Here is a 69,713-nt window from a genome sequence, read left to right on the forward strand (position 1 = left end):
TTGTAAAAAGAAGCAATTTTTTCCATAGGAATCATGTAAAAGCAAAAGCATGCAAACCCATTAAGAAAGAATTAAAAGCTCAGAATTTGGGTGGGAGGAGGAGGAGGAGGAGGAAGAAGAGGAGGAGGACAGTAGCTGCCGAAGGAAGAACGTGAGCTGAGGGGAATCAAAATAATCCAAAACTTTAAGGCTTAAAAATATAGAGGGATTCTGAGGCAGCGAGGAGGAGCATGCACCTCCCATACACCCGACCCGAGGCTGCCTCCCATACACTGCACCAGATAGAGAAACCCAGGGGGAATGGCAGGAAACTGGCCAGGCCTTCGTTCTGCTCTCAAATTTCCTGGGAATTTTTTCCGGGCTCGGCTTCATAAGTAGAAAATGGTTCTTAAGAAGAGGCAACAAAAAAAATGTTGAACACCTGGTTCTTATCTAGAAAAGTTTTTGAATAGAGGCATTCTTAGGTAGAGGTATGTTGATTTTTTTCTGGATCAGCAGAAACAATGGAGAGAGAAGATAACAAGAATGCATGCCATGAAGAAATTTATAGGTGACAACCAGTATCTTGAGTTACACATGAAGGTTTGTTGATAACCAGCAGAACTCTGTAATATGGGCATGCCATAAACTTCACTTAATAGCTTCAGCCCAATTATTTTCTCTACAACAGTTCTACAAAAGGGAAGCTTGGAGATTGGATGAAAATTACCCAGAACTGTTTGGCTCAGTGATGGCATCCACCATTTTTTCCAAGCAGATGGGATCACTCAAAGATGCATATACTACTCCCTCTAGACTAAATCTTGTGTCACCTGTTGGGAACACTTTAGTCAGGAAGGGCATGAATCTAATGGAAAAACAGTCAATTTAACAGTCTCAACGAACCTGTCTGTTTTCTCAACAGTTTCAGAATGGTACATTAGCCAATAGGGTAACAATTGACTCATTCAGATTTGTCCAGTAAATTTCATTTTCAAGATAAGCAACATTATTCTCCAGTACCTAGAATTTTCCTGATAATTTTATGAAGATTCCCTGCATTACTTATAGTCATATACTTGCCATTGCTTTATGCAATTTACTATCAACTTCTTTATTTCAACACATAATGGCCAAGAATTCTGGATGTTGCAGTCCTAACAGATTAGAGTTGACTGCTGCAGGCTAGTTGTTTTTGGTCACTTTTACAAGGAGTCTTCCAAAGAGAGCTTCTTTTTGTGATCAAAGGAACTTCCTCTGTCCATTCTGAGTTTAAAATTGCCCTGTAAAGCTGTTTTCAACTTTATTATGATAGGTAGTGAGGCTGCCGCTAAAATGCGTTCATTGAAATCATTCATCCCCAAATGAATGATTTGTTATGTTACAAATTACTTGCATTTGTGTGACCAATCAGTTCCATTGTATGACTGTAGAGTTCTCATATTTTGTCAGAAAAAAAGAGAAAATAATTCTGGTCTCTTTCTTTTCCCCCTTCAAAGCCCTGCACCATGCTGAGTTCTGCATAACGTTAAGAGGTGGCAGCAGTATTTAAATAAAGTTTACTTTCATCCCAATATTTCTTCAAGGAACCAATTGCCTTGTTTGAGATAATATTATACTGAACTTTTTCTTGGATTAATTACCTATATCCAACTACTTTATTGCTATTTCCCCCTCAGCCTTATTTAAATGCTGATTTTTTGAAAGTGGACTCCTAGTCTTTAAAGAGCAAACCCAAATGCACTTAATTATAAGACTGTGGTAGGAGAGAAAAGACACATATATAAAATTAACCTTTGAGTTGCTTGAAGCTTTTCGTTCTCTTTGATAGATACAGTATGAAGACTTCAAGGAACATAGATGTATTGACATTCATTTTTAGTTGCTAAGGGAAGATAGAAGTGAATTTTTGAAATCGCAACAAATGAAATTGATAAGGTAGGATTTAAAAAAAAGAAAAGAAAGGGGAACATTGTGGAAACTATATTGCTCAAAAAATTAAAGGGAACACTCAAATAACACATCCTAGATCTGAATGAATGAAATATTCTCATTGAATACTTTTTTCTGTACAAAATTGAATGTGCACAACGGCATGTGAAATTGATTGTCAATCAGTGTTGCTTCCTAAGTGGACAGTTTGATTTCACAGAAGTTTGATTTACTTGGAGTTATATTGTGTTGTTTAAGTGTTCCCTTTATTTTTTTGAGCAGTACATATATAATTGTATAACTAAAACCACCAGCAAGAATTATTTGAATGACTTGTTTATTTTTCCCTGTATTTCATTTCTCTGATGGTTATCCTGAGGCTCTGAAGATCATCTTATTGACCATTCTTAAATCAGTAGCAAAAACCAAAGATATCAAAGTGCTTGATCCATTCATTTCTAAGGGTTTTGTTTATTTTTACATGAAAGGACCGCCCTTTGCTTGCAGGGCAGCTGCGGTGTCCTTTTTCGTAAAAATAACAATGTTTATTTTTATGTGAAGACCTCCCTTTGAAGGATCTGGGGAATCCCTCCTACGAAGAGGTTCCGGGGGTGGAGCTTTGACGTCACCGGCAGGTTGCTAAGGACGCCAAGGTGATCACTTCCTGGATTCCATGGAATCCAGGAAGTGATCACCTTGGCATCCTTAGCAACCTGCCGGTGACATCAAAGCTCTGAACGCCAAACACGACTCCGAACTTTGCCCGAAGTTTGAAAAAACTTCGGGTTCATGTTCGGCATACCGAACACTGCAAAATTCGGTACGGACCCGAATTGTGCGGGTTTGGTTCGCCCATCACTATTTATTTTAGAAAATAACATTTCTAGATTGACATTCTAGACCAAGGGATACATGTGCACTGGAAGCATTGCGATTGTGCAAATCTTTCCAAAAGTCCTTAAGACTATTATTTTCCATTCTTCATTCCATCTATTATTAAAATATTTGCAAAGCTCATGGAGTTGCTTCAGAAACTGTTTCTATTTTTCATCCATATGTGTGTGCACGCACACAGTCAATGGTAGGAAAGTAAAGCAAAGGAGCTGTGTATAAACATGCATTGGGAGACAGCTCACATGAGCTTCCCAAGCAGGCTTGTGAAGCTTGCAAAAAGTGATTGCTTTAATGAATCAGAAACAGGTATTTTGTATGCACTACCACACATTGCAAATCACCTCTTTTGAAGGCTTTGTACAGCCCAATTAATTATTACTTAGCCTGATAAAAATGGAGACACACACAGAGAGACCAGAATGTATCAGCTTCTATGGGAGCTGCTTTGGTTGCGTTCTGCAGTGCCTTTCCTATGATCACCCTGCGTAGTTGCAAATAAAAACAAATACAGCTTAATATTAGGGTTGTTGAAATGGGTGATTCACTCAAGGGTTGAATATTAGGATTGTTGAAATGGGTGATTCACTCAAATGCTTTAAAATTGATTTAGAGAGATTCCAAGGAGATCTGAAGGGCCAATGGATTGTCTGTCTTTAACTTTCATTCTATAAACGGACAAAGATATGTAGGGGGGTCTTGGCTGATCTAATGGGCTCTTTGATATTGCTATAAATATCTTCTACAGTAATTTATCACCATTCAAACCCTGCCTATCAAAAGTTTTGTTGGAGGATTGTTCCATCACACTCACTTTTTTTGTTGTTAAGATTTGTTTAAACAGCTTTGTTTAGAGAGAGGAAGGGAAACAATTGAGAATGGACCTCAGATATATTCTGAAATGCTTTTTTAAAAAATAAAAATAAAAATCTGGACTTGTTTTCTTCTTAAACAAGCTACCTTTTCCCGACACCACTTCTTTTATCTTTTATTTTTCCTTACCTCTCTACTTAATTGCCTGACTTGTGGTATAGACTCTGTTAGTTTTTGTGGATATTCTACTTGCAGTTCTTCTGATTTTTAAGTCGCCTTTTCAGTTTCCATGTTCACCTTCCACATTTAAAAACAAAACTTCTATTCTTGCCTTCCACACACTGTATCTTTTTTACTGAATGTGCCAGTTTCAGCTTGTGTTTTGCTGTTGACAATATGCACAATGCAAGTTGTACGTGTGGCAGGACTGACTGCAGCAGGGATTTATTTATTTATTTTATTTATTTATTTTGTCCAATACACAATGAGGGTTTTAGTGGGTATATATCTATATACACATAGTAAAATACATGATGAAGGTTATAGAGGAGATACTTATAGTAAAATATATCTAAGAAAGAATAGAAAAGAAGATATAGGAATAGAATATATAGGAATAGAATATATAGAATATATAGAATATAGTAACAGAATATATATACACACACACACACACACACACACACATATATATATATATACACATACACACACACACACACACACACACACATATATATATATATATACACACATACACATACACACACACACACACACACACACACACACACACACATATATATACATACATACATATATATATATAGGAATAGAGTATATCATGAAAGAATAGAAGAAGAGATATAGGATATATAGGAGAGTAATAGGACAGGGGACGGAAGGCACTCTAGTGCACTTGTACTCGCCCCTTACTGACCTCTTAGGAATCTGGATAGGTCAACCGTAGATAATCTAAGGGTAAAGTGTTGGGGGTTTGGGGATTCTTTTCATTTGTATTTCTGCATCACAATTATTCTCTCCTTACAACTAGGAGCAAGGCCAAAGGAAGCAAAATTCTGAACCCTGAGATTTAATTTGCAACTGGCATACTACCTGTTTCGAACTCCCCAAGACACAGCGAGACCATAAATTCCTGTATAAAAATAGCATTTATTTCATTTGAAGATGCTTGGCAGCAAAGGTGCCAAGGTGTTGATCTTAGAAAATAAGTGTTGGTCTTAGAACAAGCACTGGGTTCAAAGAGTAAATGTAAATGAATCAAAGGACAAGTGTCCTAAAAGCAACAACATTTAAACTCATTCAAGAAGTATGTATGTGTGTGAAGTGTGTGTATTCTCAATCAATGAGTGAATATGTGTAAATTTATAGAGAGACAGAGTAAATTGGCAAATGAATCTATAGAGACAGAGAACTGGATATGATTTTTAATATACTCCTAATAACACAGTCTGACTAACACAGTCTGACTAATTATTAATCTTATATATCTGCATATGATCAATTCTTTTTTTGGTCCAGTGCTTCTCAATTATTTTCTGTTAAATATTTTACTTCTAGGAAGAAATAAACATTTTGTGCCCCCCCCCTCCAACTCTCTGACCTGGGCCCCAATGGAATTTTAGTGTTAATATTTATTATTTTACTTATTATAAGCTGCAAGCAAGCTATTGGCTGGGGAAGGTTGCTCTACCCACTTACCTGGGACTAAGTCACACTGAATTCAATGGAGCCTGTTTTTGGTTAGACAGGCATAGGCTACCATGGTTAAGGCACTTTCTGACATGGGGCCAGGCCAGGTTAATCAAGCCGATGTTTTGGGGTCACTGGCCTGGCCTATAAGCACTGCCTCTGCTGGCACTCACAGCGAATGGTGTGGAAGGAGACTATAGGGTGTTGTTCGAAGCTTTCGCCCAGCTGCAGAGGGTGGTCCTCCTCAGTAATGGGTAGCCAAAAATTTTATTGCCACACTGTGGGGCGTGGCTTATTTTGTGGGTGTGGCTTGATGGCCATGTAACTAGATAGGAGTGGCTTGTCAGCCATGTGACCAGGTGGGAGTGGCTTGAACGATCATCATCGTTCAAGTGAACTGTTAAGTCTTTGACTTACAATCTCACCAGTGTTGCTCTCTGGGTTGACAATTTGCTTCGTGTTTCCCGCACTCTCCTTCCTGGGTTGCCCCCTGCCTCAGGCTGGGTAGCTAGGCGAACGGGTGCCAATCAGCTGTTGAGAAAAGAGGGGGGAGGAAATGGTCTCCTTGCAACACCTGTTGGTGCTGGTCTCCCTGCCGCTTTCTGAGGAGGAGGAGAAGGATGGGGGGAGGGGATGGTCAGTTAAAGCTGGACACACAGCTTCATTTCCACCGGTGGAACTGTGTTCCACCCCGTCCTGCCTGCTGCCCACCCCTGGTCCTTCTTGTCCAGCAGCAGGTTCACCACACTGTTCATGGCTACCACAGTGCCCGCCGAGAATAAGAAGAACCTACACAGCCACCCTGCCCCACCTGGTCGCCTTCTCTTCTAGGCTCAGAGCAGTGTGCAAACACTCCCCATCTGGGGAAATCAATCAAGAAGGACCACACATGTCCCTCAGGGTTATATACACCCCAGTGGCATCACTCTGTTCCTCCCCAGGGGCCCCCACCCCACTATTTGAGAAGCTCTGCCTTAGTCCTAGAAATTTCTCACACCATATACAGTGGTACCTCTACCTAAGAACACATCTACTTATGAACTTTTTTAAGAACCAGGGTTCAAGATTTTTTTGCCTCTTCTCAAGAACCATTTTCCTCTTACAAACCCGAGCCTCCGAAACTGTAACAGGAAAAGGCAGGGAGAAGCCTTGTGGAGCCTCTCTAGGAATCTCCTGGGAGGTAACAGGGCTGGAAAAGGCAGAGAGAAGCCTCTGTGGGGCCTCTCTAGGAATTTCCTGGGAGGAAACAGGGCCTCCACCCTATTTGCTTTTACATTGATTCCTATGGGAAAAATGCTTCTTCTTACAAACTTTTCTACTTAAGAACCTGGTCATGGAACGAATTAAGTTCGTAAGTAGAGATGCCACTGTAACTGTTTTTCTCTTTCCCCAGATCCTTCAGCTTGAGAAGACTCCATAACACAATTCTTAATCACATTCCTCTTTGGCTATTTTAACATCGAAAGGGGAGAAGAGTTGCATTTACAGAGGAAATGTAGCCCATTGTCCCTCCATAATTTTCTTACTAGAAGAAAAGCAACAACAATGCAGTCGCTTGTGTGATTTATAATTTAATAAGAGTATTCTATGGCTTATGAAGCTAGAAGCGACCATTACAACAGAATACAGATTTTGAAATATTACACCGTTTTAGGAGTGTTATTATCATATATAATAATGGTCACATTTTGCAAAAAAAGAAAAGAAAAAAAGTTGCATTAGCTAATAGCATATGATTCTGAGGAAATGCTAATCTAATGCTAAAGTGCTATGGAAACAAAATAGCCAGCCAGGAAAGGAAAAAAAGAGGCCAGAGAATGATAATGTTGTTTATTGTTAAAATGGAGTAGGGCATTTTTTGCTTTGATTCGTCACAACATCTCTGTTGGAATTTTGCTAAAAAAAACTTGGAAGCTACCGTACTGACTGTCTCTAATATCTGCTTTATTTTTATTTATTTATTTATTTATTTATTTATTGGATTTGTATGCCGCCCCTCTCTGTAGACTCAGGGCGGCTAACAACAGTAATAAAAAACAGCATGTAAATCAAATACTAAAACAACTAAAAAACCCTTGTTGTAAAACCAAATGTACATAAAAACAAACATACCATGCATAAATGGTAAAGGCCTAGGGGGAAAGAATATCTTAGTTCCCCCATGCCTGACGGCAGAGGTGGGTTTTAAGGAGCTTACGAAAGGCGAGGAGGGTGCGGGCAATTCTAATCTCCAGGGGCAGTTGGTTCCAGAGGGCTGGGGCCACCACAGAGAAGGCTCTTCCCCTTGTTTTGTTGACGGGACCTGGAGAAGGCCCACTCTGTGGGACCTAAGCGGTCGCTGGGAATTGTGCGGTAGAAGGCGGTCTCATAGATACCCTGGTCCGGTGCCATGAAGGGCTTTATAGGTGATGACCAACACTTTGAATTGTGACCTGAAACTAATTAGCAACCAATGCAGACTGCGGAGTGTTGGTATTACATGGGCATTTTTGGGAAAGCCCATGATTGCTCTCGCAGCTGCATTCTGCACAATCTGAAGTTTCTGAACACTTTTCAAAGGTAGCCCCATATAGAGAGCATTACAGTAGTCGAGCCTCGAGGTGATGAGGGCATGAGTGACTGTGAGCAGTGACTCCCAGTCCAAATAGGGTTGCAACAGGTGCACCAGGCGAACCTGGGCAAACGCCCCCCTCGCCACATCTGAAAGATGTTTCTCTAATATTTAAAAGAGATGCAGGTGGAATATTTCAAAAAAATATAGTGCATTGAAAATGTGAAGATATCCAACTTTGCAGGATTAATATTTTCTAATGGGTTGTTTTCATTTTGGTCTGACAAAAAAACTGAAGCAGCTGCTGACATGTTTATGCTTCCCATTTATCGCTTGTGGTTGAATAATTTATCGAATTGCATGTTGACTCTTAAATCTGTTCAAATTGAAAATGTTTTTCTTTCAATCCTGGACCAGATTCAAACGGAATCTTGCTGTTTTCAGATCTGAAATCTGAGTAGATCACTTCATTCATTCTTTTGATTATGTCCTGTTGTTTTTATTCAGGAGATCAAGACAGTGTATGGTATTTCTTCCTATTCCCTCCCCCCCAAAGTAATAAACCTGTGAGGTAGATTGGGGTAAGAGTTTGTAGCTGGTGCAAGTCACCCCATGAGACGGACCAGAATACCTCCGGGGCCATCTTCTGCCGCACGAATTCCAGTGGCTTATAAGGTCCCACAGAGTTGGCCTTCTCCGGGTCCCATCGACTAAATAATATCATCTGGCGGGACCCAGGGGAAGAACCTTCTCTGTGGTGGCCCTGGCCCTCTGGAATCAACTCCCCTCAGAGATCAGAACTGCCCCACCCTCCTTGTCTTTCGTAAATTGCTTAAGACCCACCTATATCGCCAGGCATGGGGGAAATGAGACATCTCCCCCAGGCTTATATAGTTTTATGTATGGTATGCTTGAGTTGTATGGTTTTTTAAATGATGGGGTTTTAGATGCTTTCTTTTAAATATTAGATTTGTTGCATTATCACATTGTTATTATTGTTGTGAGCCACCCCAAGTCTGCAGAGAGGGGCGGCATACAAATCTAATAAATTATTATTATTATTATTATTATTATTATTATTATTATTAAATATTTATTTATTTATTTATTTATTTGTTTGTTTGTTTATTTATTCAATTTTTATGCCACCCTTCTCCTTAGATTCAGGGCAGCTTACAACATGTTAGCAATAGCACTTTTTAACAGAGCCAGCCTATTGCCCCCACAATCCGGGTCCTCATTTTACCCACCTTGGAAGGATGGAAGGCTGAGTCAACCTTGAGCCGGTGATAAGATTTGAACCACTGACTTACAGATCTACAGTCAGCTTCAGTGGTCTGCAGTACAGCACTCTACCTGCTGCGCCACCCTGGCCCTCATTTATTTTATAAACAACAAGAACAATTGTCATTGTCATTGTCATTGTCATTATTATTTCTCCCAGTAGTACAACATGCAATGGCCATGGAAGGAATTATGGGAATTCAATCCTTTTCATCTGGAGAAACCCAGATTAGGAAATATGAATTAAACCATTAGTTTAAATATGGCTATGGTCAAACCCAGGTAGGTGGAATGTAGAATGTGCTTACTTCATGCACAGCCACATGGACAGCATGTATATAGGGTCTTAGTAGTAATTGTTGTGGGTGTTTGTATTTCTATTTCAAACCTTTCCTTCCCAACTCAGGTTCCACTGTTAAATCAGTATTTTTGTTGGCCATAACAGGGAATCAGAGGTTTCATAAGTGGTTTTGTGGGGGTAATGAGGGACTAGCAACCAGTGTTCCCTCTAATTTTGGGGTGGGGGGCCGGAAAAGTATAGTGTCTGAGCGGCAGTCCCTTCGGGACTGGGCGGCAGAGAAATAATAAATAAATAAATAAATAAATAAATAAACAAACAACAAACAAACAAACAAACAAACAAATAAAAAAACCACCCTGTTTTGCCTCAGAGAATTTCAAAATAAAATACTGTACTGTGTGTCTATAACAGTGAGCTCATAATAGGGCAACTCTATCAATATCAAAATGCCACTTAAATAGTTGAGCTAGTTTCAAACTAGATTTTGATTTTCTTTCTCTCTTCCTTACTCCCATTCTTTTTCTTTCTCTTTTCCTTCCTCTCTTTTTTCTATCTGTTTCTCTCTCTTCCTCTCTTCCTCTCTCTCTCCTTCCCTCTCACTCTTTCCCTCTCGGCTTCTGGGCAGGTTTGGAAAACTCTGAGTTGATGATGATTTTTAAGTGAGCGATTGCTCACTGCTCAGCTTAGAGGGAACTATGCTAGCAACTAAGACAGCTCAAACTGAGAAGGATCATTTAACATTTTTTTTAAATCAAGCCATGCCTATTACAGAGCATCAGAGATGCTCATTTTTTAAAATACTAGAAATGAGGGAACTTCATGCAAGCCTCTCACCTCAGCCCTCTCTTGTCCTCTTTTTAATCTGCTTAGGGCTAATACACTGCTTTATTAAAGGGTAAATGGAGTTATGTAGTAATTGCTACCACAAAACATCAGCAGAAATCTTTCCCTTAATCTCTGCCCCTGCTGAGGTTTTCCATTTCTTGATTCGTGCCCGGAATGTAAAGTGAGCTTTGAAAGAAGTGAAAGTTGAACACAAGGTTCAGGAAATTAGTGTTCATTTTGCATCAGCAGAATGTCACCCTTGGGATTTGGGGGTTCTTGTGTATCCTATAGCTGAAGTTCTGACTATTTTTGCTCTATCTAGTTACCTAAAATTAATAGACTTCAATTTACATTCCCCACTCCATCCATATCAGATCTTTCTATAAAGAATGAATGAGAAAGTAATTTTGCTTTCTTATGTTGTCCTTTCTCTGACAACTAAAGGAATTGGGGTAGAGTTTCTTCCCTTATATTTATTTTATTTATTTATTATTTAGATTTGTATGACGCCCCTCTCCGCAGACTCGGGGCGGCTGACAGCCAAGTGAAAAACAATTTACGACAAATCTATATTATCTCCACAATGAGATTTTGACTTCCCTAGTCAAATCGAGATTCAAACCTGGCTCTCAGAGAAGGAGTTGGTGATGGGGAGAGTGATCAGAAAGTTGGGTGGGCAATTGGGAGACAAATCTGGAAAATGGTACGACAGGTAGACAGAGACAAGAGGTAAAGACAAAAATGTCAACGTGTATAAAGATATGGGATACGGAAGAAAGGAAAGCTGGAAGATTGAGAAAACAGATTCCCAGTTAGATAAAACATTTTGATAACCTACTGTAAGGTTATATTAACAACATCTTTCATGTGTGACAATACCCCTCCTGTCCCATATGTCTATTGTCCTGAAAACTGTTCTGATCTCTAGCTAAGGCCACTGTTAATTGGAATAAAGGATTGCTAAATGCATAGATTTGTAAAACAACAAATCATCTTTATTTTTCTTTCCTCTGTTCCACACTGAATCATCTCGGCATGCAGCGCTCTCTTATCCTAAACTTCAGTAGGCAAGGCAACATCAAAATCATTAAAGCATTCCACAAGTCATTCTAAGATTTATGGCTAGTCAGAATTAGCCCAGAGTAATAAAAACTGCAAGCGCACAAGGCAAAGCTTACTTTCGGAGCCGCTTGAAGAAACCTCCATATTTCTTAATAGCAGATTGACAAATCAACTCTTCTGCTGACACTCGGATGTGACAAATTAATTAATTAATTAGCCCGTTCCTCTCCTTAATATTTCTTCCCTGACACTTGCTCTCTTTGCCTCTGCAAACGTCTGAAATAAGGATTTACCCATCTAGTATCTGTTTCTTCTTCACTTGAATCTGAACTCATAGAAATGTCCTGTGGTTGGTCTCCTACTTCTTCTGCCTGTAAATCAGGCCCCACCACTAATTCATAAACACTTTCCAAATCAGAATCTGAAAAATACCCAAACTGAACAAAAACTAGGAAGGGTTTCTTCTGAAGTAGCTCTCTCCATCCTCCTTTTTGAATCTCGAATTTTGTTTATCAGACGTATCCAACCTGTGGCTCGATAAGCGTGCCTGCACACGCGCACACGCGCGCGCGCGTGCGCACACACACACACACACACACACACACACACTATTCTGCATATGCCAATTACATGTTTGAATTTTCTGGCAGCTCTCATGGCAAAAAAATAAGAAAGTCACCCTGCATTGTTTCTTGGAAGACCAAACGATAAAACCTCAGTAGTTCCCTCCCTCCAGGTATTTCTTCTGGCCCTTATTAAGAGTACACCCTGAGTGGCTTTAAAAAGGTCAGTTAATCAGGAAAGTGTTTTTTCAGTTTTTGGCATTTCTTAACAGTAAGCATTCTTAGTTGGGGGAAAAACGGGAATAGAATGAAATGCATCTGCGAAGAATAACACTCTGATTCATTCTAGTACTGTGCATTGAAAATAATATATGAAAGAGAAGCATCTCCCCCCACCCTTTGCTTTGCCTGTGGGCTTCTCTTCTATGTACAGCTTCAGGGACAATGTTAAGCACAGCAGGACCTTAAATGCAATGGAAACACCCAGCAGAGTTTCCAATCGCAGGAGGTCCTTCACAGTCTCTGTAGGAACTCCATTTGCCCGTGCTTCTCCTCCTCCTCCTTTTCCCGGAAACAAGGTAACAAACAAGCAAAATGCAGATCCTGCAATTTTAATTATGTGAATTAAGCATAGTTACTTATTTTGATGAGTTGATTCAGTTTCTGCTAACAAGGTGGAAGAGAAAAGAAAGCACATGAAGAGGGCTTTCAAGCTTGTAACTGCAGTACTATGGTCTACCAGCTTGCTTCTTGGAATAAATAGCTGAAATTTTCAGAACGCTGAATTTTGCACTTGTTGCTCTAGGCATGCTTATTATTGCACTGTATGTTTCAGTTGTTGGGAAAGATTAAAAGTTTGCATATAAACTCAATCAATCAATCAATCAATACTTATTTATTCATTTTTTATTTATTTTATTTATTTATTTTGTCCAATACACAATGAGGGTTTTAGTGGGTATATATCTATACAGTGTTCCCTCGATTTTTGCGGGTTTGAACTTCGCGAAAAGTCTTTACCATGTTTTTTCCTGCCCGATTATTTATTTATTTATTTATTTATTACTTAGATTTGTATGCCGCCCCTCTCCGAAGACTCGGGGCGGCTCACAACATGTAGAAACAAATCATAAGCAATCAGACAAATTTAAAATATTTAAATATTTAAAAACCCCATATGCTAACAGACACACACACAGACATACCATGCATAAATTAAACATGCCCAGGGGGAGATGTGTCATCGCCAAACTTTCGTCTGCCTTTAATAAATATTTTTAATAAACTTTAATAAATAAACATGGTGAATAATAATCCAAATGGTTTCTAAGGGAATGGGAAATTGCAATTTAGGGGTTTAAAGTGTTAAGGGAAGGCTTGTGACACTGTTCATAGCCAAAAATAGTGTATTTACTTCCGCATCTCGACTTCGCGGAAATTCGACTTTCGCGGGCGGTCTTGGAACGCATCCCCTGCGAAAATCGAGGGAACACTGTATACACATAGTAAAATACATGATGAAGGTTATAGAGGAGATACTCACAGTAAAATATATCTAAGAAATAATAGAAAAGAAGATATAGTAATAGAACATATCAATGAAAGAATCGAAGAAGAGATATAGGAATAGAAGAAAGGTATAGGAGATATAGGAGAGCAATATGACAGGGGACGGAAGGCACTCTAGTGCACTTGCACTCGCCCCTTACTGACCTCATACATACATACATACAAGCAAAGGAGAAGGGGGACAATAGAGGATGAGGTGGTTAAATACTGTCATCACCTCAATGAATACAAATTTGGGCAAACTCTGGGAAACACTGGAGGACTAAGGGGGCTAGCATGTTATGATGGAGTCACAAAGAGTTGGATATGACTTAGCAATTAAACAACACCACTTTTCAAATCTGTAGTACTTCCAATATCTGATGATGATACCATGCATACAAATTACTATACTGGAAGTGATATACTGTACCTTTATAACAACATTTGCTTGCAATTAGGTATGCTTAAATTGGTAATCATAAGAAAATCCATGGCAGCTTTTCATCAGATCATTTAAAGATGTCAGCAAAATAGCTACACTATCTGCCAGGTATGTTTTCCATACATACATAGCTATGGAGCTCAGTGGGTTCTTTTAAATGTGTGCTAATAACAGGGGGCACAAGAACATTTCTGCAACAAGTTCCAGTGGAGTGAATATTGTACGAAACTTCCTGCTGGATTTTGCCCAGCATCTAAAAACGTCTCTGTTAATATAAATGTTAAGTCCGCAAGTGGTGAATGGTTTATGGCTGTCATCTCCTTTTTACTGCTCATCTTAATAATTCATCCAAGCACTCCTGCCCCTTCTTCTTGGGAAATTGCTCCACAATTTAATCAATCTCAGACAAAAGCCAGCCAACCCTCTCTCACAGTCAGCCTTTCATCTGCTCAGTTTAAGATCATTGGTCTTCATTTTGAGTGGCTTGAACCAATCCTCAACTTCCACTGCTTCTTTCTTCTCCTCTTCATCCTTCAGATGCTTTCAGGAGGTGATCTGCTAATCATTTTGTCATTGCTCTTCACCTGAGCTAAGCATGCTCTTATTCCCCCCACCCCACTCTTCTCAGTCAGTACTTTCTGTTCCTTTCAACGTTTTTTGAGATCTTCTGTCAACTCTCTTTTTGTTCATCAACCGTGCCTTTCAAGCATCAAAGGCTTGCGGAACACTCCAGCTCTACTCTAACTCACCCTCAATAAACACAAGCCATCATCTTGCTCCTTGTTTAGAGGATGCTTCAGTGGTTAATAGAAAAAAATAAACTGTTTGGAGATGGCTAACCTCAGCTCAGAAAACCCCCCCTCCCCATGATCAATCAATCAAAAATCAATCATAATTGCTTTGAGGGCCAATTCCACTCTGGGTGACCAGCTGATTGGTTCTGCTGCACTTTAGAGCATGTGTAATCGTCTGTAAATATTTCTGTCTCCAACCCATTGCTCCTAAATTCCTACAAAGCTCTGTTACAGATCAGGATATACAGTATATATATGTATGTATGTATGTATGTATGTATGTATGTATGTATGTATGTATGTATGTTTGTTTACTTACTTACTTACTTACTTACTTACTTACTTACTTACTTATTTATTAGATTTTTAATGTCACCCTTCTCCTTAGACTCAGGGTGGCTTACAACACGTTAGCAATAGCACTTTTTAACAGAGCCAGCATATTGCCCCCACAATCCGGGTCCTCATATTTAAGTTCTATCGCTGTTCTGCCATACTAGTTCATATGTTTTTTGTGGGTTTTTTTTCCAGATGGACAGAATGTTGTAAAGAAATTATGTAGAGAGGTTTGGGACAGTCTGTCAGTCAGCAGGATTAAGAATGATCAAAACATAACACAACCTGTTCTGTATGGCAAGAGATGCCAACAAAGAAAGAATTTGAAAACGTGCCAGATCCATTCCAGGAGCTATGATAGAATGAAAGCCAGGAAAAAACAATCCCAATTCATTCGTAGAGTGGCTTCAAATGCTAATAGTTTTATATTATGCACTTTTCTTTCTCCCTTCCTGATCAAGTGGAACTTCTTTCAAACAGGGCAGAAAGAATTCCAAGTAAGTAATTTTAGTGATTTTTCTATTTCAGTGTCTGTAACTTGGTTCCTCACTGCTGGGAAAACTGAACAGCTGGAAAAGGCCAAGGGTAGCTAGTTCCTCTTTAAATTACAATTTGTAAAATATTGTTGGGTTGATTAGACTAAAGAACTTTCAGTATGGTCAGGGCCAAGCTTTTATCTCTATGAAATTATATGTCAGCTTTCACCACTTACTGACATTCTGCCAAAGTAAATGTTTGTGACAACTCTCAGTAATGGTTTGTTGTCTTTGTAAAAATATAACTTGGATGCCACTCCACTGACCCATATTTCTCTTTTTTCATATTACTTTATGTAGTCATATTTAATTTGTTCTTCAGGGCCCCCCTATCAGATTTTGGCAATCATTGCATTTTGAGGTCCTTTTTCACATTGATTAGGTTTCAAACAGCTTCAAAGATGAATCTCATTTCATTTCATTATTTCTCACAGGCACCTTTTGAATGTTACAGCTCTATCTTCACTAGTATTTACAATGCTGATTACTTTCCTGCCATCTGTGAAAGCAATTAATGCAATGTCTGTTGTTTTAAGGGCTTCCCAGGTATAGCTTTGATACGAATCTATTTAGGAGAGTCTGACTTTAGTAAAAAGATATAATGTGCCTTGAGGCACTACAGTCCAGGAAACACATTGGCTTGTGGATGTGATGCTAACTGGACAGTTCTTTCTGTCACGTTGGGGTCACACTACAAGGGAGAGGTTAGGGCTCCATTTTCTAGTAGGTCTCCAAAATTATAGCCCAGAGGTTTTTAAATTTTCTAGTGCAGTGGAAGAGAAAGTTCTTCTGCATTTTGCCTCCTTCCAGATTTTATTCAGTTTGACAAACAAAATTTGAACTTGAAACTTGAAAACCTTTATAAGTAATTTCTACCCCATGATCGTAATTGCAGCATAAGTTATTGCACTTACTTAGCCACAAAGAGAGCAAGAGAAGTGTGTCCTGTCTTTCATCATGCAATATTTCCAGAATTCTGCACTCCCTAGGAAGACCTCACAAGGCAGCTTCAAAATGATAAAAAGACGTACATGGAAATCTGTGGGAGGGAGGGAGGACAAGTGATGAACTGTGTACCACAGTATCATAACACGGAACTCATATTATTTGTGCTTGTGTCAAAGGTTGGAATATAAATAAGTAAGGGTGGGTTTTACATTATGGCATCACCATGCATGTTGATACTTCGACATGTTCTTAACTTACCCCAGACACTTATCAAGATGTATCATAGAAAAGCATCAGAGCATTTCCTCCCCAAAACTTTGATAATAAAGGAAACTCATATTTTTTCCAGGAAATTCTCAGATGCTAAGACAAATGAGCAGAAGACTCTTTAGGGAGAGAAAACTTGAGAAACTGCAAGGCATAGAATTCAGCACAGCATTATTTTGAACTACTTATTCTCTGCTGTGTTTTTTAATCCATATCTTCCTGTGTTTACTTCTCTTTTGAAACTTGTTTAGAAGGGGCCAAATGTCCTGTGGATGAAATGTCAGTTACTTCATTGCTCCAGTGAGCTTCTGATCAGTTCCATGTGAGTCCAAAGGCTCTCTAAGGAATGAATTTATGACATGAAAATCCAGTTAGTTCAACTTTTTCTACAAGTGAAAACAAGAGTGGCTTCTATCTAGTAGTAAACATGGATGTAGATAGCAGAACAAGCAAAGGGAAAGTAAGGAAATGCAGAAAGGATGGGAAAGAAGAAAAAATATATATAGGAGAGTCAAGGAATTGTGGGAGGGAAAGAATTGTGAGTTTCAAAATGTTTTCTATGCTCCTTCAATTCCTGCAGCATTCCCGGATGGTTCTGACAGCCATTTTACAGTACATCCCTATGTTTGTCAGACATAATGATGTGCATAGTGACATATCACTCAAGGTACCCTTTATACTGTGAGACAAAGTAGCTCATAACATCCTGACCCCTATGCTCAGGATTTCTGAACCAGAAAATCAATTTGTTCTAGTCTTTTTAAAAGCCAGACTTTGCTACTGTGGTTAGAGACATCAAATCAGTTTTGTTAAACCTGTTTTCTGACTGCCAGAGATTGTGCAGACATTTTGGCATCATTGGACATGAGGGTTTCTAATCCAAAGAGCTTTGCATATGGATAGATCTCCTGAAATATTCCCTACTGCTCATGCCTGCTAATTATTGGGTTTTAAGAAGCTTGGAGAACAGGTGGGGGGAGTGGGTCACTGGGGTTTCATTCAATTTTTCTTTTCAGACAATTATAAAGCTATTTATTCTTCAGCCCAAAATATGATGTTCTTTCCTCCGAGGCAACCTAAGCTGCAATCTCCTCTGCCAGCTGTAGTTCTAGTAATGAAAATGTAAGCAAACTTTCAGCAACTCGTGATCCCCAAAGTCTTCTGGCAAACTGGATGAATAAAGTTTTGTTTGAATGTATTTGGCTCAAGTCTGCAGAAGATTCAGGGTGGTAGAGAACACATGTTCTTCTGTAGGAAAGAGAAAGGATATAATCTGTTCTGTCGGGCTCTCTGGTAGTCTCCTCCCAAAAATTCACAGGTACAAATTTCAGACACACACACGTTTGGAAATTCAAAACAATGTTCTTTTAAAAAATATTTTTATTGATTTTTAACAATTTTTATATCACACAACATAAAACGGTGCATAGTGAATTGTGCCGACCACCCCGACACACACACATTCCCCACCACCAAATTGGGGGTGTTTCTTGTATAGTCCACTTAACCCAAGAGCAATATATCAATGTTCTTTATAATGAAAAGTCACTTAACCTAAGCCCTCTTTTGGTATAGCAAAGAGCACTTGTCTCCAAACAAACTGGTAATTTGTACAAGTCCCTTGTCAGTTCTGTGATACTTAGCTTGCAGCTGTGAGGCAATTCACAGTCCTTCTTTCACAAAGTGACACACACTTTGCTCTGGTTTAGTTTCAAAGTGGGGAAAAATCAGCACACAAAAAGTCAAAGTAAGTAAAGCAGTCACGAAACACAACGATCGGATAATCCTCCCCAATGGCCAAACCCACAGGCTGCTATTTATAGCAGCCTCACTAATTACCACAGCCCCACCCAACCACAGGTGGCCTCATTTTCTTTGATAATAATCTCTCAGTTGTTGTTGCCTATGCATCGCTCTCCTCATGCATGGCTGTATCATTAACTCTTGTTCTGAATCCAACGAGGAGCTAGATAATTGATCTCCTTCTGAGCTGTCTGCCACATTCTCCTCCTCCCTGTCACTCATGTCTTCTTGGTCAGAGGAACCTTCATCAGCAGATTCCACCGGGGGGGGGGGCAAAACAGGCCTGCAGCATGTGGATGTCTCCCCCACATCCACAGTCCTTGGGGCAGGAGCAGGGCCAGAGCTAAGCACAACATAATCATTTTAGCAAACTTCACCTGCATATTAAGAAAAGGGAGTAAAAAAAATGGTGGAACTGAAAATTAACTCAATCACAGAAGAAAATAAGAAAAGTGATGTTAGATCAATCCATTGGTTTACTGAGGGATAGGCAATCTTTTAGAATTGTGAGGGAATGTGAAAATTCTCTTCACAAAATGGCTGCCAAGGTTGAAATGTTACAAAATGTCAATTTATCAGGTGAACTATTAACCCAGGTTGGTTTCTATCGTCTCAGAAGTAACATGTGTTAGTAAATTATCATATGAAAAACAATTCTTTACATTGCCATATGACATTTAGCTATTTCACTTTTGGTTAAGGAATCTTTTTAAAATGGTGGTGGGGGAATGAATCAAAACTAATGTCCAGATGTTTCAGCATATTGATTCTACAGCAATCGCATGGGGAACAAAGGAAGCAATACAAAGACACATTGAAAGCCTCCTTCAAGTCCCTCAGTGTCGATACCACCTCCTGGGAAACCCTGGCACAAGATTGACCAACATGGCACATGCTGATCCATCAAGGGTGCCAGACATCTAAGGCCAGAAGAACATTCATAGCAAAGAGCACAAAGCCAGAGCTGCAAATGCTGCAACAATGGTGCCCAACATGTGGCAGAACATTTCATGCCCGTATAGGCCTTACCAGCCACCTGCAGACACATCAAGTACAGCCCACAAACCATTAGATGTCAAGGTTCTCCTTGAACACGATGGATGAACATCATCATTATCCCATTAGGCTACATCAATCAATTCTGGAAATTGATGAATAAAAGTTGGCTTGGAAGTATTCAATCATATTCAGTTTATTTCTGAAATAATTTGGTATGAGTCATGCAAAGTTCACATATGTTATTGTAAAAATAAGGCAAATTTAAGATATGTAGTTTTAAGCTACTTCTGAAAGCCAACAAATCCAGCAAAATAAAGTTTTAAAATTGTATTTATGATTGATCTGGTTCAAAATACCATAGGTCCAGCTACAAGACAGAAGCACAACAGTCTCTGTAGACATCTTTTCCAGTTGAAAAGCAAATGTTTCAACAAATCTTACTTGACCCTAAATAGATTATGTGGTAGTAAATTCTTGGGATCAAAGGCACCTATTGCCACGTAATCTCATTTAGTGAGCTAGTGTAAAAAGGAAAGATGGAACAAGCTGTACTTAATGCACAGTTTGGTTGGGGGTAAACATTTCAGAAGCCGAATAGACTCTGACTAACTGTGCCATAGGGGAAGATAATTGCCTACGTTTCATTACTTGTAAGTGCAAAGCTTGCATATTACATTGTGAAGGAAGAGAGATGGATGGTAGTAGCTGGAGCCAGCAATGGCTGGAAGCATTATGCAAGCTCACTCCATCTCATTTCACTCTATTAAATTCAGCTGCACCTCACCTCATCTTCCTCCTCCTTCTTAAGCCTGCTAATGCTCTCCTTGATCTTCACCTGCAACATGCCAGGCTATTAAAATCAAGCAGGACATAAAAATAGAGATCAGGATGAATTATATGATGCTTCTAGAATCTATCCTTCCAAGCAACTGAAAGCTAATTCCATATAATAAATGTAGCCAAGTGACAATATGTTTAAAGGCCTTTTATCATGGAGACTGACTGTTTGCAAAATTACGTTGTGGTGGCAAGTTGCAATATGAGCAGCAGCAGCAGCAACAACAAAAAATGTATTCTGCCTTTCTTCTTTGAGTCCCAGCCATTTCTTTCCCTAATTAACCTTCTGATTCATCCTTACAATTGTCAAGATGTCTACCTACAGTTATATTTGCTTGCCCTTTGAAATAATCATTGGAAGTAGCACTTTTTTTTAGCCCAAATATGCTTAGCTTTTTAATCTTATCATGCAAATCAGTCAAAACGTATCTGTCCAAATACATTTTTAATGTATTTTAATGACTAACACGATCAGAACAAAAAAGTATCCAGGGATGCAAAAGGTATAAAAAGAATGTTAGAAGTTTCCTGTTGCAAACTATGCCAGACTTCTTCCAGCCTTTTGCCTGCTAGAAATTATAATTCTCTGAACATCCATTTATGTGTACTGAAGCCAAAACGTGTTTTTAAAAAATGAAGTTATTGGAGTCCATTCCATTGAACGGGAAATTACCTTCTCCGAGTTCTTTTTTATTATGCCTTTCCCCAAATCTTGTTTTTCATCACTTAGATTGTTATCCATCACTATGAAGGCATGGACACATTTTTATGGACCGTCTTCATTAGGTCATGAAGGTTGTGTCTAATTTCAAGAATTAATATGTCCCTATTATAGGTAGTCCTGTATTAATCACATGATAATGGGGATGCTACAATGGTCATAAGTATGAAAAATGGTCATAAGTTAGATTTTTCCAATGTTATTTAACTTCAACCAGTCAGTAAATGAACTGTTATGAATCAAGGACTACCTGTGTATTATTTCCTACTGTTTAAATTAAATAACTCGTGTTTTGTCTACTGATTCATACCATAGGACTAATCAGAAGAAGAAGAACACTGCCAATACAGTGGTGGGATTCAAATTTTTTAAATACCAGTTCTGTATGCTTGGCTTGGTGGGTGTGGTTTCTCTTGACTTGGTGGGTGTGGTTTGGTGGGCATGGCAGGGGAAGGATACTGTAAAATCTTAATTTCCTCCCAATCAGCTGAGACTCAGGAGGCAGAGAATAGATGGGAACAGCGCCATCCAGAGGTGGTATTTACCAGTTCTCTGAACTATTCAGAAATTCTGTTACGGGTTCTCAAGAACTGGTCAGAGACTGCTGAATCCCACTTCTGTGTCAATACCTTATGTGACAAGCAAGAATCCAGAAAAGTACCCAAGATTGACTTGCTTCAAGACTGTTGGATCCACCCACCCACCCACCCACCCACCCAACCAGATGGTGGTGTTATGTTGTTGCTCTAAATTTCAATTTCTGGAATCTCAAGGCATGTCTGTGGGATAATAAGGTATGAAACTTTGGACAATGTCTGAACTGAGTAACTTGCAATCCCAGTTCCCCTTTTCAGTGGCTCACTAGAATGATGGTTCCAACATTGTATGTATGGCTGCCTTTTGAATTTAAATGGAAAAACAAACTGGGATTAGTACATATCACAATCCTCCAAATCACGAGCATTGTTTAACTCTTCCATTCTTGCAGGATACCCTTAGTCAATCCCAAGCAGCTTCTAATGACTAGGAATATTTAATGAAATGCAATCTCTAGCTGAAACAGTTTGATACAGGTAGTCCTGGGTTAACAGCTGCCTTGTTCAACAATCATTCAAAATGAAGACTATACTGAAAATCTAGATTTGCGATCAGTTCTCAAATTTATGGCCATATAATCATGATTTGGGTGCACCTTTAAAATGGTCGTAGTGTTTTGTTATTTCATGATCACCATTTGCAGGCTTCTGACAAACAATTTATGAGTTGTGATCGTGTGACATCATTCTTAATTACTGGAGGTAATTTGTTTAATGACTGTAGCAGTACTGATATGGTGAGTTGGTTGTGATCATGTGATGTTCCACTTAATAACCACTTTGCTTAATGATGGAATTACCAGTTATAAACTGTGGTTGTGGTGAGGATCAGGGCTGTCAAACCCCCAGTTTGTGGGCCAGATGAGTCACATGCTGGCCACACCCATGTCCAGTTTAGCAAAGGGGGGGAAAGTCTCAATATGTCACATGATGCTGCCTTGATGATGTGAATTTAACAGTCCTGCTGTAGATTATCAGTGAGTAGATGGAGTCCTTATTAGTTTCTGGAATGGAATTTATATGCCTCCCTCCAAACTCATGCTTCACCTTGTCCCAACTGTTAAGAAGTGTGCAAAACCCTTGAGTTATCAAGCACATGTGGGATTCCGCAAATATCCATGAGATAAGAGTAATTATTCAGTCATATATTACAGGCATATTAAAGTGTATAAAACAGTGTTTACTTTAGAAATAGCACAGTCAAGCTAAACATCAATATCTCTCAATACAATAATAATATTACAAGCCTGTATTTGTCTTACATATCAGACATGCTGTACATTGCATCTTACAAATACATTAAGCTACCATTGAACACACAGAGCTTACTACATCAGTCTCAGTGAATCAGCAGAAAGAGCAGAGGGAGCTGAGAGAGAGGATCATGCTTTCTGGCTCCCTCTTATGGCAATTTTGCAACACTACCTCTTAAAGCTACAGTGCTTCAATACACACAAACATTCGTTGTTAGCTTGTTTATATATTGCAAACCCAACTGTTTTGTACATAGAACTAACACCAACCAGTTGAAATTTTGTCACCCACATTTATGTACATATTTGTATATATACATCTTTAAACCACCATTCAGTGTTATCTATGATATCTAGATCTAGATGATTTTCCATTTTTTTGCATTGAATACTAAATTAGATGAGATTTGGTGTAGGAATAATTCCTGTTTTTCTTAAATATTAGCTATGCAGGCATGATCCATTTTGTGAAAAATAACTACATTTTGTAATTTCAAATCAACATTGATCACTGAAAGATTTGCACCTCCAAATCCATATCATAATGATGATCAAATTACATTTTAAGAGTGTTTATCCCAATGTTTTTCCTAAATAGAAAAGACATGCTCAGGAATGTGCTACACATACAGCACATCAAACAGGTGTGCAGACAGGTCTCCAAAGAGCATCCTAAATTGAAATGGTTTCTTATAACCAAATAAAAACACCACCCCAAAAGAGTGGATGCTTCATATTGTGTGGCTCTGAACCACAGACAGACAAGAGGTGGTCTCTTCAGAAAGCCATCTGGGCATCTGTTGTATTTCCATTTCTGTTGTGGAGAATGGGTGAACAGTTGTGGAGAGCACCAACTTGAGGAGGGTTGGTATAATTTGGGGGAATATATTGTAAACACACAATAATAATAATAATAATAATAATAATAATAATAATAATAATAATTTATTGGATTTGTATGCCACCCCTCTCCGTAGACTCGGGGCGGCTAACAACAATGATAAAAACAGCATGTAACAATCCAATAATAAAACAACTAAAAACCCTTATTATAAAACCAAACATACACACAGACATACCATGCATAACTTGTAATGGCCTAGGGGGAAGGAATATCTCAACTCCCCCATGCCTGGTGGTATAAATGAGTCTTGAGTAGTTTACGAAAAACAGGAAGGGTGGGGGCAATTCTAATCTCCGGGGGGAGTTAGTTCCAGAGGGCCGGGGCCGCCACAGAGAAGGCTCTTCCCCTGGGGCCCGCCAAACGACATTGTTTAGTCGACACAAACCGAGTGGTAGACAAAGAAAAGCTTTTGTCCCCCCCTCTCCCAAGGCACAGCAGTCACAGATAATTTTGTCCCCTCACTGTTGATACTCCTCAGAGTTAATGATTCATAGCCTCCGCTTTGTCTTTAAGTAGCTGTTCAAATGGGGTAGGGGGTAGGGAAGCTGAAGGTGGTTTGCTTAGAAAGACAGGTGATTAATGTGTCTTCTGGTGCAAGGAATGTAAATGGAAACTCCCCTTATTTTCTCTTCCTCCATCCCTTTCCTCAGAGTGCAAAGAACTTATAAAACAATTAGAGCTTAAAATTGGACTCCTGGCAGAGAGTGGGAGAAGGAGGTTACGTCATGCTAAGTGCAATCAGCTCGGTGATAAGAGGGGGCAGGGGCTTTTTCCCTTGGGTCTCATATAATTACGTCATAAACTTCACATTATAACCAGGGCTGTAGGGGTGAAAAGGTAAAGAGAGAGTGAGAGTGTAAGTGATGCATTGTCCTTCAAGGGATGTGGCAAAGATAAATTGCTAAGAAAAGTTTCGCTAACCCAAAGGGGAAAATATCCATGCTTCCTTCTTTCAAATGTGATAATAAAAGGAGGAGTATTGAATTTAAATTAGGAGCATGTATAACTACCACCTTGGGTTCAGATAATCATCTAATTAGCCTCAGACTGATTTGGCAACTGCTTTATTTGACTTGGGGGATGAATCCATATCTTGTTGAAGAAATCCACAGTTGGTGCCTTCCGTTGATCTTTCACTGAAAACCAACGTATTTCTAAAATGTTTTTCCCTGCTTGGTAGGTTTATATATATTTGTGTGTTTAGGTTTTTATAAGGGGAAGAGAAATGTGAAAGAGTTTAGCTACATAAATATAATATGGCTACATACGGTAGATCTTCCAAGGTGTTTTGCTTGAAGGCTGTTGCAAACCACTCTAGGATACTATTTTTACTTTCTAACAGGAAACAATATGTCTGCACTGTTTTTGCTTTAAGGCCTCTTCTAGCAGTTCCAATAGCCCAAAGAGGCCTTTGCACTTCAGCAACTATGAGATGAGGCTCCGAGGTGATGAAAAACATCTCGTTGAGGAGAATCACATTGCTACTTTGCTGCAATGGTAAGCATAGCATGAAAAGGCTTTAGCGGCAGTAGAATAACACAGAGTAGCATGAGGATAAATAGAGGGAGGTCTAAATATGCTGGCTTAAGCTTCTGGAGAAAGACAGTTTATAAGTACAACAAATAAAATCAATTCATACTAAAAATTACCTGCAATTTGGAAGGAAAATAATTTGTTCCAGTGCTTATCTTTTAGAAAAGAGTAAGCACAAAGGCTGCTCCAAAATACTTTTTTATCCTTATATACTGTGTTGTGGTTAGCTCTGGCCCAGCTCCTGCCCCAAGGACTGTGGAGGTGGGGGAGACATCCACATGCTGCAGGCCTGTTTTGCCCCCCGGTGGAATCTGCTGATGAAGGCTCCTCTGACCAAGAAGACATGAGTGACAGGGAGGAGGAGAGTGTGGCAGACAGCTCAGAAGGAGATCAATTATCTAGCTCCTCCTTGGATTCAGAACAAGAGTTAATGATACAGCCATGCATGCGGAGAGCGATGCATACAACTGAGAGATTATTATCAAAGAAAATGAGGCCACCTGTGGTTGGGTGGGGCTGTGGTGATTAGTGAGGCTGCTATAAATAGCAGTCTGTGGGTTTGGCCATTGTTTCGTGACTGCTTTACTGACTTTGACCTTTTGTGTGCTGATTTTTCCCCGCTTTGAAACTAAACCAGAGCAAAGTGTGTTTCACTTTGTGAAAGAAGAAGGACTGTGAATTGCCTCACAGCTGCCAGCTAAGTATCACAGAACTGATAAGGGACTTGTACAAATTACCAGTTTGTTTGGAGACGAGTGCTCTTTGCTATACCAAAAGAGGGCTTAGGTTAAGGGAATTTTCCTTATAAAGAACATTGTTTTGAATTTTCAAACGTGTGTGTGTCTGAAATTTGTACCTGTGGATTTTGGGGAGGAGTCTACCAGAGAGCCCGACAGAACATACTCTAAGTGTGTGAGAAGGTAAGTGATGGGGTGGGTGATAAGAAGTAAGCCCTCAGTTTAGCTACCTTATATACACAACAAAGGGCATTGTTATTATTTGTACTTCCAAACCTTAGAAGCACCTTGAAGGTGACCCAGTATCACCTTCACTTCTGCTAGCTTGAAATACTAAGATAAAGGAGTAAAAAATAAAAATCACCATTTCCCCCTCCCACTGTTTTTCAGAGGTCGGAGCTGCTGTGGGTTCTGTGTTATCAAAAACACTCCCTCAAAAGGAAACGAGAGCATAAATCATCAGGCAACTTTTATTCTATTTACAGTGTTTATTAAACTTCCATCTCATTGGAACTGAATGACTCTCAGCAGTTTACAGAGAATACAATAAAGCAACATCCATGGTAGGATTTAAACAAATTGGTAGCATTGTAAGTTCCTCCAAAACATCAAACAAGAGCAAAAAACAAAGAGGTAACACAATGTTTAAATGAAGATAATGACCTTTGGAATAGTTTTATTTTCAGTAGTTTTCTGAAGGGATGTAATATGTTTTTTGTAGAAAAGCTGTTCCAGGCCTTCAGTGCCTCCTAGCACTATATCACACGACTCAGGAACATGTCAACCATCAAAAATATGAATCAGTTGTCAAGTGTGTGAAATTTGATTGTGTGATCATGGGGATGCTGCAATGGTTATAACTATTGTAACTTTGAACTGTCACTCAACAAACTGTTGTAAGACAAGGACTACCCTTACTGCATTTTGACAAATTGCAGTTACAGTGATACCTCGTCTTACAAACGCCTCGTCATACAAACTTTTCAAGATACAAACCTGGGGTTTAAGATTTTTTTGCTTCTTCTTACAAACTATTTTCACCTTACAAACCCAGCGCTGCTGCTGGGATACCCCGCCTCCAGACCTTCCGTTGCCAGCGAAGCACCCATTTTTGTGCTGCTGGGATTCCCCTGAGGCTTCCCTTCATGGGAAACCCCACCTCTGGACTTCTGTGTTTTTGCAATGCTGCAGGGGAATCCCAGTAGGGGAATCCCAGCAGTGCAAAAATGGGTGCTTCACTGGCAACGGAAGTCCGGAGGGGGGGTTTCCCAGCGAGGAGAGCCTCAGTGAAATCGCAGCATCACAAAAACACAGAGGTCTGGAGGTGGGGTTTTGAGGACTTCGGTGTTTTTGTGATGCTGCGATTTCACTGATGCTCCCTTCGCTGGGAAACCCGACCTCTGGACTTCTATTGCCAGCAAAGCACTCATTTTTGCAATACTGAGATTCCCCTACTGGGATTCCCCTGCAGCATTGCAAAAACACAGAAGTCCGAAGGTGGGGTTTCCCATGCATGGGAGCCTCATGGGAATCCCAGAAGCGCAAAAGCGGGTGCTTCGGCTGGCAAAAGGGGTGAATTTTGGGCTTACCCGCATTAATCACTTTTCCATTGATTCCTATGGGAAACATTGTTTCGTCTTACAAACTTTTCATCTTAAGAACCTCGTCCTGGAACCAATTAAGTTTGTAAGACAAGGTATCACTGTACTTTGGAGCTGAAAAAATAGAAATGGGAAACTGGCAAAACTTATGTCAATTTCACTCTTGTTGTTTTTGTCTAATTGAAAAACTCAACTACGTTTCTTCCAAGAAATGAAGGATGAGGCAAGACTTTCTTTCCTGTAATGGGAAAATGGATTCACAACACCAAAACAAACAACTTGAAGCCCAACTTCACAGTGGATCCAAATACATTGGAGCCAGGGGTGGCTCACTGCCTTACCTCACTGCCAGTTCACTTCCTCACGTGCTGTGCGGGGGTGCGCGTTGCATGCTGTGTGGGGGTGCACGCACACATGCGCAGTGCTAAAAGCCCAGCTTCTTTCTTTCTTTCTTTCTTTCTTTCTTTCTTTCTTTCTTTCTTTCTTTCTTTCTTTCTTTGTCTCTTCCTTCCTCTTTTCTCTCTCTCCCCCCCTCCTTTTCTCTTTCTTTCTTTCTTTCTTTCTTTCTTTCTTGTTCCTTCCTTCCTTCCTTCCTTCCTTCCATCCTTCCATCCTTCCTTCCTTCCTTCTTTCTCCCTCCCCCTCTCTCTTTCCCTTCCTTCCTTCCTTTCTCTTTTTCTCTTTCTTTCTCTCCCTCTTTCTTTTTCTGTCTCTCTCCCTCCTTCCCTCCCTCTCTTTCTTTCTCTCCCTTCCTTCCTTTTTCGCACTCTAGATGTTTCAGGGAAGCTTCCTGAAGCCCCGGAGTGTGACTAACAGCCCAATGGGAAAATGGAAGTCCATTTTTCTGAATTTCTGGTTTGCCCGTTGGGCCATTTTTCACCACCTTCAGTAAGTCCCGTGCGCATGTGTGTGGGTGCAGGTGGGTTGTGCGCATGTACAGGAGGCAGTGTTGTGTTGTGTGTGTGTATGTGCGTGCATGTGTGGGGAGAGAAAATGGATGTGGGTACATGCGCACATGCTAGCGTAAACCTGCACACCCTTTTGGCACAGTCTGAAAAAAGATTCCCCATAGCTGTTCTAGACTTTACACAGGACGTAAGACATTTTTAAAAAATTAAAATGGTGTTTCCTACAGCCTAGTGCTTTGCTTGCCTGCCAATCAAAATGCACTTCAATTGGTAGAAAGCCTTCTGAAAGCTTAGAGAAAGGGCAGAGAACAACCTTACCCATCTGTCTTCTGGAAAATTGAGTTTAAGTCCACCCATGTCCATCATGATGGCTACTTTGGGAATAAGCAGATCTCCCTGTAAGTCATAGACTTTGTTATCAGAAATTATCAATATAATATGAAATGTACTGGCACGTGGCAAAGGTATCACTGGAAATGTAATAAAATAAAATTCAGTTTTGTTTTTTTAGAATGCACCCCCGCCCTTCAGTTTCCAGTTTACCATGAAAATTTTCAGGCAATATATGCTTTAGCATCCTGGCCAGCAGTAACAGATTCCAGCTTTTTTCCAAAACAATACATAAAACGACTCGTTGGAGCACACTACCTCAGAGGACCATCTGTGCTTCAATGTGGCCTGAATTGATTTTTGTAATGTCATTACTAGGCAGCTGGAAGATATGCTCTAGTGGATAGCAGGTGAAAGAGCAACCTTTTTAGAAAAGGACAGAGCTGTTTCCTTGTAGATTTATCACTCCTGCATATGAAGGTGGCTTTGTGGTTAGGCAAACCGAACAAGAGAAATCTGACAGTGTGAAAGAAAAAGGAGGCAGGATATTTAAATTCTCCGCTAGTGTGAAAGAAGGAAGGGAACAAAAGAGAAATATCTATCTCAACACACAGTACATTAACTTGATGTTATCTACTTAACATTGAAGCCAGAAGCTGATCCTCTTTTATCTTTTTAGGAGGGTTAATAAAAAATTACTTCTGCTTATTGAAAAAAACTCAAGACTCTCCTGGTTTCTAGCCTGGGGCCTTAACCACTAAACCAAACTGGCTCTATAAAAAGAATATGTGAAACATCTGTGAGGTAATATGAGGTAGGCCTACTCTACCACAGTGGCTTACCACAGAATACTTTGTCATGATATATTCAATAACCTAATTTTCTGCACTGGCAAGGTATTCTATCCCAAACTAACCACACAGCTTGCATTTGTGTTATACAGTAAATTAAATTATAATGGGGTTATTTATGGTTCAAGGTTTCATTGAAACCTGGATCTTCCTTTGGGGATAGTATGTAGTATATTTTCTGCTCCAATGTACAAAGAACACTGTGTATATTGTGGGTGTGAAGAAATATGTCTAGAAGCCAGGTTATTTTAAGTTTATTGTTATAGTTTTGCACTGTTTTATTTATTCTGATTTACAGCTTAGAGGAGTTGCATGATGCTTAGAATCCTGTTTGTTTGCAGAAGCACAGAAGTCTAAGTAAGGAAATAAATGCATGTGCTGACTTGTATCCACAATCACAGGGAGAAATGGAGCTTTATTTACATGTTTTATGATGCCGTCTCTGATAGAGTGAGAAAGAATGATAATCAGTGCCTTCTGCAAGTCTGAATGCATTCTGAATTCTTCATCTCAAGAATTTTGTGCCATTTTGGCGGGGGGCAAGAAGATTGATAACTGACAGGCAACTTCCAAAGGATCTACCCTACACATACCATGTTCCCTGTAACCTGAAAAGAATCAATGTCAGCATGCCACTGATAATGAATTGCCTACAAAAATTTTCCTGTCATTGGAAAACCACTTCTAAATTCTGTGTTCTCTAAACGCTACTAACTTCAGATCATGTAACTATGTAAATAGGTAGTTCAAGCTTTAAGAATATCATTTTTGTTCTTCAAGTGAGGCCAGCCAATGGTTTCTCCTACCCAAGCACTCATTCGCTCCTTGTCTATGTAGATTCTTAATCATCCAGGTCATGTTGCCCCAAAAGTGCTTTTTTCAAACAACAACTGGACTTTCTTGGTTTTTGGTTTGGAAACATTTCGCTTCTTCAGTTCTCAACAGTAGGTTCATGCAGTAGGCTTTAGGTAAGGTTGGAAAGTGACAGAACCAATGTTCTTGGACTTCTGACACCAGATTTTCCCCCTTTTGCTAAACTGTTTGTGGGTGTGGGCCACGAGTTTGACTGGCCTACTTTAGAGCAAGGAGTTTATCTAAGAATCAAAATCTTGAAGATTTACGTTTGAGCACCATAAAACATATTTTATGTTTTATTAGCGTGTTGTGCAATGCCAGCCCATGATAGCTTAATTAATAAGACTTACTTAGGCTTAAAATGATGTTAGATTCCAGCCATTAACCCTAATTGATATTCTTATAATTTCTCTTACATGAAAATAAAATGATCAAAGACCTAGCTGTGTGTGATATATGTTTTTCATTTTCATATCTCGTCATATAGATCAATGTAAATGCACATACACAGAAACACACATGTACAGATGTAGATAGATGTAGGTATAGCTCATGGCTGAAATGCTACTTGTTTGGCCTGGTTCAAGCATACTGGTAGCGATGAAAGCTGGTGGTTTAGAGCAGTGTTTCCCAGCCCTGGCAACTTGAAGGTATTTGGACTTCAACTCCCAGAATTCCCCAGCCAGCATTCACTGGCTGGGGAATTCTGGGAGTTGAAGTCCAAATACCTTCAAGTTGCCAAGGTTGGGAAACACTGGTTTAGAGAACTTGTAGCAGCTGTCATGTGTGGCTCTACCCACCCACCAGGATGTCGCCATTTTCTTTTTTGGACCCTCTGCACATCCATAAAGCCTTCTGCACATGCACAGAGGGTGAAAAAGCATGTATGACAGTGGCGTGCAAGAAGCGTGTGCTTCCGAACCAGTAGGGAAGGTAAGTAGATTTCACCGCTGGTACAGCTATATCTACAAGCACAGAGATAGATGCCCTAGAAAATGATCTATATCTCTTGGTCCAAGAAAACACTGTTTACTGACTTAGATGAACCAAACTTTGTTTCCAGCCTCCAAAGGGCTGAACTGGGTGGGTTTCCTTTCTCTGGCTTCTTCTCTTGGGCCTCCATAGGCCTTTTTAGGATGACCTGCCTTGATAGTACACCTTCATTACTTTCCCTTTCTATTCTGACATGCTGAATGCCAAGGATCAGAAGCTCCCTGTGCTATTCAGATCCATGGATCAATACTTAGTTCTCACAAAGACCCATGAGGGTCTCTGAGTGGTTCTGTATCCTTGAAGAGTCCTAGATAAGACATTTAACTAGGACGTTAAACAGGTTGGGGATGACAGTAGCAACATCCCCCTCCATTGGGTATGTCTTGGCAAAATGTGAAGTACACTCAGTGGCTCTTACATCATTGTTCCATGATCATCACATAACAAAATAATTGCCGCAACAATTTCTCCAATATTCTCTTTTGAAAATTTTTTTAAGCAAATGGAATGAGAACTAATAGGAAAAAAGCAGGATAATTTTTCTACGCTGCACCAAACAACATGTTTGTGATAATATTCTAGGGCTTGTGCTTTCTCAATATTTTTGCATGCTGAGGGTGTGAGTGTAGTGAGTGGTTATTGTTCTCTGCTTCAGAATTTTATCATTGGCACCAAACTGCAGCTTCAGGATTTCTTACAGGAAACCATGACAACTAAAACTGGCTTAAAGCAGTCTATCCGTGTTTTCATACAGGAGCACTTAAGCTGTAATCTAAATCCACCTAGAAATCAATCAGCTTACTAGATGTGGATACAAAAGGGCTTTGTGTTCTTTTCTTGCATCTCTAATGAAATTGTAGTATTACTGTTAGAACTGAGCTGTGGTGCAGAATCTGGAGTAAGAACCAAGCAGCAAGAACTGAAACAACGCTTGTGCTGCTCAAAGGTTCCTTGTCGTGGAAATACTTTAATTTGCCTTCTTGCTTAGGGAGAATCAAAACAAAACTTGGGTAGAATCTATTGAGATGTGGTATCGCTAGTCTTGTTACTGCATTACTGGAATGGGATGGGCTTTAATTTTGCCAAGCCCTTTTTCATTTTTGGGGATTAAGTGAGTGAGTATCATTCCCCCTTGAGTATGAAAAATCATTCAACTTGGGGAAGTTAAGTTTTCCCAGGTACTATAGTTGCGGCGCAGGCGGAGTAATAGTCGGACACAAGGTGTGGGTATAATGGGGTCACTTTTATTCAAACAACTCAACTTAACTTCTTTAACCGATTAACTTATTTAAACTATTAACCCCACATGACCTGCAGGGTGCATAAATCAAATGGGGGCGGAATTAACTTTTAAGCCAATTCAACAGAGCAACACTCGGGCGAAAACTCCTTGAAACTGGGTGCGGGTCATGGTAAACTACACCTGTCCCCTGCACCAATACTACGCCACCCCTGGCGTGTGGGATGGCTCGCTACTGGTCTATGTTAAACTCCAGCAAGCGAGCCACAGGAGCGACCCCCTCCCCGAACCCAAGCCGGTCGAGCCCTGTAATCCGAGAAGGAGCTCGCCCCTCACCTCAGTAGAGGTGCCCCTAAAGGAGATCACCAGTTGCTATTTACTTTATTTTCCGCCCCCTATCGGCCACAGCAGGGGGTGAAATTTTAATTTATTCCCCCTGCTCCCCCCCCTGCACATATATGTGCAGGCACCTCTGCAGGTCTGCTATAAATTTGTCGTTCCCTCTGTCGGTCAAGTGTACCCCGTCCTGTCTATACAAGTCTATTAGGGATGCCCTGATGTCTGGATGGTCTATCACTCCACCCCCGGCCTGAATTACCCACTTCTTAACCGCTCTGTTTACCCTCTTCCTGGCCTTATCCACCGCCATAGGGCTTCTAGCCTGCCGCCAATTCCTCCTAGGCAGGATGTTGGACCACCACACACACGTATCAGGCCACCGCTCCCAGATCACTTGCAAACTCTCCCAAATGTGCCACAGCAGATCGACACCTGTCATCGCTCCCAGATCGTTCCCACCAACGTGCAAAACCAAACAGCCCGGCATCCCTTGCACCTTCCCACTGTTGAATAACAGGGGAAGAACCTCGCGCCACCGTAGGCCACGACGGCCCAGCCACTGAACAACCACTCGATGATCCGTCTCCAACTGCGTGCCGGGTGTCGTCTCACGGGCCCTCTTCTCGGCCCAGTACACCATGCTGTGGCCACATATCAGGATTCTGCGGCGCCTGTCGAGTATTCGTTCTAGAGAAAGGGAGGAAGCAGAGCAGCATCAGACATGGTGGCCGGGCGAAACCCCCCGCCCCGCCCCACTCACCTAGGGGCGGATGTACGTCCGGAAGGCCCCAGATCTCCAGCGGCCCACTGTCTTTATATCCAGCCTGCTGAAACCTTCGACTGCTGCCAACGACGCTGCACCTATCCTGAATGAGTGAGTCCCGTAACGTCTGGGGTCCAAGCCCAGCCTTGCCAGTGCCTTGGACGTGACGGCCCAGAATTGGTACCTGGTAAGGGGTTCGCCGGACACATGACAAAACAAAAAGCCCGGCTCTTCACCCCTATGGGCCCAATACGCCACCAGAGCCGCCACCGGGCACACCCTCCGGTTGTTAGCCCGGGAAAGTCGGACCGTCACACCTCGACCCCTCTGGTCGGTCTTGGACCGTCTAAGCCTCAGGGACACCGAGCTCCTACTTAACTTGATATCCCTTGTGGTAAATGCCTGGCCGGAGCTATCGGCTCGGGAAGCTGCAAGAACCTCACTAACCCGAAAAGCCCCGAAGAACAAGGTCACCGCAACCGCGTGGTACAGTGATGCCTCATACTCAGAGCGGCAGAGCCGGCCCCACAGCTCATAAAGCCCCATCAGGTGGGCGAGCTTTAGGGGACGCCTGCTGTCACCCTGGGCCTGACCTCTCTCCCTAATCCAACCCTCCAATGTCTTCCTGATCCTGAAATCCCCTGTGGTGTCCAAAAAGCCCCGTGACTTGGCTACGAAGGCCAAGCCAGCCAGCTTGCCCCTAATCGTCCGGGCAGACAACCCACGGCGACGGTTAAGCGTGCAGAATTCGAGCAGGTGTTCGACCGGGGCAGGCCAAAGCTGATCGTATCTCCTATCATGACGAAAAGCCCAAAATTCCCTACCTGCCCGCTGGTATGATCTCCTGGTGCTGGGGGCTATGGACAAATCCATGGCCTTGCTTACGTCGGCCCTCCAATCAGCCACAGATGCTGTGGGGCTGCTTCCGGGTATTCCTCGGCCTGTGGGGCAAGCAGCCGGAACCTAGCCAACTGCCCCCTTGACAGTGCATCAGCCACCCCGTTTCTTACCCCTGGAACGTGGTGGGCCCGGAAGAGCATGTTATTGGCTAGGCATCGCGTTACCATATGCTGGACCAAACCCATAACCCGTCCATTCCTAGAGGAGAGTGTATTCACTACGTGTACTACCGCCATATTGTCGCACCAGAAGTGGACTGTCTTTCCGGCAAAACTGGTGGCCCACAGCTCGATGGCCACGACAATTGGGAATAGCTCCAAAAACGTCAAATCCCTGCAGATGGCCTCACCGCGCCACTCCTGCGGCCAGTCAGCTCGAAACCATTTGTCCTGCCACACCACACCAAAACCGGTCGTGCCCGCCGCATCGGACTTCAACTGAAAGTCCGCCTTCAACAGCATATCCTGTCTCCACAATGACACACCGTTGTACCCGTCCAGAAACCCTTGCCACACCACGAGGTCCTCCCTAACGCTTTTCGACAGCCTGATCCTGTGGTGCGGTTTCGTCAAGCCGACCGTCGCCCTATACAGTCTAAACATAAAAGCCCTACCTGGCGCTATCACTCGACAAGCAAAATTTAACAGGCCAGCCAGCTCCTGAACCTGCCTAAGAGTCACCTTCTTAGCGGCTCGGGCAACCCTCACCGCATCCTTGAGTCTCGTCAGTTTATCATCGGGTAGCCTACACGTTTGCGCAACGGAGTCCACCTCGATGCCTAAAAATGTCAGTCTGGTCGAAGGCCCCTCAGTTTTTTCGTGAGCCAAAGGTACGCCCAAATCCAAGCATAAATCCTGGAAACCTGTCATTCCCCGCTGACAGACGTCGGAGCCCGCCGGCCCAGCGAAAAGAAAATCATCCAAATAGTGCACGACGGACGCAATGCCTGTGCTTCTAACATGTGCCCACTCCAAAAATGAACTAAACTTCTCGAATAGCGAGCAGGACACTGAACAACCCATTGGCAGGGCCCTATCAACAAAGAACCCGCCATCAAACTGAAAACCTAACAGGTCGAAATCCCCCGGGTGAATAGGCAAAAGCCGAAAGGCCGATTTGATATCACATTTTCCCATCAGCGCCCCCACTCCGCACGCCCGGACCATCGCGACAGCCATCTCGAATGGTGTGTAGCGCACCGAGCAAAGCTCCTCGGGAATGTGATCGTTCACCGATTCACCAGGGGGGAACGACAGGTGATGTATGAGCCTGAACTCTCCCGCGGCCCTCTTGGGCACCACCCCGAGTGGGGACACCTGCAGGAAGGGCAGGGGGTCTCCAAAAAGGGGCCCAAAACCCGGCCCTCGCGCACCTCCCTCATAATTTTGTCCCGCACTACGTGGCCCATACCTGCCACAGACCTCAAATTATCAGCCAGGCAGGCCCTACGCGGCCCCCCGTATGGGATCCTGAAGCCCGCGGAAAACCCCGCGAGCAGAAAATCGGCACCTTTCTTGGGGCGGTAGCCGGTGAGCCAGTACTTCAACCTGTCCAATCTAACGGGGGTTGGGCCCCTTACCTTGAGCTCCTCCCGGTTGGGGTTTGGCAGGGGTCCCGGCGTCCTTGGAGCCGGCCCCTCCCCTTCCCCTGTAACAAGCGGAGGTCGGGTGCCTGCCATTACACAAGGCGCAGGCGTGGCGAAAACGACAATATGACCTGGAACAGGTCCCCCTGGCGCCGTACTCGTAACAGTACGGCGGGCCTCGAAAGGACGACCCAGCCGCACTACGCTGGCCTGAGGCCGGGGTCCCCGTACCCACCGCCGGGCGGGGAAGAGTAGCCTCCTTGCCCGACGTCAAAAGCAAATGACCAGTGGGCGTCCGCCCACTGGCCGGGGTCGACGCTTGCTGCGTGGCCTGAAGCCACAAATCATTATGCCTCATATCCCAAGGCCAGTGTCTGTTGTGGGCGGCGAACCTACGGAAGTCCTCATCATATCGCTTCCAAGCCTCGCCCCCAAACTCCTGATAAGCTCTCAGAATCATGTTCATGTACAAGATGAGCTCATGGGTCTTATGGACGTCATCTTCCACAACCACAGAGTGGTAGGCCAAAAATGCGTACGCCCATGACAGAATTCCCTTGTCCATTTTGGTGTCCTTCGGGTCATTCGACCCCTTCTTACCCTCTTTATCCCTATCCTTTTTAGACTTCTCGGGTAGTAAAATCTGAAAAATGTCAACATAAGCGCCACGCCAAATTTGAGGGCCTGGGACATGTGCATACTAAGCGGAGTGTCCGGGAGGCCAGGTGCGAAAGGATTATCGCTGTCAAAAGAGGTGCTGGTGGACCCAGAGGTGGTCGACCCTGAGCTATCCCTCGAGGTATCCCTCTTCCCCTTGTGCCTCCTGGCCACTACCCTTCTACGCCCCCTCCTCCAAACTTGAGCAGCTGTGCGGGAGCGCCAGGTCCTATGAGCCCCATGTGTTGTGCGTTTAGTAGCCCGTAGCCTGCCACGAGGCCCCCTTGGGAGGGACCACCGGTGCCTAGGCACAGGGCACTCACCCCAATGAGAAGAGTCGTTGTCTGTGTCCTCGGAGCCGGACACCGTTCTCCTGGCCTTCCTCCGCCTGCTTTTCTGGCTCGCGCGCCGGGTCCCGCGCGCCCTCCGCGGGCTGTCTGCAGACTCCGATGAGCTCCGAGACCCCTCTGCATTGGCAACGCACGTGGCACGGCCCCGCCGGGACCTGCCTCGCTTCCTTGGCCTCTCATCCAGTTTCTCAAGCAAGGAAGACAGTAGATGTGAGGAAACCGAAAGTGAATCCCCCCTCTCCTGCTCCCTCCTGGCATGCCCTGCAGCAGGGGCCTCAACCCCAGACAGCCCCGTTTCTGATCCGCTGAAGGCCACCTCCTCTGCCCCAGTGGCCTCACCTGATCCCCCTGGTGCTTCCACCGGCAGGGCCCGGCCCTGGCGGCGACCCCTCGCCCCTGAGGAGGCTCCCCGTCGGCCCACTGCGCGCCCCCGGGGGCTCACCTCCCCGCTGGGGCCGCCCTCTTCCACTGGCCTCCTGGCCGGCCTTGCCCCCGGGGCCTCATTCCAGGTTCGTTTGGGGGCCCGCTTCCTCCCGGTGCGGCGTGGCTCGATGGGGGGGGGCCGCTAGCCCTCTGGCCTGCCCCCCCGTGGCCCGCCGCCGCGCCCGCCGAACGACTCCGCCCGCCCCCCGCCATGTATCCAAACCCAAATGCGCCTCCAAACCCTGTGGGGGGTGTCGCCGAAGCGAACTGAGCCTCCAGCCGCTGCTCGCGGCTCTTCTGGCCTCAAAGGCCGAAGGTCCCACGACGATCTGCTGCTCCGCCGGTCTCCGGGCCTGTGACGCAGCAACCTGGGCCGGCAACAGCAGCAGCAGCCTCGCCTCACGATGATCCGGGCGAGACTGCTGCGCCACAAGGCAGCCCCCTTTTATAGGGCTGCCTGGCTCGCCCGGCCAATCGGTGCCCACGCACCGCACCGCGTCATCACGGCACCCCTTACGTGGGTGCCGTGGCTCCGCCCCCAACATGGCGGCCTCCTGTTCCGCCGATCGCCGCAAACCCCACCGGCCGGTAAGTCGGCTGTGGGAATTGTTTTAGGAGTGTCAAACACACGGTGTCACATTGTAATCACATGATGTGTTTCTCATTAGCTAAACTGGGTGTGGGTGTGGCCAGGGCATGATGCATCTAGCCTATGGGTCTTAGAAACATAGAAACATAGAAGTCTGACGGCAGAAAAAGACCTCATGGTCCATCTAGTCTGCCCTTATTCTATTTTCTGTATTTTATCTTAGGATGGATATATGTTTATCCCAGGCATGTTTAAATTCAGTTACTGGGGATTTATCTACCACGTCTGTTGAAAGTTTGTTCCAAGGATCTACTACTCTTTCAGTAAAATAATATTTTCTCATGTTGCTTTTGATCTTTCCCCCAACTAACTTCAGATTGTGTCCCCTTGTTCTTGTGTTCACCTTCCTATTAAAAACACTTACCGCCTGGACCTTATTTAACCCTTTAACATATTTAAATGTTTCGATCATGTCCCCCCTTTTCCTTCTGTCCTCCAGACTATACAGATTGAGTTCATTCAGTCTTTCCTGATACGTTTTATGCTTAAGACCTTCCACCATTCTTGTAGCCCGTCTTTGGACCCGTTCAATTTTGTCAATATCTTTTTGTAGGTGAGGTCTCCAGAACTGAACACAGTATTCCAAATGTGGTCTCACCAGCACTCTATATAGCGGGATCATAATCTCCCTCTTCCTGCTTGTTATACCTCTAGCTATGCAGCCAAGCATCCTACTTGCTTTCCCTACCGCCTGACTGCACTGTTCACCCATTTTGAGACTGTCAGAAATCACTACCCCTAAATCTTTAGTTTGATACTCCTGTTTCATGTGTTTTAGATTCTGCAAAGCTCTCTATCCCTAAAATGAAAAGGAAAAGCATCCCACTGTCTACTACCTCTGGAATTTAAATTCTGTACAGAATTCTTTGTTGTTGTTGTCAATGAGCTACTGATGACAGCTGATTTCACAGTTGCACAAATTCATTGAAGGAGCCTTCATTTGATCCTTCATATTTGACATAGCTAGCTTGACTGATTTTTTCACCTGAAAATCAAGGTGGACAATTCTGTTCCAAGCTTTTACTCAATGTTTGCAAACATCAAAATATAAAATAAGAATTAGAAGGAAGAAAACAGGAAGCATGAACAGAATTATTGCATTATGCATATGCCCTTCATGAACTCTACTTACTGCTTTGGTGTAAGTTGCTCTGCATAGCAAGATCCACAGCTTAATTCAATTTGAGAATACCTCCTTTTGTGCATCAGCCCTGGAAATGTTCAATCAATTAGAAGGAGAAAGTAATGGTGGTGAAAAGCTAGATTAGAATGGCTGTTCCCATCAAATTATGGATATGAATTAATTAACATTGCTTTAATGATCATGATGTTCGCCTGTGGCAGAAGAACTGACATCAACTTTTAAAGATCTTGAGAATGGTGCATGCTTGAAGTCAAACAGATGCGGAATGATGTTAATTCTCTGAAAAGATGTTATATTGGAAGGATAATGATGCTTGGCTTTTTAAAGGATGACATGTACAAATTTGTATCTTCCCAGGTACATCTTTGATTTTGCAGAAAGCCTTTTATAATTTCATATATAATTTTCCATCTTTCCCTATACATTTGTGTAAAATCAGTTGTTCAGTTTTTTGAATAATCCAAATATTAACTCAGTTTGTGGGCATGCTGTTTTCCCCTTCCCTTCCACTTCAAGGGAGTATATTAGCCACGCGAGCCTGGGTGGCACAGTGGTTAGAGTGCAGTACTGCAGGCTACTTCTGCTGACTGCTGGCTGACTGCAAATTTGGTAGTTCAATTCTCACCAGCTCAAGGTTGACTGAACATTCCATCCTTCCAAGGTGAGTAAAATAAGGACCCAGATTGTTGGGGGCAATATGCTGATTCTGTAAACCACTTACAGAGGGCAGTAAAGCACTGTGAAGCAGTATACTGTATAAGTGCTATTGTTATTGCTATTACAGTATGTAATAATAATAATAATAATAATAATAATAATTTATTGGATTTGTATGCCGCCCCTCTCCGCAGACTCGAGGCGGCTAACAACAATAATAAACACAACATGTACAATCCAATAATAAAAACAGCTAAAAACCCCTATTATAAAACCAAACATACACACAAACATACTATGCATAACTTGTAATGGCCTAGAGGGAAGAGCTATCTCAACTCCCCCATGCCTGGTGGTATAAATGAGTCTTGAGTAGTTTACGAAAGACAAGGAGGGTGGGGGCAGTTCTAATCTCCGGGGGGAGTTGGTTCCAGAGGGCCGGGGCCGCCACAGAGAAGGCTCTTCCCCTGGGGCCCGCCAAACGACATTGTTTAGTCGACGGGACTCAAAGAAGGCCAACTCTGTGGGACCTTATCAGTTGCTGGGATTCGTGCGATAGCAGGCGGTTCCGGAGGTAATCTGGTCCATTGCCATGTAGGGCTTTAAAGGTCATAACCAACACTTTGAATTGTGACCGGAAACTGATCGGCAGCCAATGCAAGCCACGGAGTGTTGAAGAAACGTGTACAAAGAGAGGAACAAAAATATATTCTAAATTAGCCTGTGTAGGGCAGATGGACTTATAACTGTTCAATTAGTATCCATAAGCTGTTGGAAACTTTTCTTACTGTCTATATATAAATGTTTGTTCTTAAAGTATAAAACTACGGTAGTAGTCTTGGAGGCTTTTCTTCTCGGTAAATGAGAAATTACTTAATATGGGGCAATTCCTCTGTCCCCAAATAAATCTTGTTTACCTGCAATTGATAGGAATTGGTGGATTACTGGCAAACTGCATTACCTGCAGTTCATGATATATATTTGGATCAAGTCTGTGCTGCTCAATTCAATTCCTTTTCACATTCCATCCAAGTTGACCATTTAAAACAGTGGTTCTCAACTTTTCTAATGCCGTGACTTCTTAATACAGTTCCTCAAGTTGTGGTGACTCCCAACCGTAAGTCTAGAGCCAATTCTCCCAAAAGAGCTTTAAGCTGATTGGCAGGAAGGTCAGAGGGACCCTCCCCCCACTGCAAACACCTAATTGGTTGGATTGTAAAAATATGTTCCAAGGTGCCAGAATAGAAGCTTTAGTTCATAACACCATAGAAAATGTGTCTTTCCCCATGGTCTTAGGCGACCCCTGTGAAATGGTCGTTCGACCCCAAAGGTGTGCCGACCCCCAAGTTGAGAACCACTGATTTAGAACAAAGTGTGATTTTATTCATCAAATAAGGCAGAGAAAACTGCACTTTTATAGGGGTAAAAACATCAAAAACTACACAATATTTTAATCTCTTTCATAGAATTTAGTTTCTAGTCCTCAATGTTGCCCTTCTGGACCAGATAATCCTGGTGGTCTCTTCTAACTCACAACTCTCTGATTCTATGGATCCTTTTTAAAGCCTTGTGCAAAAATTTGTTAGTTCTTGGGAGGCAAAGCTGAAGTTAGCAAAGCTGTAAAGAGTGTAAAACCAGAGAGTTAATTTCTCAAATATGGTACAGATGCCATAGCATCTAATTCTTACACACACACACACACACAAACACACATCTCCGGATATGTAATATTATGTTTTAAATATGTTTTAATGTTTTCAGTATGAAGTCCTTATGTCAACAGTGATATATAAATATAATAAACAAATAAACCAGCCTATGAATATGCGCTTCTATTCAAAAAGAGATTTACTGATATATTTATAGTGTCCTCTGATAATAATTCAAGTAGGATTTGGCATAAACAAAATAAAGAGCAGTAATGATTTCCCATAATTTAGAAGCATGTTTTTGTTAATGTTATCCAAAACTGCATTTGAATTTTTTCGCTGACCCCTTTTTAGTATGTGGTCAATTATTATTGCAATAATTATTTCCATAGTGCCATTATTATGCATTGATTTATTTTTTTGTAATTGAAATTCTCTTTACCTTTGATGTTTCCATCCTGCTACTAGTAACCTATCAAGATTATCTTCCATATTTTAGGATATTACTCAGGCAGTTTTGAGTCAACTGCAAGTCTGATAAAAATGTCCTTTCTAGTGATGGGCGAACCCAACGGTGTTTGGGTTCGGCAAGTTCGGACTAACTTTACGCAAAATTCGGCCAAACCCGAACTTGAACCCGAACGGGGAATCCCTCCCACAAAGAGATTCCGGTGATGTCAAAGCTCTGCCCCCAGAATCTCTTCGTGGGAGGGATTCCCCAGTTCCTTCAAAGGGAGGTCTTCATGTAAAAATAAACATTGTTATTTGTACAAAAAAGGATGCCGCAGCAGCACTGCAAGCAAAGGGCGGTCCTTTCAGGTAAAAATAAACATGTTTATTTTTACGTGAAAGGACCACCCTTTGCTTGCAGCGCCGCTGCGGTGTCCTTTTTCGTAAAAATAACAATGTTTATTTTTATGTGAAGACCTCCCTTTGAAGGAGCTGGGGAATCCCTCCCACAAAGAGATTCCGTGGGCGGAGCTTTGATGTCACCGGCAGGTTGCTAAGGATGCCAAGGTGATCACTTCCTGGATTCCTTGGAATCCAGGAAGTGATCATCTTGGCATCCTTAGCAACCTGCTGGTGACGTCAAAGCTCCGAACGCTGAACATGACCCCGAACTTTGCCCGAAGTTTGAAAACATTTCGGGTTCGGGTTCAGCATACCGAACACCGCAAAATTCGGTATGGACCAGAATTGTGCGGGTTCGGTTCGCCCATCACTAGTCCTTTCTCTACATCCAAGTGACTAACAACAATATTGAAGAATCAGACTGATCCTTTTGATAGCCACTTGATAATTTTTCCCCATTTCATCATGAACCACATGACAACTATTGTGATGAACTACAGTTCCCAGGAAGAAGGGAGCACATTCCAAGGAAGGAATGGTGGTGAAACAAGAGACTAGCTGGAGCATGGGAGAAAACAGACTGACTTAGGATAGCCACAACCTAAAATATCCCAGGGTATGTCCATTAGGTTAGGGTGATAGAGGTTTAGTCTGGCAACATTTTTGTTGATACAGATAAGCAAATAAAGAACTGAACTTTGGCTGAATGCTTTACATCATTCCTGGGTTAGGCCTGATAGTTATATGTCATGCTGTTCATCCCATATTTAATTACCTTGTTAATCAACATGTCATGGGGTATTGCATCAAATGTTTTGCTGAAATCAAGATTGGTTAAACCAGGTAATTTGAAAAAAAAAATGCCGTTGTGTATGTTCTCTTCTTACTTTTTCTGTGAATATTACCTAAGGATGAATTTCTAGGGTGAATTAAAAAGCAGATATATCTATGGTTTCCCAAATCTTTGAAGAGATGAAATAACGCTGATACAATAATTACATTCATAACTGTTAGTGTTGTTTCTTTAAAGGATTCATGACTAGGTTTACCTAGGCTAAATTGTTTGGATTTGGCTTAATCTTCTATGTAAACACAGCTAATGTGATTTAGAAGCCATAGTTTACAGAATGGCAGATAGGCAGTGTTGAGCCTCTAACTGCCAATGTGCCATCATAAATCTCCTCTGAGGTTTGGTACCTGTGGTTTAAAAATATTACTTAATCAAAATGAATACAAAGCTAGTAACTTGTAGAGGAAAGCACTAGCCTGAGTTTCTGTTTATTAATACATTTATTTGATTGCAACATCTTCAGGCTTGCAACATCACACTGGCAGATGGACAGTTTGTGACTTGTCTGTTATGGTGGTCATTTTGTGAATGCACCCAACAGGTGCTATTAAAATTTTAAACACAATTCTAGCTGAAAATCTATTCCTGGTTTATGGTACGTTGTTCTGTATTATACAAACAAAGCCATTTAAATATGTTAAAGGGTTAAATAAGGTTCAGGAGGGAAGTGTTTTTAATAGGAAAGTGAACACAAGAACAAGGGGACACAATCTGAAGTTAGTTGGGAGAAAGATCAAAAGCAATGTGAGAAAATATTATTTCACTGAAAGAGTAGTAGATTCTTGAAACAAACTTCCAGCAGACGTGGATGGTAAATCCACAGTAACTGAATTTAAACATGCCTGGGATAAACATATATCCATTGTAAGATAAAATACAAGAAATAGTATAAGGGCAGACTAGATGGACCATGAGGTCTTTTTCTGCCATCCGTCTTCTATGTTTCTATGCTTCTATTGTGGTTTGAGAAACCAAGATTTCAATCAGTGTCAATTTAGCTTATATTTTCAGCTCCTGCTTCTACATTTGAATTGGCAGGAGTTTGGAATTGGCTAGATGCTACTGGCCTCAGTCAGTGGTGGGATTCAATTTTTTTTACTACCGGTTCTGTGAGAGTGGCTTGGGGGCATGGCATACTGTAAAATCTCCATTCCCACCCCACTCCAGGGTAAAGTTACTGCAAAATTCCCATTTCCTCCTTATCAGCTTGGAACTTGGGAGGCATACAATAGATAGGGGTAGGATCAGTCAGAGGTGGTACTTACTGGTTATCCGAATTACTCAAAATTTCCACTACCAGTTCTCCATGACTGGTCAGAATCTGCTGAAACCCACCTCTTTCTCAGATCCATCATCCCAGCTAAAATGATCCATTTTCAAGCATATTGGAAGACTGACTCCAACAAAGTATGGAAAACGGCTGACCTCCCAGGACATGAAATATACACTCAACATTAGAACCACCATTAAAAAGGAAAACAAAGAATGTTCTTTCTGTGTCAACTCAGGAACTTCAGACTTCCCCAGGAACTGTTGATATAGTCTTACAGGGGAATTATTGGGTCTGTCATATGTACTTCTATAGCTATCTGGTTTGATACAACAACCAAACAAGGCAAGTATAGATTCCAACAGATAGTTAAGTGCAGAGAGAATAATTGCAGTCAGCTTGCCTTCCATAGAAGACCTGTATATTGTATGGGTCAGAGGGAGGACTGAGGAGATATCTGCAGATTCCTCATATTCTGGATATAAATTATTTCAGCTCTTCCCTTCAGGATGACACTACAGGGCAATCCTGTTTAATCCTACGTAGCCTCTGCTCTGGCAATCTCACACTACTTACCAGAGCTTACAAAACTTTTGCCAGACCCATCCTCGAATACAGCTCATCCGTTTGGAACCCATATCGCATCTCAGACATTAACAGCCTTGAAAATGTCCAAAGATACATCACCAGAAGAGCCCTTCACTCCTCCACTCAAAACAGAATACCCTACGAGACTAGACTTTCAATCCTGGGTCTAGAAAGCCTAGAACTAAGACGCCTTAAACAAGATCTAAGTATTGCCCACAAGATCATATGCTGCAACGTCCTGCCTGTCGGCGACTACTTCAGCTTCAACCACAACAACACAAGAGCACACAACAGATTTAAACTTAATATTAACCGCTCCAAACTTGACTGTAAAAAATATGACTTCAGTAACCGAGTTGTCGAAGGGTGGAACTCAATACTGGACTCCATAGTGTCATCCCCAAACCCCCAACAATTTACCCTTAGATTATCTACGGTTGACCTATCCAGATTCCTAAGAGGTCAGTAAGGGGCGAGTACAAGTGAACTAGAGTGCTTTCTGTCCCCTGTCCTATTGCTCTCCTATATCTCCTATACCTTTCTTCTATTCCTATATCTCTTCTTCTATTCTTTCATTGATATGTTCTATTACTATATCTTCTTTTCTATTCTTTCTTAGATATATTTTACTATGAGTATCTCCTCTATAACCTTCATCATGTATTTTACTATGTGTGTGTGTGTGTGTGTGTGTGTGTGTGTGTGTGTATATATATATATATATATATATATATATATATATATATATACATACACATATATATATCTCCACTAAAACCCTCATTGTGTATTGGACAAAATAAATAAATAAAATAAATAAAAATAAATAAATAAAAATGGCAAGTCAAAACAACTAGAGAGTCACCCCCCGCCCATCACTCTGCTGAACACCTAATTTCCACAGCGTTGTCTAATGTATATGCATATTTATCCAATTTGTATGATTACAGCATTTTTATTTCTCCTTATTATACTTCTTACTTCCCCTTCTTATTGATATTATTATGGTTATCATTATTATTTTGCTATGCATATACAGGGAGATCTTCTGCACTAGAGACTAATTTCTTGTGTTTCTAATCACCCTTGGGGAATTATTCTATTCTATTCTATTCTATTCTATTCTATTCTACCCCATCCATTCCATTCCCATTCTATAAGCTATTCAATATCTATATCAATATCTGGTTACTCCTGGAGAAGAACAATAAACATACCAATATAAAGTTATCTGGTGCATGTTGATAATCTGTATAGTTATTATCAATATTAGAATAGGTTAAACCAATTTATAATTAATGTTCACTGTTTTTTCAGTATAATACAGAAATCCATCAGTAGGCCTATAAATTTTGGTTTTTTAAAAATTAATTCCTCCCCTCATCAATATCTGAAATTGCAACCCTGATTTTATGTGCAGCAGGACGATCTTTAAAGAGGCCTTTAAAACTATAAGCCAAACAATAAATATTATGGACAGTTGACTCTGTCGCTCAGGGCCATGTTGTCTTATGAAACATGCTTAAATGGGATACTTTGTGAAGAAAAATAATATTAGCTTTATTCTGACTGTGGCCTCATATTACTTTTCATTCAGCTAAGTCCTGTCTATTGTTTTTGAACCTGGAGGTAAAGTTTTCAGCAAACAGCATGTTTAGAAATACATAGAGACTCCACATAATTTACGCTGAAGGACATCAAAGTTTGTGTTGAATATGGGCACTTTAAAAGTCTTTAAAAAAAAAATTACTCCTCCTCCTCTACATTTTCTTTTTCTTCTTTCTTCTTTCTTCTTCTTCTTCTTCTTCCTCCTCCTCCTTCTTCCTCTTCTTCCTCCTCCTCTTCCTCCTCCTTCTCCTATGAAAAAAAATAAGAATGGCCACTACCAATGCAGAACCAAAGGACAACATTGGTCTAGAAAGAAGGATGATTTTGTATAAAAGTGTCTGCATGTAGGGTTGAAGATGGCATCCAGAACATGATAAAAAACATAACAGGGCTTCTATAATGTGATTGATATTGCCATCTTGATTTTTTTTTTTACATTCTTCACAAATTTCCATGATGGACACTATTGTCTTCTAAAGATGATTAGAGTAGCAGTTGCTTTACAAGGTTCCTATAATACTATAGATTAAGCCAAACCCAATTTTGGAGTGTGGCACCAAAAATTCTCAGTTTATCTGTGAGTATATATCATAAGAATAATTCATAAACCATATCCACATTTATATCGAAGGTGGTTATTGAAACGGATGTCCATGTGCTGCCTCTATGTTGGTTGAGGCAGGCAGGATTCCCTTGAGTACCATTTGTTGAGGGTCAGGGGAAAGGGAGGGTCTTGCCTTCTCTTTCTGCTCAAGATCACCATGGATAATTGGTGGGTCATTGTGTGACACAGAATGCTGGACTCGATGGGCTTTGGCCTGATTCAGCATGTTCATATGTTCTTATACGATGTTGGACTGCAACACTGCAATGCTAACTGTGGACGAAGAAATATGTAGTTAAAAGACATTTCACAATAGTGTTCCCAGTTTGGCCCAGTTCTGAGAACCAGTAGAGCCAGCAGCGGGAGGCTCCGCCTACTCACCCAGGACACTTCTGCACATGCATAGAAGTGTTGCATGCACAAGCATTATTCTGTCGGGCTCTCTGGTAGACTTCTCCCAAAAATTCACAGGTACAAATTTCATACACACACAAGTTTGAAAATTCAAAACAATGTTCTTTATAATGAAAAGTCACTTAAACTAAGCCCTCTTTTGGTATAGCAAAGAGCACTCGTCTCCAAACAAACTGGTAATTTGTACAAGTCCCTTATCAGTTCTGTGATACTTAGCTTGCAGCTGTGAGGCAATTCACAGTCCTTCTTCTTTGACAAAGTGAAACACACTTTTCTCTGGTTTAGTTTCAAAGCGGGGAAAAATCAGCACACAAAAGGTCAAAGTCAGTAAAGCAGTCACGAAACACATAGATCAGATAATCCTCCACAATGGCCAAACCCACAGGCTGCTATTTATAGCAGCCTCACTAATGACCACAGCCCCACCCAACCACAGGTGGGCCCATTTTCTTTGATAATAACCTCTCAGTTGTTGTTGCCTATGCATCGCTCTCCGCAGGCGTGGCTGTATCATTAACTCTTGTTCTGAATCCAAGGAGGAGCTAGATAATTGATCTCCTTCTGAGCTGTCTGCCACACTCTCCTCCTCCCTGTCACTCGTGTCTTCTTGGTCAGAGGAGCCTTCATCATCAGATTCCACTGGGGGCAAATCAGGCCTGCAACATGTGGATGTCTCCCCCACATCCACAGTCCTTGGGGCAGGAGCTGGGCCAGAGCTAACCACAATAAGCATGCACACAAATCAGTTTTAGTTTTAGAACCTACTGCTGTCTCAGAGGGATCCAAAATGAATGTTTATGCAATAATTTATAATTTGTTTAAGAAGAGAGCATCCATAACTGAGCATTTGAATCAATCGACTTGCTCTAAATGAAATGAATTATCTTTGAAAAGGTTGTACCCAACCATAAAGATATGCCGAGATCTGAAATTCACTCATTTCATCTGAATTCGTGGATGTTATTAAATGTTGAACTATTTTAAAAATGCACTTCCCCACCGGAATGTTATAGCTATTATTTCTTCCATTACTTTCATTCTTAAGAGCTTTCTGTCTTCTGAGAATTCCTTTTGAGAATAAAAGGCTAACTGTCATATCTGGCAGTTCCATCTACTGTACATGTTCATAGTGGACCCGGAGACCTGTAACTGGGAATGGTTTCCATTTTCTTTATCTAATCTACCAATCATCTTAATTTTAAGTGCATGCAATCCTTTATTTTTAAATAACAAACCATCAGGGTACACATTTTTATCCTTGATTAAATTAGGTATAATGGAAGAATTTACAGTCAGGAGATTATAAAGTCATGATGGCGAACCTATGACACACATGTCAAAGGTGGCACATGGAGCCATAACTGCTGGCACATGAGCCTTTGCCCTACCTCAGCTCCAGTGCTCATGCGTGTACTGGCCAACTGATCTTTAGCTCCCACGGAGGTTCTGAAATGGTGTTTTTGGACTCTGGAGGGCCTCCAGGAGGGCAGGGGGCAGGCAGGGTGTTTTCGCCTTTCCCAAGTTCCAAGAAAGCCTCTGGGGCCTCGGGAGCAGTGTTCCCTCTAATTTTTTTTGGGGGGGGGGCGGAAAAGTATAGTGTCGGAGCGGCAGTCCCTTCGGGACTGGGCGGCACACAAATAATAAATAAACAAATAAACAAACAAACAAACAAACAAACAAATAAAAAACCCACCCTGTTTTGCCTCAGAGAATTTCAAAATAAAATACTGTACTGTGTGTCTATAACAGTGAGCTCATAATAGGGCAACTCTATCAATATCAAAATGCCACTTAAATAGTTGAGCTAGTTTCAAACTAGATTTTGATTTTCTTTCTCTCTTCCTTACTCCCATTCTTTTTCTTTCTCTTTTCCTTCCTCTCTTTTTTCTGTCTGTTTCTCTCTCTTCCTCTCTTCCTCTCTCTCTCCTTCCCTCTCACTCTTTCCCTCTCGGCTTCTGGGCAGGTTTGGAAAACTCTGAGTTGATGATGATTTTTAAGTGAGCGATTGGTCACTGCTCAGCTTAGAGGGAACTATGCTCGGGAGGATGAAAAATGGGCTTATATCTTGCAGTTCCATCTACTGTATATGTTCATAGTCAGGGAACAGAAGTCAGGAAGCCTCTGGAGCTTGGGGAGGGTAAAAATGGGACTACTGGGCCCATCAGAAGTCAGGAAACAGGGAAGGGGGGTTGTGCCACAGGTGTGGGGGTGTGGCAGCATGCGGGGGGTGTTGTGTGTGTACACGTGCAGGATGCGTGGTGCATGGTGGACATTATATTATGGATATGGGCACAGGTGCATGCACCATAGTGTGCACACAGGTGTTTTAGGCACTTAAGAGAAATAAGGTTCACCTTCACTGTTATAAAGCAATAACAGTTGTAAACCATCTAACAAGGTTCGGTTGAAGGTGACATTAAAAACTTTATAAATTCAACTTCAAGGTTAACTGTCCTCGAATTGTCCCATGTGAATTGCTAGACATGGACTTTTCTTGGCATAAACAAAATATGGTTTAGTTTAAGTCCTTCTCTCTCTCCCTCCCTCTCTCTCTCTCTCTTTCTCTTTCTCTCATGTTGCACACACACACACACACACACACACACATACAGAGAAGCCAACACTCTCAGAATGAGTCAAAATAATAATAATAATAATAATAATAATAATAATAATAATAATAATAATAATACTAGCCACTCTGAGTCTTCGGAGAGGGGTGGCATTCAAATCTAATAAATACTACTACTACTACTACTACTACTACTACTACTACTACTACTACTACTAATTTATTACATTTGTATGCTGCCCCTCTCCGAAGACACGGAGAAGACTTATACTTTAAAATCTGATACATTTGTGATATCATTGCTGGATCCATAATCAGCCTTGTTTGATTGATTAAAAAGAACTTCATTGATAAGATAATCATCTTATTTCTCGGCAGCGCTAATTAATGTCAGAATGGTTATTGTAATCTTGTCCCTGAAGCTCATGAATTGTGTTTTCACAAGCTACTTTGATGTTTCTCTCTCTTGGCTTAAGGTCAATATATATATTTCTACAATGCCGTTCTATTAAAGTGGAATAGGAAAGATTTTCTGAGTATAAAAAACTGCAATATTTTCAGCATAAGCTTTTTTCATTCAAATACAGACAGTTACAAACTGCTGTGTCCAACTCTTCAAAATTATTGTGGCACTGAAAATATGGATTTACAACTAGTTCTTGAATTTATGGCAGTTGTGATTTAGATGCTACATAACTGGTATACATTTATGGCAGTTACAATATCTTGCAGTCACATGATCATTATTTGTAATTTTACAGCTGGCTTTCAAGAAGTAAGTCCATGGGAATACTGGCAGGGAGTCACAAGTCTTATTTACATGATGTCATAATTAATGACCCATGGACTCACTTAATGCCTACTGTGTGTGGTGAGTGGTCCATGTCTGGCTCAGCTGGTCACGGATTTCGAGGACCAAGAGATGGAGGAATACTTGTATCGCAGGCCAGTGTTCTTGCCATCTGAGTCTGAGAGTGAGAATGAAGGGGAATTGGAGACTGTAGAACCCCATCATCCGAGTCAGAGGACAATGGGCACTTTGAGGACCCTCTCTTAGATGCGAAGGTCAGAAGAATGAGAGCCAGGCATGACTATCTGTCTAGCAGAGGTTCTAGATGTTGATTAGATCTATGGGACATTTAGCTACATCCTATCTATCTATATATATATAGGACAGGCTGATGGGAGAAGAGGTGTGGTAAGCAATGTTCATCTTGAAGATGGTGCCTAGAGGGATTGTTCCTGAATTCCTGGATTTTGGTTCCTGCTTTTATAGAAGGTAGTTAAGCTCTGAAGAGTGAATGAAGTGAGAAATACCAGACACACCTAATTAGTGAAGGTTTATACCTTTAGCTGTTGTGCATCCCAGAGTGTTATCTATGCTCCATAGACAAAATGCTGTCAGCCTGAAAATGCTTTAGAGTTTCTTATTTCTTGCTGGACTTTTGTCTAATAATAATCATTTTGCTTCAATTGAATGTTTCCAGTGTGTGTGGGTTTGCTTTCTAATTGATTGATCTGGCCAGACAGAACACGGTGGGATTGATGTTGTAAGTTAGACATGGTCAAATGATGACTCACTTAACAATTGCATGGGTTGCCAATTCCAACTGTGCTTATTAAGTGAGGACTATCTGTAACAAGCTATGTATTCCACAGGTAAGCACACCTCAAATGATTTAATATTAGTTTCTACAATTTCCTATTGGAATTATTGTGCAACTGATCTGGCCAAGATTGAACTGGATCATCAAAACTAGGAATTTCTTGGGTAGTTAAAAACTTGGCCAAGATTGAACAGAATCATCAAAACTAGGAATTTCTTGAGTAGTTAGTAAGTTTTGGAGAACATGTTCATGTGTTATGCTGCATTAAGATTGACTGTTGTCTACATCTGTCAGAAGGCAGATACATACAAAAGTTCTAGAATTAGATTCTAAAGCTAAAATAAAAGAGACACACAAGTTTGACAAATTCTAGAATCTTGCAATTTCCAGAGCAACTAAGGTTATTGTATGGGCTCCAGATGAGATATGAATGAACCTTAGTTGCTCGAGAAATTGCAAGGCTCTAGAATTTAAAATTGTAAACATGATTGCCTTCACCTACATAATATTACCATATTATGTAGGTGAAGGCAATCATGTTTACAATTTTACCATATGACTAATCAGTTTATAACACAGCTTATTTTATGTTTGTCATTAGATGAACTGGTTAAAAGATTGAAACAAGCTTGAAGGTTATCTGAATCAACAATTTGCATGGTTCCTTTCCTCTTTAATGTCTGTATAAATAACATGTAGATGAGCTGAATAATCCTCTTTATCTTCTATCAGTCGGAAGTAGGAAGGTCTCTATATTATTGTATGCCATCGATACAGTACTTATGTCAACAATTGCAGGGACAGGAATGTTGATCAAATTTGGTATTTGGAATTTATTTTAGGAAAGAATAAATACAAATCAATTATTTCAAAAGCAAGATAGTAAGATAGTAGTGTTTGGCAAAAGACCAAAGCATCATAGATGAACCCTAAGTGAATCATTCAAGTATTTGAGCACAGATTTTACTAAAACATTATCACGTAACTACACCTATGTGATCCATGGCAATCATTTACTCCCTTTTTTATTCATAAGGAGGCCAGTTAGTTTACTTACAAGTTTTTCTGGAGGGTGGTAGAGAGACAATCTCACAGTTGACATGAAGATGTTGATGGTGCACAGGGGGAAAATGTGGGCCCCAATTTGGGATTTAAGTGAACAGAAATAATTAGAGGGTATCCAGAGCAAATTTATCAGGTCAGTTCTATCTTTACTCCAGTCTTGAGATTACAAGTGGGATTTCCATCAGTTTATATAAGGGTACAGAAAGAGTTAGTTTTATATTTTATATTATAGGAGACTTCTATCAGCCTGATACTTTTTTGGCAAAACCATGCCTCCACAAACAATTTAATCATGCCGGATGGGTGAATTTGTGTCTAAAAATAGTCTTACAATTTTCACTAGACCTAGAACTGTTGAATGACATGAATGACCACACATTATGGAGGGATCATTTACTTTTAAAGATTTTAGGCAAAATAGAGAGCATGTATACGAGCTAAAGTTGAACAAATGGTATGGATCACTTAAAAATGGAAAAAGAATATAATCTTATTCTTATTCTCTCACATCCCATCTCGAGACATGGTTTCACAAAATTTAATTTTCAGATAACGCCAACAGCTTATCTGAATGAAAGATACAAAGGATTGCCAATTACACAGCATTTATGCATCTGTGATAATTCCTCGGTGGAAGATCTTATCTGTTGTTTATTACATTGCAAATTATTTCAGGAACCCAGAGCTAGATTTATTATGTCTTTGTGCACTTACCTGAATCAGACCAGACTAGAAGGAGGGGGAAAAAACCCCATGATTTCCTGCTGACTGATATAGATGAACATGTAACAAAGATGTTGCATTGTTTCTAAAATAATCACAAGGAAGATACAAAGGCAGATGTTGAGAATTATAATTTTGGGGGAATGAAGTGAACTGGTATGAATTGTAATTTTCTTTGAAATTGGCTAATGGTTAATGTATTAACTAATGCTTTGCATTTTTTTTCTGGATAAAATTTGCATTTCATGCTAAGAAACATTTTCCCATCTTCTTGTCCTCTAGATAAGTAGATTTCAAAATTAGACCACTACATCCACACATCTGGTGAGGATCAACATTAAGACTTCTAAATATTATCTAATTTAAATGTATTTTATTGACTAAATCACAATGTACATAAACAGTCATTTACAATACACAAGAATTTGAGGCACTATTCTTAGTATCCTATTTTTGAAACTATGAAACTATGCTATTAAGGCCAAACTTTTATCCATCCGTAGCAGAATGATCAGTGGAACCAAAGTGGTTTGCAAGAAAAAAAAATCCTCCCCACATCTTGATTGAAAAATTAGAACATCTAAACAGATATTTAGACAAGTTTCTTCATGTATAATGCAAATAACTTTTTCTGAGGTTCCTTAATTGTTGACTCTGTGGTGGCCCAATGGTTAGAATGCAATATTGCAGGCTAATTCTGCTGATTGCCAGCAGTTTGATTCTCACTAGCTCAAGGTTGACTCACCCTTTCATTCTTCCTATGTTGGTAAAATGAGAAGCCAGATTATTGGGGGCAATATACTGACTCTATAAACTGCTTAGAGAGGGCTGTAAAAAACTATAAAGCAATATATCAGTCTAAGTGCTATTGGTATTTGACTGTTATTCATGAAAATCATGCCTGATCATCTAGTTTTGCCATTACAGTGGTACCTCTACTTAAGAACTTAAATTCGTTCTGTGATCAGGTTCTTAAGTAGAAACATTCTTAAGTAGAAGCAATTTTTCCCATAGGAATCAATGTAAAAGCAAATAATGGGTGCAAACTCATTAGGGGAAAAAAAAATAAAAGCTCAGAATTTGGGTGGGAGGAGGAGGAGGAAGAAGAGGAGGAGGACAGTCGCTGCCGAAGGAAGAAGGTGAGGTGAGGAGAAGAAAAATAATTCAAAACTTTAAGGCTTAAAAAAAAAGAGGGACTCGGAGGCAGAGAGGAGGAGCACGCACCTCCCATACACTGCGCCAGATGAGAAACACAGGGGGAATGGCAGGAAACTGGCTGGGCCTTCGTGCCGCTCTCAAATTTCCTGGGAAGTTTTTCCGGGCTTGGGTTCTTAGGTAGAAAATGGTTCTTAAGAGGTGGCAAAAAAATCTTGAACATTCGTTTCTTATCTAGAAAAGTTCTTAAGTAGAGGCATTCTTAAGTAGAGGTACCACTGTATATCTTATTGGCTCCATTGATTATACTCTATTTATTACACTTGTATTTGAAACACACTGAAACTCTGGACACTGATGAGAACAACTTTTTACCTTAGTGTAATAAATTATTTGGATCGGAGTTCCCCAACATTTCAGACCGGTGGGGAGGGAGCTGGGATGGTTCCACGTAACTGGCTAGTAAGTGCCCATGTGTGCACACATCTCCATTTGTGTGAGTAGCATGTATGCACAGCTGCCACTCGTGTAACTGGAGCATGTGCACAGCGCACTTGCCCACTTCTCGTGCAAATGAGAATGTGTGTGCGCACATGCTTGCCAGCCATTCCCACAGCCTGGTTGCAATCCCCTCATGGATTGGGGTTGGGGACCCCTGACTTAGATGGTTGGGATTTCAATTGCCGCTAAATGACTTAATTGTCCTATTGAAATGGTGGTAGGGGAGAGAACAAAGTTATGAAATGGTGACAACTCAAGCATTTGATAAGATCTGTTCTGATCTGTTCCAACACCTTGCTCCTAGACTCTTATATGCTTTTTGCTAATGCCTTTATGTTGTGGTTGGCTCTGGCCGAGCTCCTGCCCCAGGGAATGTGGAGGTGGATGCAGGGGAAACTTCAACATGTCACAGGCCTGTGTTACTGCCGACAGAGTCAGTTCAGAATTTAGTTTCCTCTGACGAAGAAGAAGGTGGGAGTGACTCGGCAGAGGGGGGCTTGGTACACAGCCCAGGCAGTCAATCTCCCTTATCTTCCATTGAATCGGATGAAGACGTTTTGGACCCACGCAAGCGCAGAATTATGCGTAGAAGAGACCAAGTAAGGACATATTACAGGAGATAAGAGCGGCCACCTGTGGTTGGGTGGGGCTCCAGTAATTAGTGCTGCTGCTATAAATTACAGCATGTGGGTTTGGCCGTTGTTGAAGAGTATCTAATCGCAGTTCATTAGGAAACCTGTGTTGCTGGTTTCTGGACTTTGTTTGTTGATTTTTCATGCCTTTGAAAACAAAGCAGAGCAACGTGTGTGTGTGTCTCACTTCGTTGGAAGAAGACGGGGTGTGAAGTTTCTTCACAGCTGCTAGCTAAGTACTTAATGACTGCTTAAGGTTAATTGTACAGACTACCCGGTTGTTTTGGGACGAATGCTCTTTGCAATACAAAAAGAGTGCTTAGTTTATTTTGAATTTTGTGATAAAGAACATTGTTTTGAATTTTCAAATGTGTGTGTGTCTGAAATCTGTACCCTTGAATTTTTGGGAGGCTCCTACCAGAGAGCCCGGCAGAACACCTTTATAATGTATATATTGTATGTTTGTATGTATTGCCCCAGCATAACAATATGAACATACATGCAACAACAAAGTATCATGTATTGCCGTTGCTTATGATGTAAAAAATGTTGAGACTCTAGAAAGAGTGCAGAGAAAAGCAACAAAAATAAATAGGGGACTGGAAGCTAAAACATATGAAGAACAGTTGTAGGAACTGGGTATGTCTAGTTTAATGAAAAGAAGGACCAGTGGAGACAAGATAGCAGTGTTTCAATATCTCAGGGTTGCCACAAAGAAGAGGGAATCAGGCTGTTCTCCAAAGCAATGGGCGGATCAAGGAGAGAAGCAACTTAGAACTAAGGAGAAATGTCTAGACAGAGCAATTAATCAGTGGATTAATTAATCTTCTGAGCTTGCCTCCAATACTGGAAGTTTTTAAGAAGTTATTGGATAACCATTTGTCTGAAGTGGTGTAGGTTTCCTACCTAAGCATGGGTTGGACTGAAGACCTCCAAGGTCCTTTCCAACTGTATTATTCTATTCTATGAAAGACTAATTACCTTGTTTTTGGTACAAAATTCTGCTCTAGTAATTTTCAGGTAAACTCTGGTTAGGAAAATTTGAAGATTAGAAAAGAAACTACCCAACCAAAGGCATAATAAAGTCAGTAAAGTTTTATTACAATTCTGAAATATGAAGCTAAACTGGTATATAAAATCTGTCAGATCACCGCTGTTAGGATTCTTAAAGCATCAGCCCCCTACAGCTACATATATTTTAGATGAATGTATTAGATACAGATGGAGTTGGTTAACATTTTAATCACCTTGACTGAGTGAAAGAAAAGTTTTTATTACTTAAAAATCAATTAATAGTTGAAAACTGATTATCAAGCAAGGCATAGCCACTGTCTACAACATAATTTGCCAGAATTGGCTTAAAATAAATTTTTGAAGTGAAGTCTTTGAAATGATTAATTCACTTAAAAGCTATTCTCATAACAACACTTTACATTCCTTGCGGGCCTGTCAAACATCAGAAGTATAAGGTATTTTTCAAACATTCTGCTAGAAAATATACTAATATATATAAATCTGTAGTAAGAGAGACTGCAGTATATCTAACCAGTCTTATATTTTTATTTTTAACCTGGTCTAAACTGTTACCACAATTTTTGAGTAATAGAATAGAACAGAACAGATTTTTATTGGCCAAGTATGATTGGACACACAAGGAATTGGTCTTGGTGCACATGTTTTTACAGCCTTCTGGAAAGCCAGGAGGGTGGGGATCATGCGGAGCTCAGGGGGAAGTTGGTTCCACAGAGCCGGAGCCACCACATAGAAGGCCCACCCATGCAGTCCCGCCAGATGACACCTTTTGGCTGAAAGAACCCTGAGGAGGCCAACTCTGTGGGCCCTAGTTGGCTACTACGAGTCTTCGGAGAAGGGCGGCATACAAATTTAATTAATAATAATAATAATAATAATAATAATAATAATAATAATAATGTAATAGGATGTGGTCCTGTACATAATCTGGTCCTAAGCCAAATTGCCTGTGTGCCCAAACAAAGTATCTTAAAAAATGTAAAAGCCAACATGGAACACAGTGAGGTAAGACAGAGATGACTAATTTACCATATTTTAAATCTAAAATCCTCCATAGAGCTTTGCTTCTGATAAATATTTTGGAAGTTTATCATGCTGGAAAGGGAATAAAAATGCATGCCCCAAATGAGGATGGGGATACAAAGGCTGTATCTTTTAATGCTTGGGAGGAAATTAAAGTCTTGGTTTATGAGACTGACAAACCTATCCCCAAACCAGAGTTGACCTTTTACTCCAATCCAGCCTTTAGCACAAATTCATGGATGCAATTTTGTTGTTATTGTAGTCGCATCTCATTATTGGCCAAGATGCATTTCCCCCACATCCTGTAATTTCTGGGTTGTCGTGTATTCCTGCAACACTCCTCCACCCATTTTATTTTTTATTATCCTAATTTTCTTCCTCATAGGGTCTCCTGTAGTAAATTTATCCAACTTTCCATCTCTCTTGTTTCAAAATCCATCCTTTCCCTTTGCTAAACACATCTCAATTGTTCATTTTGTTTAAAGACAACATTTTAAACATTGTGCTAAGTGTTTTCGTACTTAATGTTCTTCTCTCATTTATGTACTGAACGTAATGTATTACTTATTCATAGATTTTGGATGCAAAGCACAATGATGTCCAGTGCAACATGAAGCCACAATACAAATGTTGCAGAAAATGAGATTTGCATCAATTCTTGAGCAATCAGTGTAGATTATAAAGGTGTCACTTTTGCAATAATTTCATGATACATATGTTGTAATTTCCCCTATATAATTCTTATTAGCTTTCACTTGTTTTAATTTTATCAATTAATTGAAATACTATATTCTCTCTCTCCCTCTCTCTCTTTGCTTGTGAGCGATATTCCCCCATGACCACCATTTGGTTCAATTGATTGGTGCACATCTCTCTGCCATTTATTCATTCATTCATTCATTCATTCATTCATTCATTCATTCATTCATTCATTCATTAGATTTGTATGCCGCCCCTCTCCGTAGACTCGGGGCGGCTAACAACAGCAAAAAGACAATATGAACAAATCTAATACTAAAAGTAATGTAAAAAAATCCCCAATTTAAGAAACCAATCATACATACAGACATACCATACATAAATTTTATAAGCCTAGGGGGGAGGGAATATCTCAATTCCCCCATGCCTGACGACAGAAGTGGGTTTTAAGGAGCTTACAAAAGGCAAGGAGGGTGGGGGCAACTCTGATCTCTGGGGTTCCAGAGGGTCGTGGCCGCCACAAAGAAGGCTCTTCTCCTGGATCCCACCAAATGACATTGTTTAGCAGACGGGACCCAGAGAAGGCCAACTCTGTGGGACCTAACTGGTCGCTGGGATTCGTGCGGCAGAAGACGGTCCCGGAGATATTCTGGCATTGTTAGTAGAGAAACTAAGATTGGAAAAAGGAAATGCAGGAGTGAAATTTTTCTGTAAATATGTGGAAATGGCCTAATCTAATGAGAATGTAACAGGGATGAAATGCTATTGGTTCAGCCTGGTTAGGGAGTACCAGTAGTGGCGGCGGCTGGTGGTTTGGAGAACCGGTAGTAGCGGCAGCACCAGACTCTGCCACTATTTTCTTTTTTAACTCTCTGCACATGCACAAAGCCTTCTACCCATGCACATAAGGTGAAAAATCACATGCTTCTGAACCAGAAAGAAGGGTAAGTAGATTTCACGGCTGCAATGTAACCATACCAAACCTTTTAAAGCGACCTATTAAATTCTGTTGAGAAAAATAAGGGAAGGAGGAGAAAGAGAGCACTCATTCACAGACAAATATTACAAGAGCAGGGTCAGACATTGAAAGGCCGTGCAAAATTATCGCTGGGCTGACATTTGTGGCGGTGAGGAGGGGCAAAAACACTGTGTCCCAGCTGTACTCGAAAGCACCCACGAGCTTCAATTAAAGCACAAAGGGAATTTAAAGGGCCAGGCGAAATCATCACCAGCCTGACATTCTCGGAGGCAGGGAGGGGCGAAAACACCGCCTCCCATCTGATTGCTCTCGCGCTATGCGCAAGAGTGCCCTCGAGCCATAATTGGCTCGGGGGACTGCTGGGAGAAGCGGCCATGGTTTGCAGGCCTATTTCAGGGTCTGCTCTTCACATCCACTCCCCTTTGCCTCCTGCTCGCCTCCTCGATTGGTCATCCACCCACCCTCCGCTCTGTCCAGGGTGTCTTTCAGAGGTTGCCCGTAGGGGCCGAGAAAGAATTTTTTGCAATATAGTGATTTTATTTCAGACTGTTTTTTCGCCTTTTCCATCCTGGTTGGGTGTAATGTTTAAGTGGTTCGGGGTGGGTGGTGGGTGTTGGTTTGTAAATAGGTTGATTAGAAATTTATTTTATAATTGGTCACTACTTGGCAGAAATGGGGCAGAAAGGGTGTCAGTAGCAACTGTGTGTTCTCCCTTGGGCATATTTTGAAAGATGATGGGCTCCTTCATCACACAATTCATGCTGCCTCTACGGACAGACTGGTATAAAGGAGGAGCGCTTGGGGCTCATCTACGTCATTTCCAGGGGTAAGCCCTCCCACATGCTGGGCATGGCTTTCACGTTTGGGTGTATCATCGTTACCAAGCAAGGAGTTGTGCCCATTAATTGCCCAGGTATGCTGCGTTCAGGGATTCCGTCCCATTTAGCTTCCTCTGCAGGTCTCTTTCTGTAATTCAATGAAGTGACCATTTTTCATCCAGCTCTTGTGTTTGAGTCCAACACAAATCATTTTGCTTGTTTCCTAGCTGATATTTAAAAGTAGCCCTGACCCAGTGGATGAATTGCGTATAGAGATAAATGGAGAAAACCAAATGTTTTGTTTAATTGTGTTATCTATGTCTTCTCCAGTTTTAACCACAAAAACCTTGCAAAGATATTAGTACAGGTAAATAGCACTTATTTTACACATTGTGATAGTGCAATTTTCTTTTGGGTTTTTGACCCACTCATTATAAGTGATGCAAATGTATTTAAGCATTTTATGTGCTGTTTCCAGTTGACTATTCTTACACTGCAGGCATAAGATATCTTAAGTAATAAAAGGTGGCTTAGAATCTTTTAACCATATTCCTCTTATTCCTAAATTCTTAGATGACAAAGACCTTTCTGGTAGATTAGAAAGCAATATCCTATTTTGTTTTAAAATGGTTACAAAATGGGACATGATTCACTTAGCAACTGCCTTGCTTAGCAACAGAAAAGTTGGGATCAATTATGGTCAAGGACTACCTGTATTTTCAACCTTGGTGGGAGCTGCAGATAAAACAGATTGTCTTTAAAAAAAATATTATGATTATTATTTTTTGTACCAGTTAGCCTTGAAAACTGATGATGGACATTATCTATCTATAAAAGATAAATTTGGCTTATTGTTATATAATTAAATCAAGCATAAGGAATTGAGTTCCTGTCTTCAAACAAGGCTATTTAAAACTTGTAGTTTTTAAATTGTTGAATCAGATAAAACTCAGGGCTTAGTGTTGCAAGAAACCTCTTCGGGAAAAAGTAGTTTAAGAATTTTTTTATAAGCACACAGGAAGCACATTAACATATATGCTAAAAAATTTAAATGCTTTCATGATTTCTGAATATCAGATATCCTTTGCAGATTGAAAAGCAATTTAGTTACCATGCTTATCATAATTCTGTAATATGGTATTCATTATTTTGTCTTAAATCCTTCTCTCATCCTGCTGTCAGCTTTACTATTTAAAAGACAAAAGAAAAAGAGTTTGAAAAGGAACTTGTTCTTATTTATGCAGTTAATATAACTAGCTAGAATGCACACAATACCTTGTTCCTAGGGCTGAGAAAGAATGACTGGTTCAAGGTCACCCAGCTGGCCTTGTGCCTAAAATGGGATAAAAATTCATGACCTCTCAATTTCTTGGCTGATATCTTCATCACTAGCTGAAGTGTGCTTTTCTTCTCCCACTAAACCTGATCCAACATGCATAACTTTTCTTTGTTATTTCTCTTAGGACAATTCACTAGAATGAACTGATTTGATAAAACCATCATTATGGCTGATAATGAATATCTCTTCCAATCATTCCTGGTAACTGATCGAGAATGTACAATAACCAAAAGCAAATGTTGGTCCATTTCTTTGTCTTCCTTTGCCTTCTTTTTCTTTTTCTTTCTTTTATACTTTCTCTTGATCTCAGCAATTGGGACAAGAAGATGTCTATGGAGATTCTAAGTCATCCGGGTCGTGGTTGTCCCAATGGTGCTTTTTCAAAAGTGTTGTGGTTAGCTCTGGCCCTGCTCCTGCCCCAAGGACTGTGGATGTGGGGGAGACATCCACATGCTGCAGGCCTGTTTTGCCCCGGGTGGAATCTGATGATGAAGGCTCCTCTGACCAAGAAGACATGAGTGACAGGGAGGAGGAGAGTGTGGCAGACAGCTCAGAAGGAGATCAATTATCTAGCTCCTCCTTGGATTCAGAACAAGAGTTAATGATACAGCCACGCATGAGGAGAGCGATGCATAGGCAACAACAACTGAGAGATTATTATCAAAGAAAATGAGGCCACCTGTGGTTGGGTGGGGCCGTGGTAATTAGTGAGGCTGCTATAAACAGCAGCCTGTGGCTTTGGCCATTGTGGAGGATTATTTGATCTTTGTGTTTCGTGACTGCTTTACTGACTTTGACCTTTGTGTGCTGATTTTTCCCCGCTTTGAAACTAAACCAGAGCAAAGTGTGTGTCACTTTGTGAAAGAAGAAGGACTGTGAATTACCTCATAGCTGCAAGCTAAGTATCTCAGAACTGATAAGGGACTTGTACAAATTACCAGTTTGTTTGGAGACGAGTGCTCTTTGCTATACCAAAAGAGGGCTTGGTTTAAGTGAATTTTCATTATAAAGAACATTGTTTTGAATTTTCAAACGTGTGTGTGTCTGAAATTTGTACCTTTGAATTTTTGGGAGGATTCTACCAGAGAGCCTGACAGAACAAAAAGGCAACTGGACTTTATTTGTATTTGCTTGAAGATGTTTTGCTTCTCATTCAAGAAGCTTCTTCAGTTCTGGATAAAAATCCTTTGATCCTTCGCCCTCCAGTCAGAATGAAAGAAGCTTCATGGATGAGAAGCGGAACATCTTCAAGGAACAAACAAGTAAGTCCAGTTGCCTTTTGAAGAAAATCATGTGTGCTGGAAAGACTGTTTAAGTGTGCAGAATGGAATAGTGCAAGGTTTCTCTTTTTATATATATAAATTTTTATTTACATATATAAACAAATACACAGAAACAGTACAAACATACAAAATTAAAACTCACAATGAGAAACGGGCGAGTGTGCGACAAGTCTGTATAGTAATATTAACTATGTGCATTCTCTAAAGCCTATCTTAAGTAACTTTATAACAATAAATACTAATTAGTACTACTGATAATAATTAAATTGACAAAAAGTAAACAGAAAAAAGATGATAATCTTAATTAATATGAATATCTTACTCTCCTTTAAACATTAAACTTCATCACCAGGTAATTTTCTTTTACCTTTTAACAGTTTGATATGTTATTACGGTTTTGGCCTTTTTTCAAGCCAACGATAAAATGAATCCCAGCAGTTATAAGATAAAGATTCTTTGTTATTTTTTAATTCTAATGTTAATTTGACCATTTCTGCACAATGTGTAATTTTCTCCAAAATCTGCTCTTCCTGTGGAATTCCTTCATTTTTCCACATTTGAGCATAAGCTATCCTAGCTGCAGTTATAATACAAATCACCAAATATGACTGATTTTTGTTTAAATATTGACGTAAGATTCCTAAGAGGAAACATTCTGGGTTTTTTTTCTACATTGATATCTACAAAATATCATCAAGCCAATTCCCCATTTTCCCCCAGTAACTTTGAGTCTTTTTTGCATTCCCACCATAGGTGGTAATACGTTCCATATTCTTTTTTACATTTCCAGTGCAAGGTTTCCTTGATCATATACAACGGAAGTAATAATGGTTAAAAAAACTATAGAACCATTGGTTTAAATTGTTTCAGGCACAACACTAAATGAAGCCTACTTGGTTAATGGCAAAATGAAATTTGTCCAGAATGGTTTGTTAAATTCTTGGACCTCTCCTTTTAGTATCCTCCTTTTCCTAGATTTCACAGGTTTTCATGATTATCACATTTGATATAAGTTTTTGGATAAACTTGATTAAGAACTTCTAAGTTTTCTAGGTTCCACCATATTACAAGATCTAAATTACACACTTAACATTTTATTGATTTATTGATTTATTGATTTTGTCCAATACATAATGAAGGTTATAGAAGATATACTCGTAGTAAAATATATCAAAGAAAGAAGAGAAGAGAAGATGTAGGAATAAAATATATCAATGAAAGAATAGAAGACAAGATGTAGGAATAAAATATATCAATGAAAGAATAGAAGACAAGATATAGGAATAGAAGAAAGATACAGGAGATATAGGAGAGCAATAGGACAGGGGACGGAAATCTCATCAGAAACCTCATCAAAAAAGCACAAAAAAGCACAACAAAGAATGTTCTTTCTGCACCAACTTGAAAGCTCAAACTGCCCAAGGAGCTACTAATACAGTTCTACAGAGGAATTATTAACTCTGTCATCTGCACCTCTATAACTGTCTGGTTTGGTTCTGCAACCCATCAAGACAGACAGAAAGTTCAGAGGATAATCAGAACTGCAAAAAAAAAAAAATGCTAATAATTGCCTTCCATTGAGGACCTATATACTGCACAAGTCAAAAAGAGGATTGTGAAAATATTTATAGACCCCTGGAAACAAACTGTTTCAACTCCTACTCAAAACAATGCTATAGAGTACTGCACACCAGAATAACTAGACAACAAAAACAATTTTTCTCAAACGTCATCATTCTACTAAACAAATAATTTCCTCAATACTGTCAATCTATTTACTAAGTCTGCACTGCTATTAATTTTATCATTCCCATCATCCATCTCCTCCAACTAATGACTGCATGACTGTAACTTTGTTGCTTGTATCCTTACACTTTATACTGACTGGTTCCTAATATGATTTGATTGCTTATTTATACCCGGACTATCACTAAATGTTGTATCTTATGATTCTCGATGAACATATCTTTTCTTTTATATACACTGAAAACAGATTCCTTGTGTGTCTTGGCCAATAAAAAATTCTCTTCTCTTCTCAAATTTATTTATTTATTATTTATTTATTTATTGGATTTGTATGCCGCCCCTCTCCGGAGACTCGGGATGGCTAACAGCAACAATAAAACAGTGTACAATAGTAATTTGGTATTAGAAATGATTAAAAATCCATTAATATAAAAACCAAACATACATACATACATACGATGCATAGAATTGTAAAGGCCTAGGGGGAAAGAGGATCTCAATTCCCTCATGCTTGGCAGCAGAGGTGGGTTTTAATTTGTTTACAAAAGGCAAGGAGGGTGGGGGCAGTTCTAATCTCTGGGGGGGAGTTGGTTCCAGAGGGCCAGGGCCGCCACAGAGAAGGCTCTTCCCCTGGGTCCCGCCAGGTGCCATTGCTTAGTTGACGGGACCCGGAGAAGATCCACTCTCTGGGACCTAACTGGCCGCTGGGATTCGTGCAGAAGGCGGTCCCTGATGTCTTGGCAACACAATTACACATTGGAATTGTACAAAGCAAGACAGCAGAATAACACAGTTGGAAGGTACTTTGGAGGTCTTCTAGACCAAAACTCCCTACTCATGCAGGAAACCTTCTCCTTCTCCCCCTTCTCTTCTTTTTCTCTTTTTACAATGTATGTTTTGAAAACTTTTAACCACCACCACCACCAGAGTTTAGTTGTTGATGATTACGTTTTGCATTCCTCTGTGCATTGGCATTTGTAAAACCTGATGTCATTTTAGAGCAGTTATAAAATGTTGTGAATTTACAGCATTGGGAAAGAGCTGTGATTTAAATGAAACTGGGCCTGGCAGAATTCACTGAACATAATCCCCAGTCTTTTTACACACAATATTCTGAGTATATTTGAAATGTCCTCTGAACAAAACAAAAATTACAATGATTTGCACCAGGGACACAATCCATCAAAAATAACTGTGCAAACCCTACTGGGATGAATGTTTGTGCTCTGGTGCAAAACCCAATCATTGCAGCACAAAATAACATCCCAGGGGATCCTCACGGAATGATTGCTTTGATGCCAGCATAACCTTCCTCAATTTAATGTCTTCTAGATGTGTTGGACTTAACACCCATAATCCTCCATCCTTCCTGGGGATTTAGGGGATTTCAAGTCCAACGCTTCTGGAAGGCAAATTGGAGAATATTATGCAGGGTTTATGCTAGCTGTAGTTTACTCTCTTAGCCAAAATGATTATGCTGTACCACAAAGTAAACAACTTTGGGGGGGGGAAGCATATTTAGAATGGATGATACTAAGAATGGCACTAGAAGGTTGGGTGGGGTGGGATGGATATTAGTCCCTATGGGCACAGATGATGATAACTATGGCATATAAAATGTTGTGCAAATGCAAAAAAAAGGAAAGAGAGAGAAAGAGAGTGAGAGAGAAAGAAAGAAAGAAAAAGAAAGAAGGAAAGAAAGAAGGAAAGAAAGGAAGGAAGGAAGGAAGGAAGGAAAAGCAGTTATATTTAACAGTATGTCTAAAACTAAGAAAAGAGGTAATAGATCTGAATGAAGATAGTCTAACATTATGGAGTGGAACAGAAAGTATAGACTTCCTGCCATTAAACATTAGTATTTTTAACTTGTAACTGCCATTGAAGAGCCAGATTCATCATGGGAAAAATGTCTAACCGAAACAATAGATGCACCTATTTTAATTCAGTTAAATCTCAGCACAATTCAGTCAGTTTACTCTCAGCACGAAATCAATGAGAGCCAACTTTTTTTAAAAAAAGAAAAACTTTGAAGTCTAATTGGCAGTTCTTGATGAACTTAGTTCACATCTCTTCACCACTCACATGTGATCATCTAATTATCCCAGATCTATGATGCTGGCATTTGCCACTTGCTCAACTTCTTATTTCCATAACTTTTTGTCTACATTGCATATACAAAAAGAACCTTGCACACATAATGTAAAACTGTTAAGCATCTTTCCAAGCATTATTTCTTTCAACCAAATAACAGCAATCGATGGTGCAAAATTTTAGTTTTTCATTGGCCATTTACTTTATCTACAGTTTTGGATTAATGATGGATGACATTATCCGATAAGTTGTGCTTGACTCTTGGCAATTCCTTTGGCCAAGTCTCTCCACATTTTCCGATCTTGCATGACTTCTTTGAGTTTTTTTTAATGTTCTAGCTGGTATCAGTTTTGATTATGTCAATCCATTGTGTTCTTTGATGGCCTGGTTTCCTTACTCTTCTAAACTTAATTGTTTCCTCTAATCAATTTATCTGCATGATATGGCCAAAGTACGTAAGACACAGTTTTGAGATTCTGCCTTCCAATAACATCTCTGGTGTTATGCTCTCCAGTATTTGTTTGTCATCTTTTCTGTCCAAGAAATATGCAGGAGACTTCTCTTTTTTTATTTAAAAAGGTTTTTTTTTAATTAATAGTGCAATTAAAACATTGGACATGGTTTGACTTCCATTCAAAATGACCTTACAAAAAAATCAGTTTTTCCGTATTATAACATTGTATGCATTATGTACAACTTATCAAGAATACCCATTCTTTCAATTTTATGCATTGCAACTGTGCATATTCCAGCCCTATCATTCACAAAATATTAGCATATAAATTCCTAACTTTTCAATTTATCCTTTGACTCTTATCTCAGCATTCCTCATTGATTCCAACCATTTATATAATTCATTCCAGAGTTCATAATAATCTGTTTTGCTCTTTTTCTTGAGCTCTAATGTCAACCTATCCATTTCAGCACAGGATAATATCTTAATTATTACTACTTCTTCTGAAGAGGTCTCTTTATCTTTCCAATTCTGAGCAAAGGCTAATCTTGCTGCTGTTAACATGGGTAATAATAAGTATAGGGTTCATTTGTTGAATTTATCCTGGGTGATGCCTAGTAAAAAGAGCTTTGGCTTCAACTCGATGTTTTGCATTAATATCTCTCCCAGCCAGGGTTTTACTAGATACCAGAATTTTTGGGCTTTTGGGCATTCCCACCACATAGGTCTTCAGTGCTTCTTTACATTTCTAACAATCTGATGAACACTTTAATCCATTTTAGCTAATCTCCTAAGAGGGAGGTGCTACCCGTAGAACACCTTGTATAGAATTTCTTTATATGCAGTTGCTAACATGAACTTCCTATTCCTTTCCCATAGTTCTTACCAGTTGTCTAAAAAATGCCACAGCCAAAATTTTTATTCCAAATTAGCATCATGTCTCTTACTTGTTCTTCCCACATATCCTGTTCCAGTAAATAGTGGTATATCTTTTTTATCATTTTATCCTCTACTCCTAATAGGATTTGATCTAATTCTGTCTGCTCTAATTACCCAACATTGGGAACTTTGTGTCACTATCACAACAGAAGAAGGAAGGAATAGTGGCATATATCAGGGAAGGAATTTCGGTACCAAGAGGGTTGTCCAATCTTCTCCTGAAAATCTTCAGCGATGGACCAGTGATGGACCAGCCACAACTGTTAGAGGCAATTAATTAGTTCCACTGATAAATCATAATTATTGTCAAAAATTTCCTCCTTATTTCTAGTTTGAATCTCCCAACCAATGCTTTGGATCCTACCCTCAGTTGTTATGGACAGTCTTCAAATACTGGAAGATTGCTATCATGTCTCCCCTGAGCCTTTTCTTCATTAGGGTAAACATCCCTAATCCCCATAGCTGTTCATAGCAATAACACTTAGAATTATATACCACTTCATTGTTCTTTACAATAGTCTCTAAGCAGTTTACAGAGTCAATATATTTTCCCCAACAATCTGGGCCCTCATTTTACCAAACCTGGAAGAATGGAAAGTTGAGTCAATCTTGAACAAATGAGAATCAAACTGCTGGCACTCAGCAGAATTAATCTGCAATAATGGATCCAAACTATTGTGCCATCCGTTCTTCCTCATATGATTTAGCGTCCAAACCAAACCTTTTATCAGATAGATGGATCCATGCTAGTTTTCCTTCTGCTATTACATTCCCCATTGGAGGAAATTGTTGTAGCCCATCAGT

General features: G+C 40.6%; 1 long non-coding RNA gene across 1 annotated transcript; it reads left to right on the top strand.

The window, feature by feature from the left end:
• Positions 1-24,990: 24,990 nt before the first annotated feature.
• LOC139169035 (uncharacterized) lies at positions 24,991-26,748 on the top strand. The gene is made up of 3 exons (XR_011559417.1): positions 24,991-25,077; positions 25,277-25,398; positions 26,562-26,748. It is a non-coding gene; the product is annotated as an uncharacterized lncRNA (long non-coding RNA).
• Positions 26,749-69,713: the final 42,965 nt, after the last annotated feature.

This window comes from Erythrolamprus reginae, chromosome 6 (genome assembly GCF_031021105.1).
Source record: "Erythrolamprus reginae isolate rEryReg1 chromosome 6, rEryReg1.hap1, whole genome shotgun sequence".
NCBI lineage: Eukaryota > Metazoa > Chordata > Lepidosauria > Squamata > Dipsadidae > Erythrolamprus > Erythrolamprus reginae.